Source organism: Lolium rigidum, chromosome 7 (assembly GCF_022539505.1).
Source record: "Lolium rigidum isolate FL_2022 chromosome 7, APGP_CSIRO_Lrig_0.1, whole genome shotgun sequence".
NCBI classification, from domain to species: domain Eukaryota; kingdom Viridiplantae; phylum Streptophyta; class Magnoliopsida; order Poales; family Poaceae; genus Lolium; species Lolium rigidum.
This window is the reverse complement of record NC_061514.1, coordinates 285,203,900-285,275,039: the sequence shown is the minus strand read 5'-3', so window position 1 is coordinate 285,275,039 and position 71,140 is coordinate 285,203,900. Positions and strand designations below refer to the sequence as shown.

Sequence of the window (71,140 nt, the reverse complement as noted above, 5' to 3'; positions counted from 1 at the left end):
CATCCGATGCTCGATTTCCGACGAAACCCTAGTTACGGTTGACCGCGCGGTCTACCCCTTTGATCTGCATCCCATCGGGAGTCCCCGGTGGGCATATGCCTCCATTTGAGCTTGGTTAGGTCATAGGTAAATTTGGAAACAAGGATCATCACATATGATCCCAAGTTTCTCTCCGGTTCAACTCCGAGGGAGTTCCCCCCTATACATGCAGAATCTGCCTAAGTGTAGGAACCCCCTGTCCGAGAAGCCGGACACACCTGGGGGGTAGCCTTGGATATAAAACCATCTCAAATCACTTTTGTGCATTCCATGTGGACACACACAAGTTTTGGGGCCATTCCCTAGATCCGATGCTCGATTTCAGATGAAACCCTAGTTCGTTGACCGCGCGGTCTACCCCTTTGATCGCATCCCATCGGGGGTCCCCGGTGGGCATATGCCTCCATTTGAGCTTGGTTAGGTCATAGGTACATGTGGAAACAAGGATCATCACATATGATCTCAAGTTTCTCTCCGGTTCACCTCCGAGGGAGTTCCCCTATACATGCGGAATCCGCCTAAGTGTAGTAACCCCCTGTCCGAGAAGCCGGACACACACGGGGGTAGCCTTGGATATAAAACCATCTCAAATCACTTTTGTGCATTCCATGTGGACACACACAAGTTTTGGGGCCATTCCCTACATCCGATGCTCGATTTCAGACGAAACCCCGGTTACGTTGACCGCGCGGTCTACCCCTTTGACTGCATCCCATCGGGGGTCCCCCGGTGGGCATATGCCTCCATTTGAGCTTGGTTAGGTCATAGGTACATGTGGAAACAAGGATCATCCCATATGATCTCAAGTTTTGGGGCCATTCCCTACGCCCTGCTACTTCTCTCCCGCCCTTTTTTCCCGCTCACCCTTTCCCGCTGCTTCTCCCCCGCCCTTTTTTCCCGCCATGATTTCCCGCCAAGTTTTCCCGCCCACCCTTTCCCGCTCATTCTCTCCCGCCAAGTTTTCCCGCCCACCCTTTCCCGCCCATTCTCTCCCGCCAAGTTTTCCCGCCGTTTCGGCCCCTCGTCGGCCTATATATAGCCATGTCTTCTCCACTAACAACGACCAGCAACATTTCTCCCCTCATCACTTCTCTCATCCAACAGCACCACAAAATCCTCTGAGCTGAGCTGCCGCTGAGATGGCTCCTCGTCGCCGTAGCAACACGGGCTTCATCGGCGTTCGCCTGCGGCCTGCGGGACATTTCCTAGGGTTAGAGTTAGCAATGTATGTGGAAACCCTAGGGTTAGGGTTAGAGTTAGGGTTAGGGTTAGGGTTAGAGTTAGCAATGTATGTGGAAACCCTAGGGTTAGGGTTAGGGCTAGAGTTAGGGTTACGGTTAGGGTTAGAGTTAGGGTTAGAGTTAGGGTTACAGTTAGGGTTAGGGTTCGGGAAACCGTAGGGCGGGGACCCCGCGGATCTACCCATATGTACATCGATAGCAAATGTTGGGCCTAGTGGCTCCGGTTGACCCGTCTGCGAAGAGCGTCACCCATGGGACCTACATATGGCATCTACGAATTCTTAAAAAATAGAACCATTTTTTACATAATTCATACTAGTAAATAAATAATAGAAACATATTATAAAGTAATATGAGACAGGGAAAAAATAAAAAAAAAACCTATATGCCGAGGGTGGCCGTCGGCATAGGGTGGCCATGCCCTATGCCGAGGGTGGCCGTCGGCGTCCCGACCGACGCCGTGAGCGGGCGACGACGGCGCGGGACCGGGCCGAGGCGATGCCGTGATACGCCGAGGGCCAAGGTGACGCCGACGGCTGCCCTCGGCGTAGCCCCCTCTACGCCGACGGTATTTGTACGCCGACGGTCGGCTTCCTGAGCTGCCCCGGCGAGGCCGTACGCCGACGGCCCCGATAAAAAGCCGTCGGCGTACAGTTTGGCCGTCGGCGTCTTCTCCCATTCCTGTAGTGAGATTAATGCTGAGTTGATTTATTTTGCTGCTGATGTGCATGGTTACTCCCTTATTCTTTTCTAATATAATTCGCATCCCACTGTTTTGCCATTATTTTCTGCAATCTTCTACATGGTTATTTTGTTGCATTCATTACCATGTACGGTAAAACTATTATCTCCTAAGCTGTCTTGTTATATGTAGAAATTACCAATTTTTGGCGATGTCACTAGTAGAAACAAGGGCTTTGGTTTTTTGCTCCAAAAAGCTTTTGCACCAGATTTGGCACGAACCGGTGCTAAAGGGGTCATTAGCACCGGTTCGTGCGGTCTGGACGTCCAGGGGACCAGCCGCGGTATTAGCACCGGTTATTGCGGGACCTTTAGCACCGGTTCGTAACACGAACCGGTGCTAAAGGGTTCGCGGCTGACGCCAACCCTTTAGCACCGGTTCGTGTTACGAACCGGTTACGAACCGGTGCAAAAGGTTTTTCTGCTTCCCACGCACCTCCACATACACACACACACACCCCCTGGATCGCCTTTTTTAACACTGTAAAATAGAAAAGAAAATGATAAAAAATTTAAAAAATACAATCTTTTGAGATTCCTGTATGTTACGCAACCTACTATTAGGGAAAATTAACAAATTTGAATTTCAATTTTTTTGCAAAAAAGTTTGAAAAATGGTAAAACCGCATTAACTTTTGCATACGACGTCGAAAAAAACGTCTCCCCTTTATGCATCTCCCGTGTTTGTTGTTCTCTAGTAGACAAATTGATTACCAAGAAACTGTTTCTGTCGACTTTCTGTCTGTATCACGATGCTTAATATATTTGCCTTCCTTCTCATGATGCTTCTCTTGTGTCATTTCTTTCTTTGCAGAATCCACAACAAAACGGTGCAACACCTCACCCTTGAGGGTAGCTGCTTGACGGATGTCCGCCAGAAAATCTTTGAACGGTGTGCTCGGAGCTCCACCACCAGTTCACATCTTTTGCAGTATGAGGCATCAAATCATGAAATCCTAATTAATCAGTAGCCATAAAAAACAGTAAACTGAAAAGGGTTCATGTGTATTTCACACGCAAACCAGACCTTAAAGATGTTGTGTACGATTTGGAGTATGTATCTCTGCATGAGTTATGCTAAGGCCACTCCATTGCAAATTTGCTCACTGTTTGTGAATAGAAAAGTGGCAAACCAGTGAGCTTCACACTTGATGTGCATTCTGTCTTTTGATGTATCTTTACATATTGTCTCAGAAGTTGTGCAAGGAGATTAGATAAAACTGTTTGTTACGAGTATGTTTTAGTAGATGGGACTGGAATGGTGGCCTGTTTTTCGTAGTCTATCACCATGCACTCGAAGAGATAGAATTATGCATGCAACATATCTCCCTTTTTAGGACTATATTGATCTTAGGACTTCATGTTCCGTAAGTCTGATGCTTTTGTGTTTTAATCGAGATGTCTGGCTCCAGCAGTGTTAGGCATGATATTTGAGTTCTCATTGCTTAGTTCTCACTGGTCGATTGGATTCTGTTAATTCTGTAGGCAAAACCTGATGGACAAGGAGATAAAAGAGAGCATATCATGAGGAGTGATGTTTGGGATGGCCTCCTTCCAGAGATGCCACTCCCTTTCCTGCCATGCCAGATGCTAATGATGAAATGGTAGGTTTGGTTTAATGGTTTCTACTCCTGTTTGATTGACACATTTAGATAACTTGAGAGCTAAAGTCAGTTATCCATCTCTATTAATTCTTGCAGAACATGGTAATATGTTGGGATGCTGCATTGGATACTGAATATGCTAGGATGCTGTGAAGGTGGTGGGGTCACATAATTGCACCATGATCTGTGGCAAAAACAAGCTAGGAGTACACCAACAGTAGTTTCAAATCTCAGTACAAACACTTGTACTCCTGGGAAAATACACATATAATCGAATGTATTTTCTTGTTCCTGCATATGACTTGAATATTGAGCGATGCTTGCCAAAAACTCTAAACATGCCACATTATAATCTTATTAGTATGACTAGAAAAAATACTCCTGGTAATATTGATCTCTCAAACATATACACTGTCACTGGCACCGTCAAAGTTAGGTTTCCCTCTTGTGTTCATTAATTTTGGTTCAGGAACAACGCACCACACTTACTATTTCAGTTTTTTAACTCAAATCTTCTGAAGGTGCTCACAGAAATAGGATGTGTGTACTTGCATCTATAGGAGTGAGTCTCTGTACATATTAGTGAGCGGAGCTGCGGAGGTGCTCATGAAAATGTAGCGTGTGTCGCGTGCGTTTATAGAAGTGAGTGTATGTATGTACTAGGAAGCTTGCCCGTACATTGCGACACGATAGAAAATCTACATATGTGCCTTGTTCTCCTGGCATCGATGTCGGCCGCCCGAAGGTGATAACATGTGTGAGCATTGCCACAGCCGACACCATCTTTGACTGGTTGACGAAGCGGACATAGTCCTTGTTGCGCTGGTGGTCGCACATTGTCTGCTCCAACCACCTGACCTTTTGGTGTGATCGTGGTTGTGGAAACTTGCAAGTAACAGTTGACGATCACTCGTCGTCTCGAGGAACTCTGAGCAGGAGGCCGCGTTTCGGAGGCAGCCGAGGTGCTCGGCCTGTAGCATTCCGAGTGCACCGCAGACGGCAAAGAGGGAGACGGGGTTGTGGCCGCAGCCGACTCCACGGTACCGAGATTCATTGGAGTAGCGCGTGCGCAGTGCTCGGAATCTGCGGTTGTTTTTTCTAGAACTAAACGAACCGGTACATAACTCATGGATTGCAGTGGTGGGTAATTAATATCAACTCTCGAGGCAGCTTTTAGTTGGACGAAAATCTCGCAAAAAATATTACTCTCTCCGATTCATATTACTTATCACTAGTATGGATGTACCTAGAACTAAAACATGTCTACATACATCTATATTAGTGGCAACTAATATGGGTCAGAAGAAGTATTTATTATTATTATTAGTTATAGGTGTATAGATTGTTCATATGAGTGAGGGTGTGTACATATTTGCGAGTTTATGATGTACTCCCTTCGTTCAGAAAACTTGTCTTAGATTTATTGAAATTTAGATATATCTAGAAATTAAATAGTGTGTAGATACATTCATCTTTTCGCAAATGTAAGACTGTTTCGCCACCGACTGTGCAGGACGAGCTGATGTCCGGCATCGTCAGAGGTGGCACCGATCATCTGCTAAACGACCCTTTGTTGTTTGGATTTTGCATGCTTTGATTTGCGTCTTGTCAAATGTGCTTTGTTTGCGGCGGGCGATGCAAAGCATTAGGAACAAATGCATTCCTACTTGTATGTACTCTACCTCGCTACAGTACCTGTGGAAAATACCCTTGTGGACTCTTCCTTGAGCTTCTCGCCAGCTCCAACCACCGGCCTCCCCCCCCCCCCCCGGTCACCGGCGGCCATGGTGGCCGGCGGCAAGGGGGAGGGGGTCTGGTTCTCTGGAGTTTTAGGTTTGTTTTTCCTTAGTTTCCTCCTGGCGAATAAATCGGCGTCTAGATCTAGATCCATCCCCACTCAATCGCCTTTCCTTCAAGGCCATGGCAACGGGGCTGAGGGATGGAGGTTGGTTGTTGGTGAATCCTATGCATGCCAGAACCTTTATGCCTGACCCATGGCAACGCCTAGCTTCGGCGGCGGCTGCTCCCATGTTTTCCCCCCTTTTCTCTTTCTTCAATAAATTTGGAGCCCTAGATCCATGCGACTCTGTTCACCCAAGCCATCGAGGTGGTGGAGGGAGGGACGCGATGAAAGATTTGGAGAGGGTTCCTGGCGGTGGTTTACAGTTGCTTCTCTCTCTCTAGCCATGGTGGTGCGGAAGGGATTTGGAAGCTGCTGGTGGATTCCTGCAGGATTGGTGGAGTTCGGGGAGATCCTCACAAGCTTGTGCTCATCCAAGCTCGAGGCAGTTATGCCTCAGCTATCTATTGCCGTCATAGCGGCAACAGTACAACCTCCAATGAGGAGGCCTCCTTCTCTTTTGCTGTGGAAGCTCGACGACGCGTTGCCACCAAGTGGTTTCGTCCCCAGTGGCTTGACAACGGCCGTTGGCAGAAGATCCTCGCCGGAAGGGCGCCCACAAGCTACTTGCTCTTGTTCCTCGGTGGCGACGTCTGGAGGACACCGGCGTCTAGTGGTAGAGGCACCTAGACCGTCGATTGCTTTGATCAAGTTATTTGTAGGGTGTTTTCTGTGAAGTGCAAATCCCTTTTTAAAAAATATTAGGTTCTTAGAATGAGTGTTGTATAAGGTGCTTTCTGGAAAACTTTGTACCTACCAATTTAATGAAAGAAAATCTGGGGTCTTCTAGACCCCTCCCTGAGTTCAAAAAAAAAAAAAAACTTGCATGTACTCTACTCTTGCTTCGAATTCAGCAAATTGATGTGTAACATCAACTTGGGAGACTTTGATGGAAGATAATTGTCTGGCTCAAAGAGTATACATAGTGTTTAAAATATGTCAGATACCCAGCCATGGTCGACACTGGGCCATCTAGAAGATGCTCTATAATTGAGAACACATCGATGCCTAGCATGTATTCAGAGTCTAACCAAGACAATCAGCCTATGTCTGTGTCACATTGTCATAAAATACCTTACAAAGTTAAATAAACTGCAGTAGTACAACTAAGTACAAACGGCATTAATGTTAAGAACAAAGTCCTCATCCCTGCCTCCACCCTCTTTAGCCTCTTCGATATTTTGTTTGCCTAGAGATACAGCCCGGGAATCCCACTGCCCAAGAATTCTGGGGGTCCACCGCATGGAGGGTTAAATTGTGGACTATCAAGGCACTGAACAACACATATGCACAACAAAGGAGTAATCAATCGTCATGTAACTATAAAAGGTTGTATCATACCACACAAAATATGCTATTTACCTGTAAACTGCTTCTCAGCCTAGCCTCCTCTGCCTCCAGCTGCAAAAGACATGTCATTAGCAACAAAAGAAGCAACAAAATTTTAAACGCTGACTTGCTAGGAAATAAATCATCATCATACGTACGTCTTCGTCGTCAAAGCATAGCTTAGGTCCGTTGAATGGCATGAATGTGTTCAGCACGTGACCACCAACATAACCAACATCGTTGGGGTGCTTCATATCAAAGTTTCCATGATTCATACAACCAAAGCAGTTACCTATATTCAAAAACATAGGAGACAAAGAGGGGAAAACTTTCCATTAACTGTCAAATCACAAACCAGGCAACAATAAAATAATTGCATCATGATAAAATGCAATGTAACAAAAAAGGATATTCTTCAGCATCACAAACCAGTTCAAGATATAGCAAATATAAAGCTCGGGATAAAGGATGATATAAATACTATCTAACACTTATGTCAAAGTTAACCCACGGATTAAACTGTACTTTTCAGCAGCAAATAAGTTAAGAGATAGATTACCATTATCAGTAGGTTTAACCATGTATAAACAGCTGACCGGCAATTCTTCAGAATCTCCTAGCATAAATATGACTTCAGCGAAGAAGACGTCGCTATAAACCGCTCCTTTTGTCTTTGCAGTGAAATTGATATGATGATACCAGGTGCTGACATCACCCTCACAAAATGCTTGGTAACACCCTACAGCGTTGATTTCATATGCACGATCCTAAAACAATAAGAATGGATTTGATGAGCCATTAGTTGCTATGAGCAAATAACAGGACAGAGAATGAGGGCTGGAGAGGGGGACAGAGAGCAAACCCCAAAAAGATTGTTATCCTCGTTATACTTGTCCACCAAAGCATGAACCAACTGGAGCTTACTATCACGGATTTCATCAACTGGTTCTGATCTCAAGGGCCTCCTCCTTGCGCCATCAGGATAGTAAAGACATTGACGTACAGCGATGTCCACTGGTGAAACATTATCCATCTTAAACCTAGGTTACATCAAAGCACTTCTACATGATTAGTAGATGACACTTTCACATAAGTGTGGAGAATAAACAGTGATACTAAGAACTTTGAATTAATAAGTAGTAAATACATACAGATTTTCAACACACATATTTTTATTGTCCAAGAAAAAGGCATCCATCTTTCATTTTCAAATCCTCGATTCGGTGCTCCTTTTGCACTGTTTTAACTGACTGGTTAATGGAATTTACTGCTCAGGCTATAACTATAGTTTAGTACACGATGAAACAGAGTTGTCCGATACCTGGATTGAGGATAACTAATTGTGGAGTACAGGTTACAATTCAGATAAAAATACCATACAGACATAAATAAAAAATGGCATCATTTCATAGCATTACACATGTGCTTTTCTCAAAGATACAGTTACGAAAATGCAGAGGTTGCAAAATGGGAATTTAGAGAACGTGTTCGTTGGAATTTTTTCCTACCAACTCAGCTCTTCCCTAGAGCAACTTAGGACAATTCCTTCATTTCTTGAATCATGCTATAAGAATTGAACAGGTGGGCTGAAAATCTAGAAGGAAGTAGAGGAACTTTACATTTTTGGATCCCGGCGGCCATGAAGATAGCGCTCAATCCCACGGTCTGCTTCCTGCAGGCTCTGATATATCCCACCAACGTGAGGATATGTGTGGTAATATCCCGCAAGGTCAATCCTGATGTAGAAGTCAATCCCCCACTGGAACTGTACCCGGCGTAGAAAAGGTGACCCTAGAGATGGGGTAAGACGGCGCCCCAGGGGCCTCTGAGGGTAGTGAGAATGTGGTGAGATAGGCTGGGAGGGGAAGAGCCATGGTGGCTGCTGAGGGAACAAGGATGGATGTTGCGGAGAGGGAAAGTAAGCAGCAGTGATGGGCGATTCACGACATGTTGTAATACCAGGCATCAGGATAGAGGAAGAGACATTCTGTTGCACCGCTTGTGCCGCTGGTACTGATGGTCCCGGTACAAGCTCCTTCTCCTCACACCTGAAACAGGATAAGCAGGGATGATAAGTACAGGGACAGTTCATCTTATATACAGTATAACTTAAGAGATGGATGCATAATCAGCATCAGCATGGTGCTATGGCAAGTTGACGTGAAACAAGAAATAACTTTCATAATTTTGGATTGTTAAAAAGATCATAATTAAGTCTACCAACTGAAATACTACTACTACAACACTATCGGCACCTTAATATCCTGACAAGCCAACCTGGCAGCCAAGGTGTTATCTGGAGGAACCGGACATGCTTCAGATTGTCACAATGTGCTTTTCTAATTTAGGTGACAGTACGGCATTCTGGCAGGATCACTGGACTGCGCTCGGACTCAACCTCGCCCTGCTAGTTCTATACTCCTTTGCCATGGCCCAACACTGCACCATCATCTCTCAAAAACAGCATGGGCATTTGGACCTAATGCCCTATCGCGAATGGCTCAGCAGCAACTCAAATCTGCTTCTAAAATGTCTACATGATGCTAATATGCAATTTGATGGGGGCAGAGGCAGGGGGCAGCATGTCAATGGTAACCACATGCGAACCACCCTCCATTGCTGCTTCTGTTTCAGCGACCGGGGTGCCAGATGGAATGCCAGCACCTGGGTATGGCGCTCGTTAATCCCGCACAGGCATAAAATCATCCTATGCCTAGCTAATTCTGAAAAGGGTAAGTACTAGAGATAATATGGCACGCAAGGAATAATGCAAGGATGCAGGTTGTGACTGGTGACCTGTGCACGGTGCTTGAGACAGTTCAACATATCGCTTTACGCTGTCCGATTTCAAACTGGGATTGGACGCAATAGAACCTAATGGTGATGGAGAACAAATCTACCTCCATCATTCAGTTCGTGGAGGAAGGTAAAGCGCCAAGTGAGACGACACTTGGCATGTCTGCTTGACTCTTACGACGGATAGGATCTCACTCTATGGTCGGCCAGATCAGGTAAGCTGCAGGGAAAAACTGTTACGCTGGGTGTTTCCTGTTAACAAGCTAGCTTGTTGGGGTGTTCCCCCATGTTTCTTTCTGCTTTCCTCCTTTTTGTAAATCCCATGTCTCCTCTCAAGCTACGGCTGCTGTAAACATGTAATCTCTGCCTTCTTTTATAAAAATAAATAAACCCCAAAGAGCACCATGTATCTACAGGTAATAACTTGGATTCAGACAGATATCAGACGATCTAAACGGCTAAACCCAAAGGGAAAAGATGCAGAAAACAAATCGATTTCGACGAGACTGTAGGTCCCCACCCCGCAAAGAGATTTTTTTTTGGTGAAAGAACAAACAGATTTCTACGAGAACTGATGATGAAGCGTCGGCGATGTTCATACCCTGGCGGTGGCGGCGGCGGCGGCGGCGGCGGCGGCTGATCGGGGAAGCAGTATTGAGCGCCGCTCCCGCGCGGAACGAAGCGGCCGATCTTGGTCCCATCTCCAGGAACGTAGACGAAGGGGCTCTTAAGGCTACCGAGGACTGGTGAGCGGCGCCTCTTGCGATTAGGTACCGGCGGATCCATGGGCGGGGGCGACGAGGGTTTGGTACGGGCGCGAGAGGAGAAAAGAAGCGGCTTTGCCGCGTGCAGCCGATACCCTATTCTCTCCTCTTCTATTTTTCTTTGAGGTCCATATTACCCCTCGAACTGTCACGGTTACAACCCCGATCTTTACTTTGATTTAAACTACAGTAGAGTAAAATTTTAGAAGTAGTCACTTTTTTTTCGCGAAACACAGTACGGAGACGCTCACATATATGTACATACACTCACCCCGAAACGCACGCACACCGTATCACTATGAGCAACTCTAAGAAACCGGGTCTTGAGGTTGACGAAGTCACCACGAATGACTCGCTGTCCACGAGAATGTCGCCTCCCACTGAAGAATATTCCGCCTTTTGAGATACCAAAGTGTCCAAATCTGTAATTTGAACTCTAATGGACTTGGGGTGCCATTGCCCTCCTAACTATCCAACCACGAGTTGGTTCTCTTAAAAGTAGTCCCCTAGTATAGTATATATTTTATAAAACAAACAATTCAAATTCATTCAATATAGAACCCACCTAGATCAATGAGCTCTTAAAAATGGTGGACTCACCCAAGGCTGTTCTAAGGAATGCATCAAATTGGTATGTGTAACAGAACCACTTTGTTAATCAAATAAATGTTGTTAGTTGCTCATAAGCATGCATGCATTTGCATTTAAAATTTGAGAAATATTGCACTCAAATGCTTTGAAACATTGTTCCCAAATGTTGCATTTTGCTTTAACAAAATTTTGTGCAAAAGTCCCCTAGAAAATTTGGGTCAAAATACCCTAAAATCATCAAAATTTGGCCCTGTTTTATTTTTTCGAGAAAACCCTAAAGACCGGGGGGTTTTCGCAAAAATCCCCCTGTCTTCTTCTCCACGCAGGCGAGGCGGGCTCCTGCCTGTCGGCCGCCGTGGCCGTCGATGGAGCCGGCCGCCCGGATGCTCCACGCCGCCCCACAGGCGCGGATAAAGGCCGTCGCCGCCCTCCGAGAAGCCCCTGCACGCCTCGCTCCTCTCCTCCACTTTTCTCCGGGCCGCACGGCCAAGCCCTAGCCCCGGCCAACCTCGCCGTCGCCGCCGTTTGGCGCCTCCCCGCGCTCCGGCTGGCGAGCCGGGGAGCTCCGCCTCGACGCCCTCGACCTCCTCCGGCCAAGCGGCTACCGCCGGGGAGCCCTCTACGGCGCCAATCGGGCTTCGTCCCCGGCACGCCGGCCACCGCCGTCCGTCGCCGATTCCTCCGCCGTCCGGCCTCCTTTCGCCTCGCCGCCACCTTCCCTGCGCTGCTGGTGAGCTCCTGCTCCTCGGGAGCTAGTCGCTGCTCCCTCTCCCCTTCTGCGGCACGCGCGCGCCGTCGACCCGGCCGCTCGCCGCTCGGGCTCGCCGGGAGGAGGGCCTCCCGGTGACCATTAGGCGGCGGCTCCGCCCCCGGGTGGTTTCCCGTGGACGTGCGCGTCCAACGCGCATGCTCGCGCGCCCTCCCGCGCGCCGAGCATCGTGGCCGAGCTCGTCCGGGAGCTCCAAGCCATGGATGACGTCGTGCGACGTCATGATGACGTCGACCCACCCCTTTTTATTTTCTGTTTTATTTAATAATTCGAGAAAATGATGTATTATATATCAATTTGCTCAGAATTTAAAATCCTACATGTTTATGAGCATCTCATACATTATTACAACATTTAAACTTGCAAATGTAGTGAAACCCTAATACAACCCTCTCATATGGTGGTGTCCGATGCCGACACCCCCTTTAATTTGACGATGCACCTAGGGTTTCTCCATTCCGTTAATATGACATGTCATTCATATTGTATGCGCATTGCATTATGCCATGTGGTGAATGTTTGTTTCCCTTTCCGGTATTTGGTTCTTCGCGCTAGGATCTGAGCCGGAGTCCGACGTCAACGCCACTCAGAAGAACGGTACTCATCCGTCGAGGGACAAGGCAAGCCCTAACCTGGTTCATCTATGTTTTTGAAATGTTTTATCTGTGGTTCCTACATATCGCATACGATTCAAGCTGTCTTTTATCGGTAGATAGAGTTACCCTATCTATTGCATGTCCGACCTCTCGTAGCCTCGATACCTCGATCCACTGCTCCTAGCATAACTAGGTTTGGCATGTGTGCGTCGCGAGAGCCTTTATCTCTTATGCTTAGCCATGCTTAGTTGTTACGCTACTACTCCGGTCTTCGGGCTGGAGCCTTACAATGAAATGAATCTAGCATGACAGATTGACGTGGTAAGTGTAGAGATATTGTTAAACATGATTAAAGGCTCAGACGAGAGGCCACATTGGGATGTGGTGGGTTGTTTCGTTTCTGCCGACCCTAGGAACCGAGTTCTCGCCTCTTGAACCAAGACCGAGCGTACAACCACACGAGGCCCTATTATGGTACCCTCTCGACTCACTAACTTGCCTAGTAGATTCCATGAGTCACATAGTTTGCGCGTTATTTGGACATATGCATTGAAAATGTTTGTGAAAAGGTGCATAGCATACGGGTAGGTAAGCGTGGCCGAGGTGGCTTGGGTTAGAGTCCCCGGTGAAACCCACCTCGCCTCACATCGTTAAGGACCGACTTCGGGACTTGACCCGTTACGGCGGAACAATCCTTAGCGCGTGACTCATGGTCTCGGCGACGGCAAGGTAAAGGTCGTGGTCGACCACCCTCTGCACGGCTTTCCACGGAAGAGAGCTAATATATTGGCATTAAGAGTCGGTTGGCACGTGTGGGTAAAGTTGTGCACCCCTGCAGGGTTAAATCTTTTCGAAAAGCCGTGTCCACGGTTACGGACGACTTGGGAATGGATTACTGTGATCATAGACAACTTTAACCTGATCGTAAAACTTGGCAAACAATGTGTGCTTACGGATACCTTCTTCGGGTATTGAGGGGGTAGTCCGAGGATAGTGGTTCGAGATGATGAAGATTGGTGGATACAATATGATGATCAACAGAGATAGAGATGTCGCTCTCTTATCCCCTTTCAAAGGTTCTGAGTAGTCGAACTTCTCTTCTCTCTCATCTTACAAAGGAAAACTGGCTTTACGCAAAAGAAGATCTACCAGAAAGCCTGCATAACCGCTTTGCTAAAAGGTTGTACTAAGTCTTGCTTGAGTCCTCGTACTCAGCTTTGCATGCTTTTGTTTCGGATGAAGTCGCTACGGCCGAAGGTGGTTTCTACGTTAACATCGATGGTTAGTTTGGAGTTCCCGGCGGCAGCACTGCGACTTATGGGTCGGGACGTCGCTTTATGTTATGGCTTCTTAAGCCCTTTGCTATCTTGTTATTTAGAATAACATATTTTGCTTCCGTTGCTTGTTGAATGTTGGGTCAGTGACCTCTGCGTGTAATAATTTGGATCTTACTCTGCTAAGAGTTGTAATATATGTTTTTGAGTCGTAGAGTCACTGTTGTGTTACCGATTCTCTCACTGTAGTCTTCCGAGCTCGAGATTAGGCTTATGTCAGATGAAGATCTGGTATTTGTCTAACCTTGATCCCAGGGGTGCCACAGGTTTTGGTATCAGAGCAGGACTGCCTGTAGGAAACCCTTGGTAACTGGTCGATGTTGAGTCTAGTGGTTGCGAAAACTATTTGAAAGCTAAAGTTTACTTGCAAAAACTCGAATAGGATTCTTTTTACTCCTTACACGGTGTCACTCTAATGCTGAGTCATCTTACCTGGTTTTGATTGGAAAAAGATTTCACTTCTTTCCTCTCAATTCAAATCCCTAGGATACACGGGTTTGGGTTATTTTTCTCGAGTACTCCGTATCCGGTTTGCTTGTCTCGAGTTTCCGAATGCCTAAGTTAATCCGAAGCATTGTTCCTTTACTCTTGTTTCGGGTGCTTAGCATCCAATTGTTTGCCTTTGTGTGACATGGTGATTGTATGTCATCTTTGCATTCCATCTTCTTGGTTTGTGAGTCGGTTAGTAGTGTGTACATCTTGTATGCTTGTTTAACTACTATGATCGATACGATGATATATCTTCATATCACATGTCTTGTCCTTCAGCATGCTCATTGCATTCGGTACATGCCATTCTTCCGTTGAATCTTTCCGGTGAATCCGTGTCTCATGGTTTTTGTCTTCTCCTCAGGATGTCAGGCGGTACTAGAAGTGGTGCTGGCCGTGGTCGTGGTCATGGCCGTGGCAATGGTCGTGGAGATGGCCACGAGGAGAATCTCGACCTTCCTCCTCCTCCTTCTATGGTCCAACTTATGGCCATGTACGAAGCCAATCGTGCTGACAACATTAGGCTCCTTGAAAGGATTGAGCGGAACACAGCTCAGCGTCATGAGGAACAAGTGGGGATCCGAAGCTTCATCCGCCTCACCCCACCAGTGTTCAGCTATTCCACTGAGCCACTTGATGCGACTACTGGCTCCGCACCATCGAGCGCAAGCTTGAGGTTGCCCACGCTGCTCAAGCAGATTGGGTGAACTTTGCCACCTACCATCTTGAAGGAGCTGCTGGTTCATGGTGGGAAAATTTCCTGTTGATGCAGCCTGCCGGTCATGTCGTAACTTGGCCAGAGTTCAAAGCTGCTTTCCGTGCATATCATATCCCAGAGGGTCTGATGGACGAGAAAAGAGAAGAGTTTCCGAAGGCGACGCAGGGCAGTGGTTCTATCTGTGATTATCAAGGTAATTTCTATCGTCTTGCCTGCTATGCTCCTGAAGAAACTTCCACTGATGCCAAGAAGCAAGCCTTGTTCCGCAAGGGACTTGATCCTGAGCTTCGTCGAGATCTTCATCTCCTGGACTTCCCAACCTGCCAAGATCTTGTCAACAAGGCTATGAAGGCAGAAAGAGGAAAGGTGGAGTATGAGGAAACCCGCAAGCGCCCTCGAGATAATTCTCAGTCCTATGGATCAGGCAATCAGCGCCGTCGTGTTTTCATTCCATACAGTGTTGTGCCTCGTGCTCCTAATGCACAAAAGTCTTCTGGTTATGCTCCTCGCCCACAAGCTCCAAACAATGCCGGCGGAACAAACTATCGTCCCGCTACGGTTACTCCTGGTTCTGGTGCCTGCTTCACTTGTGGTCAACCTGGCCACTTCAAGAGAGAGTGCCCTCACGAGTGTTCATGGAGTTCCACGATCAACTAAGTCTACCAAGCCTCCAGATTGCTTGGTCGTGGTCGTCGACCCATGTCACTTCGCGAAGAAGCTGAAGCGAGATCCAAGCGTCATAATGGGTACGCTTGAATCAACTCCATTATAGCTACGGTTCTGTTTGATTACGGAGCATCGCATTCTTTCATATCCCAAGAGTTTGCCCAATTGCATGGGATAACCTTTGTGAAGTTGCCTACTACTCTAATGGTTCGGTCCCGGGTTCCACTTGGCGAACCAATATGGTTAGTCATGGGAATAAAATCGAGATTGGATATCTTCTTTTTCCAATTCCCCTCATTGCCCTCAAGTCAACCGACATTGATATCATTTTGGGCATGGATTGGCTAGCTAAATATCAGGCTGTCATTGATTGTGCAGCCAAGTCTCTTACTACGACCGATCTTTCCGGAAGCTCCATTCTGTATTGGTCTTCGGCAGCAACATCTCCATCGGCGGTACATATTCTCGATGCTGAGTTGTATGCTCTTGATGTCTTACCTCCGCTTGAAATTTCGATGTTCGGTGGTTTGTGACTTCCACGATGTCTTTCGGAAGAATTACCCGGCATGCCACCTGATCGAAGTGTGGAGTTTGTCATCGAGCTGGTCCACGGAACTCGCTCTGTTTCTCGACGTCCTTATCGTATGCCTCGAGAAGAGTTGGTTGGAGCTGAAGAAGCGAGTTGGAAGAGTTAGAAGGGAAAAGATACATCCAACCTAGTACTTCATCTTGGGGATGTCCCGCACTCTTTGTCAAGAAGAGGGATACCAATGTTCCGCGTCCGGTTGTTGATTACGGCCGCTCAACGCGATGAACCATCAAGAACAAGTATCCTCTACCTCGAATCAATGATCTTTTCGATCAATTGAGTGGTGCCACGAGTCTTTTCCAAGATGGATTTGAGATCGAGGCTACCATCAAATCAAAATCCGAACGGAGGACATTCCAAAAACGGCGTTCATGACTCGTTATGGTCTTTACGAGTACACCGTCATGTCCTTTGGCCTCACAAATGCTCCAGCCACTTTTATGCGGCTCATGAACTCGGTGTTTATGGAGTATCTTGACAAATTCGTCATTATCTACATTGATGATATTCGGTCTACTCCAAAACCGAAGAAGAACACACCGAACACTTGCGTTTGGTGCTGACAAAGCTTCGTGAACATCGTCTTTATGCCAAGTTTTCTAAATGTGAGTTACGGCTACAAGAGCTCATCTTCCTAGGCCATGTGGTCTCTGCAAAAGGTGTTGCAGTCATTCCAGATAAAGTTCAATCCGTTCTTGACTGGAAGACTCCTAAGTCAGCCAAAGAAATTCGGAGTTTTCTTGGATTGGCGGGTTATTACCGTCGATACATCGAGAATTTCTCCAAGATTGCCAAACCAATGACTGATCTTCTGAAGAAAGATAAGAAGTTCGAGTGGTCAGAAAAGGCTGAAGAAAGTTTTCAGACACTGAAAATAAAGCTGACTACCGCTCCGGTACTTGTCCTTCCAGACACAAGCAAAGACTTTGTCATCTTCTGTGATGCATCTCTTCAAGGGCTTGGATGTGTGTTGATGCAAGATGGCCATGTAGTGGCTTATGCCTCTCGACAATTGAAGCCACATGAGCTCAATTATCCAACTCATGATCTAGAGCTTGCAGCTGTGGTCCATGCTCTTAAGCAATGGCGACCTTACCTTTACGGTAATCGTTGTGAGTTATACTCGGATCATCAAAGCCTGAAGTATCTCTTTACCCAACCGGATCTGAATCTCAGGCAGACAAGATGGTTGGAACTCATCAAGGACTATGATTTGGGTCTTAACTATCAGCCCGGCAAAGCCAACGTCGTTGCTGACGCGCTAAGTCGGAAGTCGTATTGCAACAATCTCATGCTCAAGCAATGTCAACCTGCCCTCCATGAGGAATTTTCAAGACTCAATCTTGAAGTTGTTCCTCAGGGATTCCTTGCTAACTTAGAGGTAAAACCCTCTCTTGAAGACCAGATCAAAGCCGCTCAGAAGCGTGATGCGGGTATCACTAAGATCAAAGAGAACATTGCTAGCGGAGATGCTAAATGTTTCTCCGTCAACGATCAAGGTGTTGTATACTTTGGTAACCGCTTGGTGGTGCCAAAGAAAAAGAACTACGAGAGAGTTGATCCTCCGAGAAGCTCATGAGTCTCCTCTATCTATTCATCCTGGAAGCACAAAGATGTATCGGGATCTTCGCCAAAGGTTATGGTGGACCCGGATGAAAAGAGAAATCGCTCGCTTTGTAGCTGAATGCGACGTTTGTCGTCGTGTAAAAGCTGAGCATCAAAGACCAGCTGGTACTCTTCAACCTCTATCTACTCCTGAATGGAAATGGGATGAAATTGGCATGGATTTCATTACCGGACTTCCCAAAACTCAGAAAGGAAGCAATGCTATATGGGTAATTGTTGATCGCCTATCCAAGGTTGCTCACTTCCTTCCTATCCGAGAAGACATTACTTGCTAGCAAGTTGGCGGATCCGTATGTTTCCCGAATAGTCTCTCTTCATGGTGTTCCAAAGAAGATTGTCTCGGCCGAGGAAGCTTGTTTACTTCCAAGTTACGGGCCGGTTTCCAACAAGCTATGGGAACTCGTGTTTCCTTCGACGACGGCCTATCATCCTCAAGCCGGTGGTCAAGCCGAAAGGGTGAATCAAATCCTTGAAGACATGCTCGGGGCTCGTGTTATATCCTTCGGCAAGAATTGGGAAAAGTGCCTTCCATTTGCTTGAATTCTCCTATAACAACGAGTTTCCAATCTAGCTCGGGCATGGCGCCTTTTGAAGCTCTTTATGGGCGAAAATGTCGAACCCCTCTGAATTGGTCAGAAACCGGTGAAAGACAGTTCTTTGGACCGGACGTGATCAAGGAAGCAGAAGATCAAGTTGGCATTATCCGAGAGCGTTTGAAAGCTGCTCAGTCTCGTCAAAAGAGCAATTTTGATCGTCATCATCAAGAAGTTCGCTATGAAGTTGGCGAGCAAGCTTATCTTCGAGTCACTCCTTTAAGAGGTGTCCATCGATTCGGTATAAAAGGAAAACTAGCTCCTCGCTATGTTGGTCCTTTCCGCATCCTTGCTAAACGAGGTGCACTTGCTTACAAGTTGGAACTCCCTCCAACTTTTCCTGAAGTTCATGACGTCTTCCATGTCTCCCAACTCAAACGTTGCTTCAAAGATCCCATCCGTGGTGTTGATCACGAAACACTTGATCTCCAAGAGGATCTGACCTATCGAGAGTATCCTATCCGTATCCTTGATGAAGGCTGAGCGTAAAACTCGGCGTCAAACCATCAAGTTCCCGAAAGTTCGGTGGTCTCACCACTGCGAGTCGAAGCAACTCTGGGAACGAGAGGATCGTCTCCGATCCGAGTACCCTGCCTTCTTTTCTAAAACTTAGGAATCTCGGGGACGAGATTCTTGTAAGGGAGTAGAGTTGTAATGAGAACCACTTTGTTAATCAAATAAATGTTGTTAGTTGCTCATAAGCATGCATGCATTTGCATTTAAAATTTGAGAAATATTGCACTCAAATGCTTTGAAACATTGTTCCCAAATGTTGCATTTTGCTTTAACAAAATTTTGTGCAAAAGTCCCCTAGAAAATTTGGGTCAAAATACCCTAAAATCATCAAAATTTGGCCCTGTTTTATTTTTTCCGAGAAAACCCTAAAGACCAGGGGGGTTTTCGCAAAAATCCCCCCTGTCTTCTTCTCCACGCAGGCGGCGAGGCTCACGCACTGTCGACGCCGTGGCCGTCGATGGAGCCGGCCGCCCGGATGCTCCACGCCGCCCACGGGCGCGGATAAAGGCCGTCGCCGCCCCTCCGAGAAGCCCCGCACGCCTCCCTCCTCTCCTCCCCTTTTCTGCGGGCCGCACGGCCAAACCCTAGCCCCGGCCAACCTCGCCGTCGCCGCCGTTTGGCGCCTCCCCGCGCTCCGGCCGGCGAGCCAGGGAGCTCCGCCTCGACGCCCTCGACCTCCTCCAGCAAGCGGCTACCGCCGGGAGCCCTCTACGGCGCCAATCGGGCTTCGTCCCCGACGCCGGCCACCACCGTCCGTCGCCGATTCCTCCGCCGTCCGGCCTCCTTTCGCCTCGCCGCCACCTTCCTGCGCGCTGGCCGGTGAGCTCCTGCTCCTCGGGAGCTAGTCGCTGCTCCCTCTCCCCTTCTGCGGCACGCGCGCGCCGTCGGCCCGGCCGCTCTGCCGCTCGGGCTCGCCGGAGGAGGGCCTCCGGTGACCATTAGGCGGCGGCTCCGCCCCCGGGTGGTTTCCCGTGGACGTGCGCGTCCAACGCGCATGCTCGCGCGCCCTCCCGCGCGCCGAGCATCGTGGCCGAGCTCGTCCGGGAGCTCCAAGCCATGGATGACGTCGTGCTGACGTCATGATGACGTCGACCCACCCCTTTTTATTTTTCGTTTTATTTAATAATTCGAGAAAATGATGTATTATATATCAATTTGCTCAGAATTTAAAATCCTACATGTTTATGAGCATCTCATACATTATTACAACATTTAAACTTGCAAATGTAGTGAAACCCTAATACAACCCTCTCATATGGTGGTGTCCGATGCCGACACCCCCTTTAATTTGACGATGCACCTAGGGTTTCTCCATTCCGTTAATATGACATGTCATTCATATTGTATGCGCATTGCATTATGCCATGTGGTGAATGTTTGTTTCCCTTTCCGGTATTTGGTTCTTCGCGCTAGGATCTGAGCCGGAGTCCGACGTCAACGCCACCGAAGAACAGTACTCATCCGCTGAGGGACAAGGCAAGCCCTAACCTGGTTCATCTATGTTTTTGAAATGTTTTATCTGTGGTTCCTACATATCGCATACGATTCAACTGTCTTTTATCGGTAGATAGAGTTACCCTATCTATTGCATGTCCGACCTCTCGTAGCCTCGATACCCCGATCCACTGCTCCTAGCATAACTAGGTTTGGCATGTGTGCGTCGCGAGAGCCTTTATCTCTTATGCTTAGCCATGCTTAGTTGTTACGCTACTACTCCGGTCTTCGGGCTGGAGCCTTACAATGAAATGAATCTAGCATGACAGATTGACGTGGTAAGTGTAGAGATATTGTTAAACATGATTAAAGGCTCAGACGAGAGGCCACATTGGGATGTGGTGGGTTGTTTCGTTTCGCCGACCCTAGGAACCGAGTTCTCGCCTCTTGAACCAAGACCGAGCGTACAACCACACGAGGCCCTATTATGGTACCCTCTCGACTCACTAACTTGCCTAGTAGATTCCATGAGTCACATAGTTTGCGCGTTATTTGGACATATGCATTGAAAATGTTTGTGAAAAGGTGCATAGCATACGGGTAGGTAAGCGTGGCCGAGGTGGCTTGGGTTAGAGTCCCTGGTGAAACCCACCTCGCCTCACATCGTTAAGGACCGACTTCGGGACTTGACCCGTTACGGCGGAACAATCCTTAGCGCGTGACTCATGGTCTCGGCGACGACAAGGTAAAGGTCGTGGTCGACCACCCTCTGCCGGCTTTCCACGGAAGAGAGCTAATATATTGGCATTAAGAGTCGGTTGGCACGTGTGGGTAAAGTTGTGCACCCCTGCAGGTTAAATCTTTTCGAAAAGCCGTGTCCACGGTTACGGACGACTTGGGAATGGATTCTGTGATCATAGACAACTTTAACTCTGATCGTAAAACTTGGCAAACAATGTGTGCTTACGGATACCTTCTTCGGGTATTGAGGGGGTAGTCCGAGGATAGTGGTTCGAGATGATGAAGATTGGTGGATACAATATGATGATCAACGAGAGATAGAGATGTCGCTCTCTTATCCCCTTTCAAAGGTTCTGAGTAGTCGAACTTCTCTTCTCTCTCATCTTACAAAGGAAAACTGGCTTTACGCAAAAGAAGATCTACCAGAAAGCCTGCATAACCGCTTTGCTAAAAGGTTGTACTAAGTCTTGCTGAGTCCCTGTACTCAGCTTTGCATGCTTTTGTTTCAGATGAAGTCGCTACAGCCGAAGGTGGTTTCTACGTTAACATCGATGGTTAGTTTGGAGTTCCCAGGCAGCAGCTCGCGACTTATGAGGTTGGGACGTCGCTTTATGTTATGGCTTCTTAAGCCCTTTGCTATCTTGTTATTTAGAATAACATATTTTGCTTCCGTTGCTTGTTGAATGTTGGGTCGGTGACCTCTGCGTGTAATAATTTGGATCTTACTGCGCTAAGAGTTGTAATATATGTTTTTGAGTCGTAGAGTCACTGTTGTGTTACCGATTCTCTCACTGTAGTCTTCCGAGCTCGAGATTAGGCTTATGTCAGATGAAGATCTGGTATTTGTCTAACCTTGATCCCGGGGGTGCCACAGTATGGCAATATGAAACCAAAAGGCATATACCACAAACAAAACTATGTTTCCTCGAGAGGAAAAAAATTAACTAATGTATCAGATCTGAAAACAACACACTAAGCTCTCATATATGCTCGAAGGAGGAGTTGCTTCACTAGAATGCGCAACTTAAAAGGTAATCAAACTAATATAATGATCATCTTAGGTGATAGAACCGGACAAAACATATATATGATTACAAAATAGTATCCATATTTCATAGGCTCAAATTTGTTGATTTTCAGCAATTGTTCTACAATCAAGGTAAAAGAATTCAAAAAAATGTCATAAGAGATTTCAAAAACCAAAACAATGAATACACATGCCACCTTCCATAATCCAAAAGAAAGCAACTTGCTGATTCTCTCGCCATGTCAGTGAAAACTGGATAGTAAGATCAATTCATGTTCGTCGAAATGGAAAAGAATTTTCAATAACCATTGAATATACATAATCATAATGGAAACATGAATAAGATAAAGAGGTTAGGTAAGTGATTTCAACAAATAAATTGTAGGCAGCATGGCATTCCTAGCATGTACACCATATTCAAGAACATAATATGGCATACTTATATCTTACTAGGATGAATTTGCATAAGTACTATATTAAAGCGTAACAGCTTCGTTTTTTCTTACAATTTTGAGGGAGGGTGGTAATTAACGATGTGTTGACGCGTGTATGGTTTAGCTATTTTGATTCCTGATGGCTCTTTGCTGGGTGCAGTTTTGGTGCACTCTACGAATTTTGAGATTTCCATTTGAACCGTTTTTTTTCCATGTTGCGGTTTGTTGGTCTTCTATTTGAGTGGCTATAGCATGTATACCTGCTAGCACCGCTTTGGTTACATTTATTTCCTATGTCTCTCTGCACGTGGCCTAACTCTTGAGGTCTGTGTCCATCCTCAACCAGCTCAGGTCCTCTAGAATTTTCTTCTCCCCTCTCTCCCCCTAATCTTTCGTGAGCAATCCAACAGCCTCCTCCCACCAGGCCGCATGAGCTCCTCTCCGCCCGATCCCCTATCCCAAGCGTTTCCTACGGCCGCAGGCCTGGCTCCCCTCGCTATGGCCGGTTGGTCATCTTATGTGCTTGGCCTGCCGTCCTCGGAAGCTGCTTCGACCGACGGCCTGCACTGTGTATTGGAGCAGGTGGAGAGGTTGCTGGGTTGCTGGGCATGGAGGAGGCAGGTTGAGGACTAGAGGTTACACACTTGATCGGCGTCTTGTGGGGCTGCAAGGCCACGAGGATCAAGGACTCGGAGAGACATGGAGTGGTGGTTGTCGGGTGGCCGGCATAAATTCTTCCACGGCCGACCTCTCCCCTTGCGCGAGCTCCCCCTGGCCGGTGGCCGTGACGTGGGTCGAGTCCTGCTTCGGTGTCACGGCCGTCGCCGAGATGCCCCGTCCCCCATACGCAGCTCCGGCCTCTCCTGGAAGACAGCCCCGACATGTCTTCGTCAAGGTGCTCGATCTCCCCTTCGCCGCCGACGCGGATGTAGTAGGAAGCGGAGGCGCTTCGTCGCCGTAGTGGAAGACTTATTGTTGCACCACTTCTCCCCATGATCCTCTGAGTCCCCGCCCCGCTCGAAGTGCTGGCGGCATAAGCCAGAGGCGGCGCACCTGTGAAGGGGAGGAGGCACGGCGCACCTGCTTCATATAGAAGAATTTGCGACCGATGTGGTGAGCCAGCCAAATGGTCGATGTTGCGCAGGGTGAGGTCAAGCTGTGCAGTCAAATCAAGTCCCTGGATTTCAACATCGCCGATGTGTAGTTGTTAAGAAGCAGAGCAACATCTTTGTTCAGAAGGTAAACAACCTCGACCAGTCTAGGTTTGTCTTCATAATGTCTTGTGTGATTTCAATCGGATTTGAATAATTAGTACGGTGGAGTATACAAGATATAACCCTTCTTATTTCAATTGTTTTGGCCAATAGTTTAATTACGTCAAAAAAATTATTGAGTAATTTCAACTTAGTGCTGGTTAGGAGATGGTGGAATTTTGTTATCTATGTTTTATAATACCTGACTGTTGCATGCAACGATTGTGCAGCTTCCGCTCCTTCTATATAAGAAGTAACGAATTGTTATTCAATCGCGCAATAAATCTTCCTACACTTCAGGACTATGTAACATGAGAACTCCAGCCTTCAAATATGAAACTCTGAACTTCAGTTCTTATGCCTTCTGGTTTTAGCCAAATTTGTTGTTCAATCAGTCCTCTGTTGGCCGTTGGTTCTGTGTGTATAGGCCTCACGAATTCTCATCGTCCCTATTTCATATGCCAAACTTCAAGTATGTTTCAATTTGTTCTGTATTTCCATCAACAAAGAGGTGGAGACGCGCTTTAAATTGCCATAGTGATGTTAGATGTTAGTCAGTTGGTTTGGTTTGAGAAGGAAATTGCCATAGTGATGTATATTGAAAAATTTATAATCACACTAAGTTAAGGAACTTAGAGCGGATAAAAACATTGTTAAGAAGCGCTGACAGCTCATGTTTTTCTAGCATCCATATGACATCAATTGCGTTGATGTCTCAATCTTTGGATGTCATAGTCCCCCCCCCCCCACATAAGTTGCAAAGCTCCAGTTCCGATTACTGATCTTTGCATTTCCATTGTTTATAACTTTGCGAAACAAGGTTCCGATAAAGAAAAACCACAAGTTTCAGAAATAAATCTTGGAAGGTCGAAGGTAAGGCACAACAAGCAGATGACTTCACACAGTAAGTTACAAAAACTGTGAGTAATTCTTGATGTACAACAATATGAATTTCACATTGTTGCCTCTCCCTTTCACAATTATACTGTGTGTTGTTTCAGTAAATTAAGTTATATGCTTAACTTGGTCCACAAGAGTCGAGGTTATTGATATTTTATTCCTCTGAACAATTTTCTAGGTCAATAGCCATGTATTTATCCATTATGCTAGCTATATTCAGTCAGCGGGGAGGCTGGCCTACTTTGACATCGTTTTCTTTGGCGTCGCTTTGGTGTCTTGGCTTGGAGGTGTATCGGCAGCTGGCGATTTTTTCTGTTGGCCCGCGCCGTCGATGCTCCTGCCGTTCTGTGGCTTTTGGTCTATCCATGGGGATTGCAAAAGCTAGCAGCAGGTAAGCAATATCTGCATATTTGTTTGATCAGTTGCACATATGTTGAAACATTTGCCTGATTCAGTGATAATACACAGTGAGCTGCTTCCTTGGGGAATTTCCTTATGCTTTATTGATGATGACTCAGTGGAAAGGTTGTCTGATCTTGCATTAATTGCTACTACAAGATAGCAGATAGACATGGATACTGATCTCTGGAGATTCATCAGACCCTTAAACCACATAGAGTATTTAAAAAGATGAAGTTCGTGGTTTCCAAAGGGTGGAGGGAGAGACATATATCTCATTCCATTTGGTCTGCAGGTAACTCAGAATGCTCGAAAAAAGAACTTTGACTGCTCAATGCAATTATCTAGCGAAGAGTGATCAATAATTTCAGTATTGTTTTATTCAACAACTCTAGAACATATTGTATCTTCTCTTGACTATGAATCCCATATCTCCTTATTTCCCAAAAAATGATTGATGTGATGTGTCAAAACTGTCAACTACCTAACAAACTAAAAAGATTCTAGGGGGTAGTTTCTTTCAGAATATTCATACAAATCTATTGCTGCATTTGGAAAAAAAATCTATGATAGCCAGACCTTGAATTGGAGATGGAATCTTTGCCATTATTCTTCCAAGTGCAGCTATTCAGAGTAGAAATCGAAAGGTCCTTTTGTTATCTAAATGAAATATTTGAACTTAGGTGTTCTAAAAAAATCTGAATATTAATGGTAGTTGTATTCAGAGCCTCCAGCATTCCATGCTTTACTAGGTGCTGGATCCGAGTTGTGCAGTGATGTTTGTTTGATCAAGCAATATGTTCTCCTAGCAAGCCGCATAACTTTATTAATTGGGTAATTAGGCACCTACATCGCCTAAACTGAATTGACACATGAGATAGACTCTTCATGAAACTGAACATTGCATCAGAGTTTTTCAAAGTCGTTGTCTCCAGCTCTACTTTACATATCTTTATCTCATCTTGGTATCATGAGAGTGATAGGTCATAATATCATCCATAAATACCCTAATGCAGTCCGTGAGTTACTCATGATTCATCAATTTGTTCTTCAAACTTTTTCCGTTTTGCGACCTTTGCTTGATTCCTGTGTTACTGGATATGATAATTGCACAGACTCAGAGTTTGCCTACTAGGCCATGCTGATACAACTACATTCTCAAGGGTATGATACAAGCCAAGGTAGGTCATTTTGAGCAGTCATGTTCAGGTATCATCTGTTTTTCTCGATCTATAAATTAGGTTGACATCTCCTTGGATGGTCTATTGTCATAGCGGTATTTAAATCCTGTGATCCCTTTTCAAATAGTTTTGCGCAGTCTACGCCTTCAATAAATTTCATGAAATACCTTTCCAAATAATTGTATGCAGTTAGTCTCGAAATAGAGAAACAGAACACAACCAAAATAAGAGAAACGGTGAAACCTCATATCTTGTTTTTTTAGATCTGTTATACTGTTTTCTGAGCGAAGTGTGTCCACCATAAAATGGATTACACTATTAGCATAACTGATCAGGAATCCATATCTTTTTAGTGCCATAAAATGAATTGCTCTGTTAACTGAGTAAATCAGGTCTACTTTTTGGCTGACTGCATCCCTTGCCGGTTGATCACATTTACTCATTCCATGTAGTCCTTTTCTGATTCACCTTTACTACAGCTAGGAAAACCAATATTCATGTGTACCTAAGCTTACATTCGTCTCGAACAATGGGATTGCACATTTGGTACATAACTTCTAATAAGAGTATTGACTACTGTGAGGTTTTTCCTTTTAACAAAAAAGGCATCTATAAAAAGATCAGTTATTGCTTAAAATCTGAAGTGGTGTGCATATACTACAAAATTCTGTGCGTCTATGAGGACTTCTCATTTTGCAACTGGCTCTTAATCTAAGAAGCATATTTGTTTGGGAACTTTCCTCATCTCAGTTTGAGTAATCAACTTCATCACTTAGGTTGGAACCTCGAAGACAGTTCATGTTCATTTCTACAGAAAATGTCCCCATGGCAGCCTGGGTACTGATGAGCTAAGCTGAGATGCGGAAGACAATCTTGGAACTAGAGCCAGGAGGTGTTCAAAAGGAGCCAACATATATATGAAAGATGTGTAGCTGTTTCGGCTTCCTCCTTCCATGCTCAAAAGTGTTCTCATGCGATATTAACCTGTGATGACCCAATAGAAAATTTGCATCGCCATTAGGTTGATTTTAACATGTAACAGAGCATACAGGTTTATTTCAGTGAAATGCTTCATGGTAGTTGTTTTCTGTTTCTTCACGAAGGAGTTTAAAGCCCATGAACATTTACAACTGCTAAACATTTTCATCAGTCAGCTACCATATGGCGCGGCGTGCCGCCGCGCCGATCATTGCTAGTTGTATATAAAGCTCATAAATCATAATGGCCCTCATTTGTACAAATAAATGTAAATGTTAACAAAGCTTGAACAGAGACAAAAATGACACTCCAACAAAGAAACTTGAACAAACATCTTGTTGCCGATGCTACAATTCTTCCTCAACTTGACCAGGCGAATTCTGTTACAGCTTAGGCTCGTCAGCAACACAACATGTATGTATCAACATAGTTCAATAGAGGAACAATTAAGATAAGACTTCATCTTAGTTTGCCACAAAGGAAAAAGCCTTAGGCGTGAGCTTAGGAGGATCACCATGTTGGTTTATGCGATGGCGAGGGACAAGAGGATCCGGGGAGTACACATGAGGAGGAGCAACCTCCGAGTATACACCCCTAGGTTTAGGATCTATCTTGGGAGTGGTCTCACTACCACCAACCTCGTTTTCCGTGGTTTTGGCTCCCAAAGGAGCACCAAGGGAAGTATCTTGCACAATGGGAGTGCCAATCTCGGTAGCGGTGATAGGAGGGATAGGAGGTTTATTGGATGGCATGAAGTTAATCATCATGTCCCTTAATTCTTTTATTTGACCATCTAGGGAGGTGTTCATTGAGGAAATGGATGTCTCCAAGTCCTTGATGTCCTTCATATATAGATGCCGGCTCCGTACTAGCATCCCCCGCTTCGGCCATACTCTCTTAGACGGTAAAGCCCGAATTAAGAGCTAAGGCTCTGATACCAATTGAAAGGATCGTATGGCACCTAGAGGGGGGGGATGAATAGGTGCTTAATCAAATTTTAATTATTTTCCCAATTTAGGCTTTACACAAATGGTAAATTCTCTAGATATACAACTATGTGAATTTACCTATATGACAAGATGCAAGCAAGCAATAGAAGATACAAAATACAAGTAGTAAAGTGCGGTAAAGGATAGAAGTAACCGAGGTGAAGCACGAGGAGACACAAGTTTTGATTCCCGTAGTTCCTTCCTTGTAAAGGGAAGTACGTCTACGTTGGAGGGATGTAGTGCACGAAGGCCTACCAATGCCACAAAGTCCTCACCATATTCTCCGATGAGCACCGCTACGAAGGCCTAGCTCACGCTCCACTAAGCGGTTGCCATAAGGTCGCAATCGTCATCTTTACACAAAGATTGGGGCACACATCCACAACCAAATTGGAGGCTCCCAAAGCTTTTACAACAAAAAGACAAGTTATCAAAGATAAAACAACAACTAGGATTTCCAAAGAAAACACTAGCAGGAGGGTCCTCAAGTGAATGAGGTGGAAATTCAAATTGCTTCGGTAAAGATGTAGATCGGGGTCTTCTCCTTCGTTTCTCCAAAGATCAAGAGTTTTGGGTGGTTGAGAGAGGAGATCAAGTGAATCTTGTGGATCAGCTAGATGTGGTATTTTTGAGAAAAACGAGCGGCTTGAGCTTGAGGATGAAGTGGGGTATTTATACCCCTTGAAGAAATCGAGCTGGTGGTGAAATCCGGGGCTGGATTATCCGGCCACTTCAAAATGTCCGGCCAATAATCCCGGGGGTATACTGGGAGCAGATCCCTTAAGTCCTTATTTGAATTTTGGGGTCTGAATTATTGTGAATTATCTGGCCCGAATCATCCGGCCTCTTAATAATCCGGCCAAAGGGTATACTAGGAGCAATTCCCTTAAGTTGTTAGTCGAATTCTGGGAGCCGAATTATTGTGAATAATCTGGCTCGGATTATTAGGCGTGAGAAAATTTGATGTATTTCCTTTTTCAGCTAAGGTAAGTACAAAACAACACGAGTTGTACCACTTCACATTTTGTTAGACATCACTAATGTATCTAACACACAAAATCATAATGATGGCGAAATGTCCTTTCACCTTGGCACGTGGGACCTCCAACTCACTTACGATGGAGCTCTGAGTGCCTTGGCCAAATCGAAGTCACTGGCCATCCCTAGCATTTGGATCTGGTTCACTACCCAGCGTTCCTACGCGGATTTAGACCGCACGGAGAAGGGTTTTCGCGGTGAATGTGGGGGTGGAGGAACTCCGACCATGGCGGAGGTGCCGAGGAGGCGAGTGGGGGTTTTGAGCGGTGAGGCAGTGGAGTGGAAAGTATGCTGCACGTTCTGTCTCCCGCGCTTCCCAACACGTGCAGAGGAGATGGCACGTTGCGCTCACAACACGCGATTCTCCGCTAATCTCTTGCGAGCAACCAAACATGCCCCTAATCTCTTGCACTTAGCCTTCTTCTCATATGCACGTGTGCACCTAATCTCTCGCACTTAGCCTTCTTCTCCGGTAGCTAAAGTTCTACGGTATATCTTTAGACTAGTCACAACGAAAAGTATCATACACTCCAACCTCTTACCTCATTAATTGGTGCGTCATATTAATTTTTTACCAACATGACATGCATGATACTACTTATGATCTCGGGTTTAGAGAACATGAGTTTTTTTGGGCGGGCGGGCTTAAGTTTGCTGCACCGGGCCGGTCCGGGCGTTTTCAGGCCTGGCCCGGCTCGAGTTTTGCTGCCCAATCTTCCCAGCTCACGGTCAACCTCCCGAGAATTCGGGAGCCGCGCCGCCCGTTGCCACTCCTATTCTCCGCCGCCCGCGTGCTCCCCAGCACCCACGCGCCGCCCGTTGCCGCCCCTATTCTCCACCGCCCGGGCGCTCCTCAGCACCAGGCGAAAAGACGGCCATGCTGTCCCCCGCCGCCGCGCAGCCCCGCGTGGAGCTGGAGCTCCCGCTCGGCGCGGCGCCGTTCGACCTGGAGGCGGCGGTGTGCAGCCACGGGCTGTTCATGATGGCGCCCAACCGCTGGGACCCGGCCTCCCGCGCGCTCCTCCGCCCGCTCCGCCTCGCCTCCGACCGCTCCGCGTCCCTGCTCGCCCGCGTCTCCCGCCACCCCGCGCGCCCCGCCGACGCCCTCCTCGTCTCCGTCCTCGGCGCCGACGCCCTCTCCCCGCTCGACCGGGACTGCATCCTCGTAAGTTGTTCGCGTTCGATGGAGCGGGTTCGATTTCGCGTTGGCTGACCGATTCAGTTCTCGGATTTGGCTGGCAGGAGCAAGTGCGGCGGATGCTGCGGCTGTCGGAGGAGGAGGGCAGGGCGGTGGCGGAGTTCCAGGCGATGCACGCCGCCGCCAGGGAATCCGGGTTCGGCCGCATCTTCCGCTCGCCCACGCTGTTCGAGGACATGGTCAAGTGCATCCTCCTCTGCAATTGCCAGTACGTTTTAGTCTCTCGATTCCCCTCCGCATTCCTCTGTATCTGCAGATTTTGGGATCATTAAATTAGGGGTTGTTATCTTTCACCTGTACTAAATGATTCAAGAACAAAATGCAGCTATGCAGTTTAGATCAGAATCAATAAGGGCGTGATTTTGTAACATCTTAAACTGCATCTTTATGCAAGATATCTTATATTATTGCCATGTTATTGGACTGCAGATGGTCAAGAACATTGGCAATGGCTACTGCACTCTGTGACCTTCAGCTGGAGCTGAAATGTCCATCTGGCACAGGAAACTTTCAGCTAAAGACACCTCCAATCAGGGACCATAAGAGGAAACGCAGTAAGAATCAGAATGTTCGTGTCAAGCTAGAAACAAAATTTAGTGAGTTGGAGAGCTCGGAGGACCCAAGATTAGCAACCGCAGAAGATTCAAGAGTAATCCCTAGCAATGACTTAACACTGTTGGAAACAAATGGCAATTTGGCTAGCTTGCCCTCAGTTGCAAGTGAAGCAGGCAGTGCATGCAACTCCTTTGATCCTTCAGAGGTTAGCATGAGCAGTAGCACTTCCTTTGAACATCGTATTGGAGATTTCCCTACTCCAGAAGAGTTGGCGAATCTTGATGAAGACTTCTTAGCCAAGCGTTGTAACCTTGGATATCGAGCAAAGCGAATTATATCACTTGCGCGCTGCATTGTAGAAGGAAAGGTATGCCCGCAAAATCTTGAAGAAATGCTCAAAATGTCTTTACCAGCTACAGAAGAGATATCTACTATCACATCCACCTACGAAAGACTGGATAAAGAGTTATCTACTATCTCTGGATTTGGCCCTTTCACTCGTGCCAATGTGCTCATGTGCATGGGATTTTTCCACATGATCCCAGCTGATACCGAGACAATTAGGCACTTAAAGAAGGTAATTTTTTACCCTATAAGGCTTTTTAGGATTTCAGTGTTCGCAGGGTTTCACCATTTAAGTATGGCACATCTATGTATTTATGGAATTTCTTGCAGTGTCATAAAAGGGCGAGCACCATTAAATCTGTTCATACGGAATTGCATAATATCTATGGCAAATATGCTCCATTTCAGTTCTTGGCGTACTGGTACGTCTTATTACTGACACTGGTATTCAATAGCACATCTTTTTAACTTGTTGACACTATTCATTGATGTTCTTCTTTGAATAGGTTCGAGTTATGGGGCTTCTATGACAAGCAATTTGGAAAGATCAGTGAGATGGACCCATCCAAATATGGGCTATTTACTGCAAGCTATTTGAAGAAGGCGGCATCGATTAGATAGGAAATTAGACATGAGCCTTTTTTTTTTGTAAATACGGCCATGCCAAAATCAGCTTAAAAGACATAATTATTTCTTGTGATTGTTGTTGTAGGTGCTGGCTGATTATTTAGTGGTGCGTTAACATTAATTGCTAGTGGTAAACATTTTTTTTTTGCCGAAAAGTGTCTTTAGCACATGAGCACCAGTGCTCCTGATGCTATAAAATCATATTATTTGAATTTCAAAAAAATTAAAATTAAATACCTACATACATATAAACATTCCGAAGATACAGTAATTTTTTTGGAGAAAAATATATTATATTTTGAGCTATATAAAAAAGATAAATTTCTGACAAATATACGTCCCTATATGTACCCACAAATTTGTTTTTTTCCTGTAGCTCAAAATACAATGCAACTTCTAGCTAAACTTCTCTCGAGTATTCGGAACATATATGTGTATTTATGGAATAAATGTGATGATTTTTGAAACATAGATACATAATTTTTTTAATATTTAAAAAATTGAGAGCACTGGTGCTCATGTGCACCAAATGCTCACTCTTTTTTTGTAGTCTATTCTATTTTCTCTATGATTAACACATCTCATATTTTAGGAGAACAGAGTCATGCAAGGATTTAGTTTGTAGAATTTTCAGACTGAGTCATTGTGTTTTTTTTGAGGGACTGAGACAATGTGTTATCTTTACAGCTGACAGTTTGTTACTTATCAGCAGCTTCAAATAGGTTACAGCCTTATGTTCAAAAAAATAGGTTACAGCCTTATGTTCAAAAAAATAGGTTACAGCCTTACAGGTTAACTCTACACATTCTTGCATTTGTAACGAATGATTGATGGCATAAGTGACATTCAGTGGAAAGACTGATCAACAGTTATCCTGAACAACACATTGATGCAAGCGATAAAATATACTACTATTAACCTTTGTAAGATAATTTGGAATATTTTTTTGGCATTATAAATCAGAGAAAAAGAACAGATATTAACAAAAGCTTGACTCTTTTTTGAGATTGCAATGTGCAATACATTTCCCCATAAGATAATTTCTACTATTCTACAGCATTGTATCTACAGAGTACACAATGAATAAGCTCTGCCTATTAATTATGAAAATTGTGCAGTTAGAGACATCAAAAGACTGATTTTCTGGGTAAGCATCATTACAAGCAACCGGTCCAGCACTCTACTTGTACTTGGGCACTTTCAATCCTTCTTATGCAGCAGAATGGATCCAATCACAACTGCAAGTCCAGCTATTGCAACTGTTAGGAGTAGCTGCTTGTGGTTGAAACCATGAGCAGGTTCACGCTCTTCAGCACCATCTTCATTTTCCAGCATGGATCTGTCACTGCAATTAGAATTATATGAGAAGGCAAGCTCAATTTGCATTAGGTGCCACACAATAAATACTTCCTCCGATCCAAATTACTTCTCACAGATTTGTCTATATTTCCATGTATTTACACACTAAAACGCATCTAGATACATATCTAGACAAATCTACGACAAGTAATTTGGATTGGAGGGAGTACTAATTTTTGTTATCAGACCAAGCAACCCTAGGCTGAGGTACCAGCTGAAGGTGCATCCAAATATGGAACATATGACCGCATTATATTTGTTTAGAGCTGCAACTGAACAGTAAAAGTACTAATCAAACTGAAACCTACATTTAATCATGTCTACATAAACGAGTCACATGCATCAGTGGAAGGTTCACCTTGAAGATTCAGCATTATCATTGGTTTTACCATGGAGCAGGATCTCGTGCCCAATCCATTCACGAAGTCTGATGTATTTCTTGCAAGGTTGACAATATTCTGTTCTATTTCCACATACATCCTGCATCATAGTTCGCATAATTAGACAGATGGACTATGTTTGCATGACTATGTATCTGAGGAAAAGTATAATGCCCACTTTCCAGAGTAACAGCTTAACATGAGGATACCTGATGCTCAAAAATATCAACTGCAGGCAGTTCAAACTCGCAATATTGGCACACGAGCATCCTTTGCGGGCACTGCATGCGTTTATGAAGATCCCACAGCTCATGTTCCACGGTCTGTTTGCAACGTGAGCAATTCACCTGTATCCGTAATGCGGATATATGATTAGTGTTGTTACAGCTTAAGTTAGTAGTCAAGGCTCCAGAAGAGTGTGAAAATACAGTAAGCTGTGAATCTATTGGCATCTTTTCAGGCTAGCTCAGTGGTTACATGAATGAATGTTGTCCGTTTGAAAGCATAAGAAGACACTTAACTGCAGGTTTTCCCTTTATCTGTTGAATTTATGCAAGATTTTGAACTGAGCAGCACCATGGACTATGGATATATTTTGAATATGATGAAAATCTGGAAACAGATATGATTCAAAATTTGGAAAACATACCGGAGCATGGTTCTCATCATAGTGTTCATCCATATGCTTCCTTGGAACCATATCTCCGCACTGGTCACACTTCTGAAGGTTGCGGGCACAGTGTGCAGAATGCAGGGCGATGTTGGAGGACGGAATTTCTCGGTTACTGAAGAAGATTGCACAGAACTACAGTTTATAATCCGGATGCAGAAAAACATGTCTCCAGACACTATCTATATAAGCAGTTGTTTTTTGTAAAAGAAAACGAGGGCTCACCCCGGTTCCATTTAAGGAACCAAACTGCTACAAAGTTCAACACATGTACCTAAGGGGCAGACAGAACTACCCCCCAGCACCAACACACACTACAGTTTTGAACTCAGTTTATTGCGTGATCTAATGATCAACAAAACCCCCACAGCACCAAGACAAATGACTACTTGCAGATGAGATCATTCATCAGCAGGGACAACACGAAATGCTTCACCATCATCTACAAGAGTCGCTGAATTGGCTATATAAACAGTTGTGCAAAAACTATACCAGGTAATGTACACGGGAGTATGAACTGAACTAGGGGTAGTAAAATGTGCCTGGCAGAAAGCAATGGCATTATTTGGCCACTTTGTAACTAAGCAATACTACTAACTGTAATATTTATACTCCCATATAAGTTATCAAACCCTAGTGGTATCAAAAACCAACACCATCTGCTTCGAAATTGGCATACATGCACACAACAGAAGCATCTTCGATCCCCCTCCAAGAATACAGTGGTCATCGACACATAGATCGAGTGGCTTGGCACACAGAGAAATCAGCAACGGTACGGCGAGGTAACGGAATCACTTACCAGTGCGCGCAGGTGGAGGTAGTGACGGCGGGATCGGGGGCGGCGACGGCGACGGCCATGGCTCGCGAGTTCCGACGGATCACCAACGCAACCCCCGCCGAGATCGGAGTCGCGTCGGCCGGATCGAGACCTCGCCGGGTCAGGTGGGGCTCTGGCCGGGAACGGAGACGATAAAGAGGAAAGGAATACAGAAGGAGATCATCTAAAAAAAAAGGTGTGAGTCTGTTAGAGACGGGTCGAGTGCCAGGCCCCTCAGAGCCCGTTTGGCCTTTGTGGGCCGTGCCGTGCGGTGGCTCGGCCCGTTAGCCAGCTTTGGAGAGGATTATAGGTGGCCAACGGGCCGGGCCTACCGCAAAATGGCTCGTGGTGGCTTGTTTGTAAGCTGGTCGTGTTGTAAATGGGCGACCTTTTGGGTTGTTTGAGCCTCCTGAGACTTTAAAAAATTCTCATTCGACTGAGATATCGCAAAACTGTTAAAAACTTGGCCAGTCCATTCTTTTCCACACAAAACGAACCAGATGCTGTCATCTTCGACGCATTTTTTCTGAAAAGGTGTACCTAGCTAGCAGAAAAATGCAACCGTAACAAGCTGCATTTTTCTTAGGTAACTCGGTAGACCCAGGCATAGACAACCCAATTCTCAGACTCAATACAGAGAAACGGTGGTTGATGGACTGACAGGAAAGCCCAAACGAGCGACCGAGTCTGGCCGTGCGCCACCGTCCCGTTCTCGTTCGGACGTCGATATCGATCATATCGTCGACGCGCAAGTTCCAGTTCAGACATGGCAGCGCCGCCTGTGAACTTTTCTTCCTGTAGACAGGATCAATTCTACCGCGAGCAGAGTAGAGCTGGACCGTGGACGGTAAGCTAGCAACCACGCGGAAGGGACACGAACACGATCGCCACTCGCGACAAATCGCCATTACCTGGTGCTGGTGGTGATATGATCCCCCAATGGCCAGTGCGCGTTGCTTGCCACTGGATACAGCCCGATGTGGCGCTGCCTGCGTTTAGCAGCTAGCCGGGCGAGCAACTTTTCCTAGATGTCGCTTCCTAACTTTGTCCGCTAACACGCACAAGGCTCTTTTCTAGCTGTTCATGCGGGGGCGTTGTTTGTAATCTTGCCATTCAGAACAAGTGGGCGTTCCACTATGTTTTTGACTGAAGATTGTAATGATCGTCAGATGTGTGTATTCAAGGCAACTGCAAGAGAGGACATGCTTCATTTGAATGCACCCAGTATACTCCCTTCGATTTCATATTTAACAGAACAGGCCACGTGTATCTTAGTTATGCAGATATCGAGTGTAATGCTTAAGTAATTAAGTAATAAAACATTTATTGTTGAAAAAAAGCTCAGCTTTAAATTAATAAAACCACACCGGACAGAGTACCACCGACTCACAAAAACTTGTTTGAGGTTACAAGCTTCTTCACGATACGACATTAGAGAACAACATGAGACCATAGAGAAGAGGTGCTAGAAAACAAGCAAGAAAAGCTCTAAGCACTATTCCAAAACATGCTCGCCCTGAATCCCATCGGTGTGGCCACGTCTTCCCAACACCAACAATCCCCACTTGCACCGCATCGCCAGCCACATGCTAGGCCTACTATGCTATGAACAAGCAAACTAAGCAAGACCCCGTGGCACGAAAGCAGGGCGATTTGCACGACACCTCCAAGGAGGGAACACCGCACAAAGACGACGGCGGCATTGCCGGCACGGTTGTGCAGAGCTTTCACCAGCCACAACCTCGACACCGATCAACCATCAAACATCAACCGATGGAATGAGAAGGAAAACATCGACAATACCCATGGCATGAAACCGGCCCGTAAAGCCACCCTAAGTTCCGGACAGCCGCTGAGTCGGAAGAACCGCCCAAAAAAGTAGCAGGACCAACATCCGAGGCGAGCGGAAGAAGAGGCCACAGGAGGAACAAGTCCCCCGTTTCATATTCGTTGTCACTGGTTTAGTACAAAGTTATATTAATCTGCAACAAATAATATGGAATGGAGAGTAAGACAATATTACGTGTAGGTAATAGAAAAAGTAATGATCAAACGTGTGCGAGCCGAGTTTACCTAGTGACGTGTAACTAGAAAAGGTAAGGACCAAAACGTGTGCAAGCCCCTGCCCACCGTAAGTAACTAAAATACTACTGATGGAGATGTAACACTAATACTCGCTAACCTGATCCGCTCCCTTGTTTAGTGCTTCTAGGTAGGATTGCGACCTTCATGAGCAAGTAAAATAACCTGGCACTGAAACAATTGACCGATGACTCTGCTTTCAACTAGCCGTTCTTTCCTTCCTTTCTTCAGTGGCAGTAGAAGAAGAAGCTTAGCACAATGCAGCAGGCAGTCGCCATCCGGTGGCGGCGTGGCGCACTGCACTGCTGGTGGCGATCGAGCTTTATGGCGCCACTAATCAGCAGCGGAGCTTTATTGACGGACGCTAAACCAAAGCTACTAGCTGACCACTATGTTCCAACCATCGATCCGTCGATCATGCACAGGCTGGGAATATTGGGGGTTGGAAGCACGGCCACATCTCTCTTTCTCTGCCTAACTTGCCATGGTTGCGCGATGATTCCACGCGTTTCAGATGCTTCCTGATGTCAGTAACTAACTGACACCAGGCGGTTTACACTTCTTGCCCTGCAAGCACCACCAACCTGTGCCCTCTCCTACCTGAACACCTCAATTCTGGCCGCCTTCTGAATCTTCTTCTGTTCATTGTGCATTTGTGCAGAATTGGGATATATTCAGTCATTCAGTGTATGCAACTGAATCCTCTTATTCAGGAGTATATATTCACATCAAGTCCGAGGACTGTAAAAAACTGTAGAAAACCGACACCGATCGACCACGGGTAGTACATCGACTCACATGCTTCTTAATAATCTAGTAACGAAATGAATTGGTCAGGTATGGTATGAGTCAAGTCAGCTGTAACTGTAACTGTAAGTAGCAACAAGAAGAAAAAAAGGTGTGAATTTTGATCTACGGTACTGCTATACGGGACCTCCGATTTGGTTTGATCTGACCGATCACATCACGGCGGCCTTGCTCCTCGGCCGCCGCTTCCGCTTGCCGCCGCCGGCGGCGGCGGAGGCGGCGAGGTACCGGTGGGTTTCAACGAGCTGCTCCCGGAACCGCGCCAGGTCCAGCCGCACGTTCTGCCGGTCGAGGTACACCTTCTTGGTCACCTCCCACCCGCGCCGCGACACGGCGGCGGGGTCCGTCAGCACGGGGTCCCCGGCGGGGTACTCGCGCGCCAGCGAGCTCTCCTCCGGCCGGATCCTGTACTCCACGTACCGCAGCCCGAGCCGCGCGGCCGGGGCACCGTAGTACTCGTTCGCCGCCCAGTCCATGCCCAGCGGCACCACCTGGATGAACACCTTGCCCGGCCGCATGAAGAGGAAGTGCGTCATGGCGGCGCCGTGCACGCCCACCATCGCGTCGCTGCCGTTCAGGTCCCGGTAGATCTTGCACATCTCCGTGCTCCGCTCCGGGCTGATCACGCGCACGTCGAACCCCACCTCCGTCGCCAGGGACACCAGCTCCGCCTCGTTCTCGATCACGCGGGAGGTCGTCCGAGACACGATCGTCAGCCGCGGCCGTCGACTCGTTAGCAGCGCGAGCCTCGCCTTCTCGGCTGCGGCGGCGGCGTTGGCCCGGCGCTGCTTGCGGGCGGCCTTGCGCTCGATGCGCTCCAGGTACTGGATGCGGGGGCGGTACGCGTCGTCGAGGAGGCGCCGGAAGTCGCGGATGCTCCTGCCGTCGGGGGTCCTGGCCGGGTCCACCGTGAGCTCGCCGTGGATGCGGAGCCCCGCGATCACCTCCGGGAAGCAGTGCACGCGGCGGTCGGCGGTGAAGTCGATGGGCGGGAACGCCGAGAGGCGGGACACCACGTCGCCGTACTTGGTGATCCACCAGTCGTGGTACTCGAGGATCACGAACACCACGCGGCGGTTCAGGTGCCCCGCCGTCACGAACATCGGGAGCAGCCCGTCGTTGAACTCGTGGTACACGTTGCCCGTGAACCCGCCGGTGGACAGCAGCACCGCCGGCATGTCGTGCACCACGTCGCAGCGCGCCGCGTCGCCGGGGGCCACGCGACGGAACCGCACCTCGTCGATCGTCTTCATCACCTGCGCCTCCCACTTGCGCGTGTACGGCCGTATTCTCTCCTCTTCCTCCGCCGTCGCCGCCGGAGGCGATGAGGACACGAGCTGGAACGACTGGCTCGCCGAGTGCATGCGGACGTCGCCGCGCGCGAAGCACATGTCCGCGCGAGTCGACGTGCGGTCGCAGCACAGGGTGTCGTTGCCCGTGATCCCGGAGCACGGCGCGCGCTGCTGCGTGGCTGCCGCCGCCGCCGCATCCTTGACGCGCGCGAAGGAGAAGAAGTCGCCTGGAGCCGCGAGGAGCGTCACTAGCCCGAAAAAGCAGATGAGGAGCAAGCCAAAGAATCCGCGCGGGCTGAGCGTCCTGGACTTGGGCGTCTTGCCGTTCTTGCCGCCACCGGCACCGCCGCCGCCGCCGCTGCCGTAGTCATGGTAGTAGTACATGATCCGGCGGCCGGCGCCCTTGGGCGGGGAGACCTTGCATGAGAGCTCCTGCTGGTCCGGCTCCCCCTTGTCGAACTGCAGGACGTAGATTCTGTGTTGTTGCACCATGTTCCAGTTTCGGAGAGACAACGAGGAGGGGAAGAAGGAGAAGAAGAGCGAGAAAGTTCTTGCCTTGGGGGTTTTGGACTGTGATGGAGCGAGGAGCAGAGGCGGAGGAGAGCTATAAATGGCACAGCCGAAGAGAGTAGAAAATTAGCGGCGGTTAGAGGTTGAGGAGCTATGCTATGGCAACCCCGGCCACAGCCGCCCATGGAACATCCTTGAGGAAATTGTGGGTCCTCTGATTGCAATAGAGCATCAAATGCAGGATTTCGGTGCATATATATTTCTTGGGTGACTGAGTTTACTTGGTCAAATCATAAATGAAGACTTATCTTTCTAAATATATTTTCTCTTAAAACTAAAGCCAGCCAAATATTCAGATATAAACCTTCTATCGTACGCCATCGCTGTTTGAAACCGATATAGCTAACAAATTAAAACCGATATAGCTAACAAATTACGAGTCTTCCTCTTTTTCCCGCGCAAGACTATTCGGTTATATGATATGACTCACTCAGATGTATGACACACCTCGAGTGACCATATTTGACCAAGTGGTGTAACATATCTCCCGTGAGAATACCGTGAAAACGTTGTGCTCAATTTGAAAAAAATCACATATGCAAAATAAATAAATGTTTTTGAAAGTGACTCCTTAGTTTGATGCCGTGTTGAATTAGGTACCTATCTCGTGACAGTAAATGTCACACCGCACATGTATCCACCGTATAACTACGTGTATCCAGCTATTTTTGACGAAATTTAATAGTGGCATCCTATGCCCCTCTAGCGTGTGGTTGTCCGCCACCCCCTAAAAACAGATACATTTAACTTAACAGGGGTTGATGTAAATGTTATGCTCGATTTTAACTGACACATCTCTACAACATTCATTTATAGGGCATGTAACTACAATTCATTAATCAAATCATAAATGAAGACTTACCTCTTTGTAATTTTTTGGTTAATATTAAAGCTAGCCAAATATTCAGCAAACATAAACCTTTTATCATACTCCATTGTTCTTCACAACCAAAATACCTAACAAAAATTACAAGTGTTCTTTCCTTTTCGGTGTAAGACTATTCAAATCCACGACTCACTCACGTGTATGACACATCTAGTTTGACGATAGCTGACCAAATAAAATGGCCTAATCTATCTCTTATGAGAATACCGTGAAAGCATTGTGCTCAATTTGAAAAGACTCAATACGAAAAAATAAAAATAAAATCGAAAGTGACGCTTTGGTTGGATGCCGTGTTGAATTATGTACCAATCGTGTGATATTAAATGTTGCACTTACACATGTATCCACCATATAACTATGTGTATCAAGCTATTTTTGTCAAAATGTAATACTACCATCCTATGTTGTCTTTCTAGCCTGCGGCGTCCGCAACCTTCTCCCCCAGAAACATATAAACTTAAAAATCAAGGAGCTGTTCTAAATGTATGCACTCAGTTTGAGCAGACTCACATATACAACCAAGATTTCTTAGGTAAATCTTAAATGAAGACTTACCACCCTAAAATAGTTCTCTTAATAGTAAAAATGTGTTAAGTATTGAGACATTGAATATAACCCTTATGATGCACGCTATTATTGTTCACTATCTTGTGCAAGACTGCTCGAGTATGCAACCCACACATATGATAAATATGAAGGGGCGGTTATTGACCAAATAAAGCGCCGAATGTATCTCTTATGATAATATTGTGCATGATTTAAGCATCTCGTAATACAAAATAAATAAAATCGGTAGTGACGCTAGTGGCTCGACGCCGTGTTGGTAGGTCTATATCTCGTACGCTAAATATTGCATTTCACATGTATCCACCATATAGCTACTCGTATCTAGCTATATCCGAGAAAATTAATACCAACCAAATAGCATCCTGAATCGCCGTGCCCCATCTCTCCTAAAAAAATCAGAAGTACGTGTAAAAATATTCTTACAAGTCACTTAAATATCCTTCTCGAGACGGATTAATTCCTATCAATTTGAGTATGAATATGACAAAATTCACGCAAGGCATCTGAGTCGCCCAAATTCATCGAATTGATTCTACCACCAGGTAGTGAGATGAGTTCATGTTCTGCATTGCACCATTGTTGTGTGGATGTAGCCTTTGGCTGTGAGATTGGGGGTTGTTTCTGAGTTGGCAGTGTGCCAGGCTGGAGGGGTGGTTTGAGGTAGCATCGGGGGCTTCGGTCCATGTGGAATTATTATCTTTTAGAGGGTTCTTCCAAGCATGCCATCTCAGTTCGATTTGACCAAGCAACCCACCAGCGGCTCCGGCTGCATGTTCTCAAGCTCTCAAAAGCAACACCGATATACGTCAGGAAAACCTTGGGTCCTTGCAAAAAACCAAGAGATATACTGTACACAGGTAGGAGGACGCGTCGGGTGCTCGATTCCAGTTTTATGGTCCAAGTTGTACCTGTACTGTAGTTGCTGTAATTAAGAAGGCTGGTACCGACTAAACATCGCATTTCGAATCAGTATTATGATCAACACAACGGTACCTATGCACAACTGGGGATGCTTTAAGGATGGACTAGATTAATTAGTGCCACTGGTTATGCAGCGTTAGTTAGTTTATTCACTTATGTTGGATAAACTTGGGAACGGAGGAAGTAGCTGGCAGATCACTTGAACTGAAGCTCGGCTGGTGTCTAACTCTGCAAGTACTGCCTCAGTTGGCTAATCATGGTGAAGTGGTACTATGCACCGTAGTGAATGTATTGGTACGCCTACGCTAACGAACACTCCCTTTCTTCAGAAATGCACAAAATGTATTTATCTTTTTTTTGTCCAGATTAATAAAAAATAACGTAACAAAATAACGAAAATAACGATTGATTTATGTCAAACTTTTAGTATAGTTGGATTCCTACTTAAAATAATGTAACAAAATATTGTAACTTGATATACAATAAAAAAACTTTGACAGTCAAAATGCTTTCCATTTTAAGGGGATCTAAATGTACTACATCTGTTTAGGGTGTTAGAGCATCTCCACTAGCAGCGGCCTAAATAGCGTCCTAATAGGCTTATTGGGGCACCGACTATATTTTGGCCTCACACCAGCGTGCCCAGTAATGTGATGGCACCGTTTGGATCCTTGTAAAACCGTCAGCGACCCCGTGCCAGCTCCAAAGCACGGTGCCAGGGACAGGCTTGCCGACACCCTTGCCACGTCGGATGGCTTCCCTCAGGCCCGCTTGGCAGCCAGAGAGACAACATGTCGATATGACCAGCGCCTTGAGCGCATCTGCCTAGCAGGTCAAACACGCGTCCACCTTGCTCATCTCCTTCCGACATCATGCTGCACCGGACTGGCGCATCCCCAAACCGGAGCTGCAGCTGAAGTGGAGTAGCTACCTCTACTACCAGGTGCTTCCTACAAATATAGGGATCGTTGAAATCTTCGATGGAAAGTATTACCCAAATTTATAATTTGACTCAAGGGGAACACAAGAATACCACTAAGACTTTAGCAATTGAGGCGTCACTCTCAACCACACTTGTTGATGACAATGATGGTGAAGACGGCGTTGATGACAATGGTAGTGAAGACGGCGTAGAAAACCCCTCTCTGGCGTGGAGAGCAGGACCAATCTGACCCCTGAAACTAAGATCATGGTGGTGACTGCGCTCTATTTCGCGAAAAGCTCCGTCCTCCTGGGAGGACAGGTTTTCATGGGTATATAAGGAGGTATGCCAAAAGGAGGAGGCGAGACGACGTCCGTGGGCCGAAAGGGCCTGGGTGGTGCCGGCCCTACCTTTCGCTACGCCATTCGTGCTCTTTCGAGCCTCGTGTCTCTTCTCGTGACGTTTCAAAGCCCATTATCCGTCTTCCAGTGAAAACTTGCGTGGTATTTTTTCCGATTTTAGCAGGTTTATTCAAGTATAACGTTAAATTTAGCAGGTTTATTCAAGTATGGTGAAATTCCGGAGAAATCCTTGAGCAAAGTACTTAAAGAAGTAGATACATTTTGGGATGCATCACCAGACACACCTGTAGGCTCCCGATGACCCGGACAAGTCAGCGGAGCTAACCAAGACATTCCGGGTGCCCACGAATGACGTGCCACCTGCAGAACCCGAGTTCGCCAAATGGTGGCATGCCAACGAAAGCGGGGGCATCATCCATGTTGTCAATGAGTCGAGCAATTTCTCCTTGTCATTCTGGGACGGTGACGCCGGTGATGGATTGTCATAAAGGTGCGCTAGGCTTCAACCCCTTCGACATGCGCGCACCCAGATCTAAGTTTAGTTAGATTTGGGAAAATTTTATTCTAAATCTTGTAAATAAACCTAAATATGAATAACTTTTCAAGTTTGTTTAAATTTATTTTTTCATACAAACATGATGGATTTTTTATGGGTGGTGCTAGTGTGGGAACCCCCTCCCTGAATCGAGGGAGCGAATGTTAGCGCCCCCAATAGCGTATCGTCGGAGCCTATTAAGGCGGGAGGGGGGGGGGGGGTCGCAGGTGGAGTTTCTCTTATATTGATACTTAAAAGTGGCCAAGGTGGAGCGGTGTTTCTTCTGCCGCTTCGACAATGGCGGGGTGCATCGAGGTCTCGGTGGCGGGTGGGTGACGATCGACGCGCGCATGGCGGATATGATGTCTGGCACCATGGAGGCATCGACGACAGGCCTGGCAAAATTAAGGCCTTGATCCATGTTTAGAAGATGGATCGGTGGAAGATGACGGCAGTGACTTCTAGAACTTGTTTAACGGCGCATGTTGATAGTGTGCTAGATCAGTTAGTGCTCCCAGTTCGCTGGGTGGCTTGGTGAAGCCTCCGATTTTCAGATGATGTTTATAGGTGTGAGGATAGGGCTCACGGTCCCTTCATGAAAATTGTATGTGCTGCCATTCATGTCGCTAGTGAGTGGCGTTGGGTTGATATTGTATTTTCTTTTTAAGGCCCCTGGTGAATAATATCAATAAAAAATGATGTGTGCATCATTTTGATGTAGTGGCTACGGGCACAACCTCCATTTAAAAAATAACATTTAACAAATATTGTGAAAGTATGTTGTAAATATTTAACCTGAATGCTCAGATAAGCTTTATATTTGTTAGCCAGCCGAATATATTCCACCTGTTCAGAAAAGTCAAACGTGCTCATAGAGAATGATGAACCATGGTTCTGTTTATTTGTCTATCTGGTGAGCTTTTGACTTGTTTAAGTGTCGTGTAATGTGAACTTCAAAGGAAGCACTGACGTACAACTTTCCGTGAGCTAACTTTGTGATGGATAATACAATAACGATAATAATGCTCCTATGAAACTGACAAATGAAGCTGCACTCTGTGCTACTTTTTGTTGGATCCATCCAACTAACTAAGCTCCGCTATAACCTCGTGAACTTTCCTAGCAAAAAAAGGTTCAATGTTAACCACACCACGTATTTCACGGTACAAGAAAGAAACTGCCGCATCAGTAGCGCCAAAATATTGGTTTATCCTATAAGACAGCCATTTTAGTTGCTTTTTTTATAATGAGTATTTAATTTTGTGCACTAGTCACAAGATTGATAGGCGGGTCCGTCCAGTCAAGGGAAATTGTTAAATAGGGTAAAACTTGATAAAATCTATCAAATTCAGGGCAGGAAGAATTTATATACATGAGGGTTGAGTGGTCAAGTTGATGAGAAATAAGATTTTGGGAACAGTCATGGCTAGGTTATGAAACTCCGCTCTATACTACCACATATAGACTGGAGTTGAACTCAACATGAACTGAATATATGCAGGATAGCATAATGCAACACATTGCTTCCATGTTAGAGTTCAATACATGTTTGTGAACAGCTGGAATAAGATCCAATCCCACTATCTTTTTTCAGCATCTGGACGGCTTTTGGCACTCACTCTTTTCCTTTCGCATTGTCTGCACTGCCCATCGCCACTCTCTTTCTCCTACTTCGTTGGGTCCAAGATAGAACCAAAGTAACTTTCCTTCTAGGAAGTCATTGTTATTGTTGCAAAACTACAACTGGTCGCCTACATCGTTAGTGGGCTTGTTAGAAAAGGTCGATACCCTATTTAAGATAGTATTTCACTTTTTTGTAGCGTGCGATGGATACTCAATTGTTTTAATTAGTGTTCAAACGCGTTTAGAAGAAACGTTAGTCTTGAAAGGACGGTGTGAAAAGCGGGATGGTCGCTTGTTTTAGAATGAAAAGAAAACCATCCAACGATTCTCATGTGATGTCATGAATGAGGACTTGTAAGGTAATCACACCATTAGTTAATTAATCACTATGGGGGTAGACGAATGAAGGGCTCTGGGCAGGTAGTACTATGACCACTTAAATAGTAAAATTACTACTAAGATGGTGAAACAAATTCAATTTTCCTTGATTTGATGGCACCCAAAGCCCCCAATCATTAACCAAAAAAAAAAACTCTTCTATTTTGTATCATGCCGAGCAGAGGAATGGGTAGATTATGAAAACTGGCTCTGCGCCAAAGCTCAACATGAATGTGGTATATATTTATTTGTGGATAATATAATGCAGGACACCATTTTAGTGCATTGCATTTTTTGCTCAACTGGAATAAGATCTGATGCTAGTATCTTTCTTCAACCTCATGACACCCCATTCGTTTCTTTTCTTGACTTTTTTTCTATTCTTTTCTTTTGCATTGCCTCCTTGCCACCTTGTTTCTCCTACTTTATCCGGTCAGACTGATTGAAATATTACTTTTTTTTTCTCTTATGGTGGTCACTGTTATTGTCACAAAACACTTCAAGTTCATTGCATACATCGGTTAGTGGGCCCACTAGAAAAAATCGAGGCCGTATTTAAGATAATATAGTGGTTTTGTTAGTGTGTGATATATAGATACTCAATCGTTGCAGTCGGTTTTCAAGGATGGGGTGGAAAGGTGAATGGTCGGTTGTTTTGGACTGAAAAGAAAAGCATCTAACCATTCTCGTGTGATGTCATGACCGAGGACTTGCAAGGTAATCCCACCATTAGTAGTTAGTTAATCTCTATGGGGTAGATGAATGCAGGGCAGGTAGCACCAATACCAGTCGTATGTACTAGCTACAAAATGTAAGCCTTTTTTAGATAGCTAAAAGCATCTGCACCGAGCTCCAAATATGTACCAGCAGTTGCGCCTGTAGTGCTCTATGGAGGTCGTCGGTAGTACCACCCTTAATATAGGGGAAGCCGTTCCACACCGATGCGCCCCATATAGCCAGTGGGTCCCGCATGCGAAATATTACATGGTCGGGAGTGCCAGCGCTCCCCAACTCGTTCCTTCCGCGTTGGACTCTAAATTATGTCGGTGCTTTAATGGGCGCGTTGGACTGAGCCCAAAAACACTGCTGGCCCCCAAAATGCTATGGAGGGTGCTATTGGACGCGCCGGTTCTAATTTAGCTTTCTAAAAAAGTTTATATTTAAGAATGGAGGTCATAATATTCTTCTCACACTCGGCCGAAAAATCTTCTTTTTGCACCGGAAGGAAAACCTTATGTTATTTGCAAGAACTAACCCAGCAAAAAAAACCCATTAATATGTTCTCACACATTATGCTGTAAAGCTTTGGAAGTGGCCTGCTAGCATGGTTGTCAAAGACCACGATTAGTTAGTTAGCTAGCTGTTACAGTCTCCATAGGACCATGCTACATAGGAGCGGTTGGTTAATGGTCAGTTTGCATGGCTGGGTTCGGTTAGGTCAGCCAGCCACCAAGCGCCCAGCCACGGAAAGAGACCCGATCGATCGGCCATGTATAGCTAGCCGCAGCTGGCCAGACACAGACGTACGCCGCCACTACGCCGCACGAACAAGGAGCTTAACGAGGAAGATCGATCCAAGCCGCGCCTGCCCGTGCATGCAGGTGCAACCACAGAGCGGATATGGACTGGCTAGCGCGAGGCGCCCAGATCGTCGCCGTCGCCGTGACCCGACGGCGACACCTACGGCCCGGCCGGAAGCTAGCCTACCTTGACCCGATCGACGTACGCGGTAGCTCGCGTGTCGCTCCCTCGTTGCGTGCGCGGACCGCCGGTTGCTTGCATGGACGGTATCGCAGAAGAAATTTTAGATGGAATTTTCCCAAGCCTTTGTTTGGGAGCGGATGTTTTCGAGATTAGAGCACCAAACCTCAAATTTCCACTTGTTTTTCGAATGGTCACGGGAGGAGGGAGAAAACCCTCCACCTGAATTTGTATTCAATTTTCGCATACTATTACAAAATGGGTTAAAGCGAACCATAATTACAGGGAGAAATGAAGAAGAGACAAACCAAAACAAAAAAGGACACCAACACACATCAAGGGAGAAACAAGAAGGTCACTCCGAGAAAACTCAGAGACAGTTCCCTGACAATGAGAGCCACCAACATGAAGCAAACCTGTCATGACACAATCAAATCGATCACCAGAAGGAATAGGTCATGACAGTGGGAGACACAAAACATAACGAAGAGCACCTCCAGCTTAATCCAAAGGCCTGATCATCTGAGTCTAAACCGTGACATTGTGTCGTCAACATAGTCGAAAGGTGACACACATCATCTGAGACCACACTACCCACAACAACACCTGTGTTGGGGGTGTGGTTGAAAGGTCATGCATGACCGAGACGGCACCACGACACATGCCGCCGACACGACATAATGCACATCCACTTTTTCTAAAAGCATTTTGGTTCTAGTCTATTAGGCTAGTTTAATCATTGTTTTCCCCAAATTCTAATGTATTATTTTTCAAATACCCAATACATTACCCTGATGTAGTGGATTGGGATGGGAATATTATGAGAATTTGAGGCAATTAGCTAAAGGTAGTGGTTTCACCCAATTCATGGGGAATTATCACCACTAATGCCAAAAAGTTCAGTATCAAACATAGTCTTTATATAGTGAAAAAAATCATTCAAGCGTGGTGTGTCTGTTGTCATCTGTTTTCCGTCACTTAAGTATTCCAAAATTCCAGCAAGGAACCCCTCGTCGCTACCAGAAGGGGCGGCTCGAGCGGTATCCTCCTTCCCCTCCCCCCTCCCGCTGCCGCCAAAGGGTGGTGTCGATCAATGGCTGCGCGACAGACGGTGGTGGCGGGCTCTCACCCCCGAGCGCGACTAGAAGCGGCGGGTCCCCATCCTCATCGTGTGGTGGGATCTACGGGCGGAGCTACGCGGTGGCCCTGGATCGCACGGCTCGTCCGGCGGAGATGGACCCCTCGCGAAAGCAACAATTTCCCCATTTCTTTTACAAGATAGATAGCACAAGCGAAATGACCGGTGACGGATGGAGTCGATGTGGTAAGACGTTCGATTTTGTCGTGCGATTGGACACATGTCAGTGTCACGTTGTCACTTTTGTTACATAGAGATCTCTGAAGAGAAAATTCTGGAATGAATTGGAATGGACGAAGGCGACCATACACCTTGACATGCTACGTGACCGGTTACTGTCAGATCTTACCTTGCACCACCAATATGCATGCGCATGGAAAAAAAATCTAGCTTATTGTTGTGGTCTGAAATTCTAACAAGTGCAGGTTTGCGGATTGACATTTTTTTAATCTGTCGATCGATGCTTCTACAGTTTTTCCTTCCTATTTTTCCCCATTCTTTGGTTTGGATCGCTGGGTACGCTCCTTCTCGATGCAAACAAGAAGAAAAAATGGCACTGATCATAAGATCTCGGCCCGTTGCTTGTGCGCCACTGGATAAGAAGGCGAGTAGCTAAGCTAGCCTTGCAATGCTCGGCTGGCTCTCGGCGATTGCTCGTGTTTTGCAGCTCACGCCCAGCTGCTCGTCTACGCTATCTCGTCACTCTCCTCCTCATGTACGTACGAATGGCCGTGGTAGTGGAAATACCTACGCGAATTACCGCCTTCACCCACGTACGATCACACCGATGGATACTTCAACGTCTCAGAATTAACGTTACACATGTGTACATACTATCTCGTTCCTCAAGGCATCTTTAACGGAGGCCCTCAAACACTACGGACCCAACGGTGACCTCCAAAATGGACCGCGCTTGGGTGGCTGTTTTGACCCATTCTTAACTTAAAATTGGGTTGATTTTGCAGTTCGACGGACAGCCTGCGCGTCCGTGTCGCGTGAGTATTTGTCCACCCTAGCTACACAACAACCCACACCCTAACTCCCACCTTGCTTCCCCCTTCGCCACCGCAGCGCCACCGTCGCCTGCACCGACTGACCCAGCCACCAGCTTCGGGCGCATATATTTGCAGGGTCCGTTCGAGCCTCTTGCCGCTGTTGTTGGGTTGCCCCAGCTCCGTTATTGAGGCCTACAAACTAATCACCACCCCTGTGGTCTGCACTGCCCGCGACCTATTCGACCAATTCCTTCGCTGGACGATAAGGTAATCTGCACGCCTCAAATTCCACTATTTTTAGTGCACACATGTGGAAATCATTGCTCATAGTGCATCTTATACTATCGTCGACCATGGCAGATAATTCACACGAGTTTTCTTCCGATAATGTCATCGACACATCTGATAGAGAGATCCTGGAGGCCGTGGCCATCCTCATTTATTAACACCACGAAAACTAAGTGCAAACGTATAGGGGCTTCGTCCAGGGAGGTGCCGTAGTGAAGGACCGCAAGCGAGAGACCGGCCATGATCAACTCTGACAGAACTACTTTCATCGAACCGACCCCTTATTGAAGGCACCTCTTTTCCGGCAACATTTTTGGATGTCAAGGAATCTTTTGTTGAAAACAATGCATGGAGTGACAGCTTATGATAACTACTTCCACTTAAAGAAGGATGCCACATATAGTCTTGGTTTCACTTCTTCCTAGAAATGCAATGCAGCTGTGAGGATGCTGGCGTATGGAGTTGCCGGTGACCTAATGGATGAGTATATTCGCATGAGAGTCCATTTGCCTTGAGTCAATGTACTAATTCTGCAAAGCAATTGTTCAAGTGTTTGCAGAATAGGACTTGAGGGAACCAAATGCTGAAGACACTGCCCGGCTATTGTCAGTCAATGAGTCAAGGAGATTTTCTGATATGCTTGGAAGCATCGATTGCATACACAGAGAATGAAAGATTTGTCCATTTCCGTGGCACGGGCAATACCATGGCCATGCGGACGGGTGCACAATCATACTTGAGGCGGTGGTATCATAAGATCTCTGGATTTGATAGTCTTTCTTCAGCATGTCAGACTTTAACAATGACATTAATGTGTTGCAACGATCTCCATTATTCTCTTTACTTACGGAAGGTAATGCTCCTATGGTTAACTATGAGGTCAATGACCACCACTATGACAAAGGGTACTATCTAGCCGATGGAATCTATCCTCCCCGCTCCACATTTGTGAAGACAATCAACAATCCTAAAGACAAGAAATAGAATAGGTTTGCTAAAGATCAAGAAGCTGCTAGGAAGGTTGTGTAGCGGGCATTTGATGTGCTGCAATCTCGCTGGGCTATTGTTCGGCACCCTGGTACGACATGGAAGGAGATAATGTTGGAGAACATGATTGCTTGTGTGATCGTGCACTGCATAGTCGTTGAGGAGGAGCACGATGATAGTGTGTACGACCAAGGGTGGGAATTTAAAGGTGATTTGGTTGTGTCCGAGCCTGGATCTCACACAGACTTGGCTGATTTTCTTCATGTGCACCATGCACCGCGAGACTGTGCAACACATAGTCGACTCTGGAATGATTTGGTCCATCATATGTGGAATCATGTTGGAAACTACTAGTCCACTACTATTCATTCTATTTTAATTTAATGATTGTAATAAACTATGTCATATAACTTTATATTTGTTTTATGAACTAGGATGCTTTAATTATGATATCTATTACCTATGACTTCCTATTTGTTTTATTCACAAAAGTGCAAACATGCTAAAAAAATTGGCCGAAAATTGCCTAGACGCGGGCTAAACCGGGCGCCATTGGGTGCGCTGCCACTTCCTCGAGTGAATACTTCCTCAAGTGCTACAACAATTTGAATCCATGCACAAATACAAGTACCCGAACATAGACTCAGGGCTACTCCGATCAAGAGCGTTGGTCGCACATCCGATGAAAATAAAATTTAGAGAAAGAATTCAACAAAAGAGATAGAAGAAATAACTCCGAGCTACGATCTTTTGCAAGTACCCCGAACATAGTATCTGGGGCTACTCCCACCAAGAGCATGAATCACGCACCCGACGAAAATGCCAACATCAGATAAACAGGAATCCGATAACTTTAGCTATTGCATCAGTCAAACAAGGCAGTCGATAAAACCTTCGAGTTCTCAGACCGCGTCGGCCACGATAACATGTATAAATGCCATGTTCACAACATGAATATAATACCTCGGGATCCGTCATGTGAGCCTTGCACTCACACAAGTTGCGGCGCTGGAAAATTTCCATATCCACAATATGATGAAAAATTATAACAGACGCCTTGGGTACCCGAAATACAAAACTGGAATTCAGAATTGGATAAGACCTCCACGGCCTGAGCTGAATAACGCTAGTATATGCCAGATTCGAGTCCGGGGCCTTGAGTTGGAGTAGGTTCACGATGTTTTTTTCCCAAGAGAAATTAACTGGTTCCTGATCCATCGGATGCACCAGACTCGTTATACCAATATCCCCATGACAAAATATCTATCATGCTAATGAATTGATTATTCGAACAAAACTTCGGTTTCATCTTGCAGATAAATGAAGGTTTGGAGACTCAACCCGAGTTTGCAACTCGAGTGGAGCCTCGAGGGCTACTGTCGTGAACATACCCGTCGGGTACCCACTGTTAGTCTACATGGTTTGGCCCGTTGTGGAGATGGCCCAACATGATAGCTCAACAAGCCGGACTCGCACATCGTAGCGACTTGGAGTACAAGAAAGAAGACTCTAGAATAACTCTTGTAAACTCTAACTTGGTTGCATATATAAAGCCATGCAAAGTCACCCCTCAGACGACATCAGATTAGGCAGACACAACTCCCTTCACCTGCGGCGGTTCCTTGTAACATAATTATTTATCATATACCAGATTGCTTGCTTGCAGGACGTAACGATCCTTCACCAAGGGGACGTAACCTGGTACATCGTGTGCTACTCTCTCTCCTAGATTTTCCTACGCCACCTTTTCCCCCAAAACCCAAGTCCATAATCTATGGATATTTCCATGGTAGACCTGTGACACCTGGTATGGTAATAGAGGGTACCCGAAAGGGTATGCCCACACCACTACGGGTTCGAGAATGTGCGGATATGATCGATACATCGTATCTGATCAATAATAAATAACGTGATCTATATTTCCATAATGATTCCCACACATTCGACAAATATCTTTATTGGTTGAACCATGATGTCGAGGATGCAAATAATCCCGCATTCTATTCTCCTTGTCTCACGATATTTCACTTGCTCGAGATTCGATCGTCGGTATCACCATACCTAGTTCAATCTCGTTCTTAGCAAGTAGTATTTACTTGTGCCGTAATACACTATTCCTTGTTACTAACTCACTAGTCACATGCTTGCAAGCGATATAGAATGTGTGTCACCTAAGAGGATTCTAGGTATCTCTCTCTAATACCTGGATGGACAAATCCCACAATTTATACATACTATGTGGCAAGTACCTTTCGAGATACCCAATAACACCTTTATGATTACCCAATTATGAAGTGAAGTTTGATGCCCTCAAAATATCCTTCTAGTACTTTGGAGTAGCATGATCTCATGGTCTAAGGATAATGATACTTGACATTGGAAAGGTACAACAATAGAAAAATCGATACTATATTATTGTTTTTCTTAGTGAGATCTTGTTCTTCATGTCATTCTACAAATGTCATGACCTCGTTGCTAATCTACAACACATGTCTATGGTTAGGAAACTTCAACCATCATTAACCAACAGACTAGTCTAGTAGAGACTCAGAAGGGACGCGAGGTTGTTTACATACCAGCCATGTATTAATGTGTGTGCTTAATATAATTCTAGCATGGAGTATACATTTATCATGAACAATGAAGTATGATAATAACTATACTATTATTGCCTCTACGGTATATTTTCAACACCTTCCACCTGTAGAGGCATAGCAATTAGCAGAGCCGGTATTGGGTTAAACTTCTTCTCTAATAAATTTAAATTCGTAGAAGCCTTTTTTAAACCAATTATGAGATTAGGCACCAAAACAGGGTCTTGATATCCAAGCTTCACTATAATATGGTAGAAGTTCCTAAGACAGTTTTTATCAAGAGCAGAAGGAAAACCAACCATACTAACAACATAGAAAGCTGTGAATTTTTTTCCTATACTGGACCTCATCCATTAATACAAAGGGTTCAATGTGTCCCGCCTATTTCTCAATCTTGAGCATCTGGAACATTCTTCATGAATAACTTACCAAAGTGTGACAACTCTTCAATGCATTTGACATTAGGGAATCTTGTAATGAAATAGGTGTGGGAGACAACCTTCACATAGAATCTCCATTTAAAGTCCATTGAATATGGGAAGCATCATACACTAGTATCATATGCATGATACTAGTTTATGATATTATCCCTATAATGCATAGTATCATAAGATATTATCATACCTCCATTATATTTAATTTTTTGTAAAATCTCAATACAAATTTGTGTATAGGATGTATTTATCGTTAACTTTTCTAGTTTTACGTGCTATGATACCACATTTATTTATGCATGATATTCCCTCCGTCTCATTTTACTAGTCTTCCCTGTATCCCTAGATCGTCAATTTGACATATGCAATTTAAATTATATAATGCAAAAATTAGAAAATAGAACATCTAAAATTTCTAATGGTATAATTTTTATAACATATAACTAATGCTAACTTGATAAAATTTACGATCTAGGGGTACACGCACGCCTCATAAACAGTGAGAGAGGGAGTACCACTCTCACCTCTCTCACCTCATTAATTGTTGTGCCACACTAAATTTTTTACGACATGCCATGCATGATACTACTCTTCTGTCCCAATTCATAGAGCTTTCATTGTGGCTATGATGCTTCCGTTGTGGCTAGTCTAAAGTGACCTCACCTTTGTCAACAGTTGTCTGGGCATAGCTAAGCAGCTCCAACGACTGGACCTCAGATTTCACCTATAGGATTAGCGCAACCAAAATAAGAAGCCACATACTCCCAGGGATCCTTTATGCTAATACGATTTGTTACCGCAGTTTAAACAACCCAAGTCCATCCTGTACTACAACAACTTTGAAATGAAGTGAAAGAACACCCGATTCAGCTGCATTTAGCACCAGGTACAGAGGACCTCACCAGAGCCAACCTTTGACCAGACTCCGAGACGGGCAGGATTGAAGTTTGCCCATGCGTTGCTACGAAAATAAATTCTCGACCGTCCTAAAATATTTGTCACATATTCAATGAATCTAGATTTATTATAGCCCATATTTTGGCTAAATCTACGACAGGGTGCTGAAGACCCATTTTAAATAATCCCTCGATCCTAAACTACTTGTCGCACACACATTTTATACTATATAAATACGTATAAATCTAGACTAATCTGTGACCTCTAATTCTGGACAGAGAAAGCATACACATGCAAAGTAAGTTTTGTAGGCGATAGATAATATAAGTTTTATTCATTCGAACGGAAGAGTAGACATATGATATTAGAATCAGGGTAGTGAGGGTGAAATTACCAAAAGAAAATTAGTACTGCCGCTGGAAATGAATCAACATACTCGCTCCTACAGTCCTACCTGGTGGCTGTATGCTCGACGGAACCAAATGTGATTACATATATACATAGAGATGGCTCTCGTGATCTGTACTTCTTCCGTTCATAAATAAGTGGACTTGTGTGTTTTTCAAGAGAGAGTATTAAGTGAAGAGATAATTGTATTGGGAAGAGGCAAACCAAAAATCTCTCTCTCTTATTTAATTCTTTCATCTTCAATAAACTAAGAGCATGTAGAAAATAAAGATAAAATATGTTAAATATTATTGCGTTTGATTTCCGTACGATGAAAGAGAAGCAATTTTTGCTACTTTAAAGTACATTCAGAACATAAAAATACACTCTTTCATAGATAAAATTTAAACCTAAACATTCATTTATTTTAAAAAATAGAGAGTAGCTAGGTTGATCGAACTAATCATACATGGCTGTAGAGCGGCCTCTCGTGACAGATTATAGGTCGGCGAACCCATCCATCCAAGCTGAAGCTGGGCATGGCACGGGCGGCCTCGATGGGCGCCCGAATGACATGGCGTCAGCTGGCCCTTATCACGGGCGATTAGGCCGGCCAGCTCGATGGATGAGGATGATTATCAACTAGCTAGTGGCGCGACGGAACACGATCGAGATAAGGACGCGACGACGTCACACGCACGCGCGCCGAGCCAAACCAAACCAAGGGACGAACTGTCGCTCGCGAGCCGATCGATCAGCACCACAATAAACCGAGCCCAGCCATCCTAGATAGTTTACACTCCGTTATCGACGAGCACTAGTGCAGCTCGATCTCTAGTGGTGTTTCGGCGGGCACAAGCTAGTAATATCGCGGCATGGTGGTGATACACCAATTGTATCAGTGTGTGTTCGGTTCCCTCATTGAAAAAAGAAGAAGAGAGTGTTCGGCTGGTTAGTGGAGTATATATGTCTAGATACTCCTACGTGGAGTTGCTAGCAACGATTTCCTTTTCCTTTCTTCGATGGCAATAATTGGGCGCCTATGATTGGCCCAGTTCCAGCTATCTCTCTCTGTATCGTTTTCATGGGTGGTCGAACATTTTGGCGCTTTGCCTTTCTGGTTATCCTTTCGGTTTTGTAGTGCCCACTTATCCACTTGACGAATGCCCACACTTCATATATATGGAAAACAATCTTTTATAGGTAATTCCTCGGTTTATAATTAATTCAGGTTCTGGATTTGGTCAAAGTTAAACTTTACAAAACTTTGATCAAATATCTACTAAAAATATCAATATTTACAATATAAAATATATTGTATTAGAATCATTGTAAAGTATATTTTTAAATTGTATGTATTTGGTATCATGGTTATTTATGTTTTTCTTATATTTTTAGCTAAACTTTGAAAGATTGGCTTTGATTAAACCTAAAATGCGAACTGAATAGACACAGAGAGAGTATATCATGAGGAATGCGTTTGGAATTCAGAGGAGCATCAAAATTTAGGACTACCAGGATTAGAGTCCACTCATGATACCCCACTAATCATCACATCAAAAGTTTTACTAATACCATCATAAGTGATCCGTATCTCATGCTTTGCTTAACTGGGAGATGTGTTCCAAACTTGGGAAATGCACTTTGGCTCATAGGAGCATATGCTCCCATTATGTGAATCCACATTTTAAAGTGTTAAAAAATTCTAAACTAAAATTTTAAATGTACATCTAGACATTTTATGTTGGTACACAAGTTTTCAAAAGAAAAAACATTTTTCTATGGCTCATGTAAAAAAGAGAAATTTTGATGCTGTAACACGACTACGTACAGACCATTTTTTTGTCTTTTTTGTACACACCACACAAAATGTTATTTTTCCACGAAAACTAGGATGTCAAGATGTATACCAAAAAAATTATGTCAGCTTTTTTTGACATTTTTAATTTTTTTTTATTATTTTCTATAATGAATGCATATGCACCCGTGTGCTAAAACGCCACCTCCTCCAAACTTCCCGTACCATATTTTTGAATGATTAGTCACGAGAAGAATTTACATTTTAAAGACGCCTAAACCTTCCAAATAGTACCGCTTATTTACGTGTGAACAAATTGTGTAGTTGAGCTTCCCATACCATGACATCTGTAGTTGAGCTACGCTTGTTTCAGAGATGAATATATGCGATCGAACTGCATGTTGCCTAATCCACTCAACATAAAGCAGCAGAGGAAACTTTTGGCTCTGCAAGTAAAGCAAAACGACTTTAGTTGGAGCTAGCTTGGTTTCAGAGGAAACAATATCCAACACTCGTATGATTGAAAAGTCAAAAACAAATTATTAAAATACATTAATCAGCGATCCCGAGCTCAGCTAGGTTCGTGCACTGCAACTAGCCCCGTACGTGCTCAATCATGCATGTTATTTATGTAGGTGGTAGAAAAGTTCTTGAAACTTGCATCACATGTTGCTTCACTTGGTCACTCCATGATAATCTCATCCAGTGCTGATCTCATCTCTCGATCAAATTAATTAACCAACCTTTCTTTGAAACTTACGTCAGTGCAGTGTAAGCAAAATCTTAAGCACCGTCGACACTGCTGCATAGAATGGCATATTAAGACCAAGTGCTGGAGCATGTACTTCACTAGCGGTACCGACTAGTATTAGGCAATCTGCTGCCAAATTGCGAAACAAGCCCGTCTGCAGCATTTTGTTCATTGATTAATCGAAGGGTACTTCATAATCATACTTGACCTTCTTGGTGGTGAGACGGTACTACTTTTTTGTTTTGTTTGTTTAGGTTGCTCACCACATACCCCATGTGGTAGAGACGGTTCTACTTAGTACTACATATGTGTTGGATAATTAGGCACAATTTTCATGATTAATTTCAAAATATTAAGCATGATAACAGTAACTACTAACATGTGACACTCGAACATACTAGATGCATTGATCAACATGAACAGTAGCAGAGTAAACAATACAATATCCATCGCTAAAAAGATCGAGTTATGTCGCACGTACCGATCTGGTGGAGGTGGCAGTGAAGGTGTAGCAGACGATGTCGCAGCAGTAACGTTGTTGACGACGGGGACGACGGGTCGAAGTAGACAGCGTTGAAGACAACGGTAGGCGACGACCGCCCGACTTGGACGCGAAGGTGACCCGTGATGAAGAGCTTGAGGCCGCGCAGCGCTTCCCAAAACCCACTCCGCCCTCTCCCGTGCGGGATCGCAAGGACGAGCGGTTCCGAGACTCGCTTCTCCCGTTCGCCGATGCACGTCGGCGCGCGGGATGGAGTAGGCTACGATGGCGGCGCAAGCAGTGAGATGTGGAAACCCTAACTCGTGTATTAGATGTGTTTCTGCGGTAGCCGGGCAGGAGATTATATAGGCTCAGGAAACCCTAGGCAAGCACGTTTCGAGTCGGTTACAGATAGCCCACGGCCCGGGAGCGACCCTAACTGCGACGCGTCCGTCTAGGACTCTATTCGTTTTCCTGAACTGCAAAAAGAAAGAAAAGTCTCGGCTCGAGGCTCAATCCACTCACCACGAGCACGGCGCGCGTCATGTCGTGTCAAGACGAGCGAGGAGGAGGAGGAGCACGCGTGAACCACTCCTATTCTTACTCACTTACTAGTGGTGGAACAACCCACCTTATAAGGTGGTCTAACTTCCTCCCAACTTTCCACGTAGGACTAAACTTACCCACCTCTGCCACTCCCTAGTAGCTGCCACCAACTCAGGCTCAAGCTCACAAGTGCACGCCACTATGTGGGCTTTAAGATTTATAGGGAAATCTGAAATCTAGTATGGACCACTTTAAGTGGGCCCAATATTTCAACACTATGTAGGAGGTCACCAGATATTTGACCGGCCGGACTGGATCACGGGAGAAATCTAAGTGCAAGTTCATCGAAAGAAAACTATAGGTACTACTAGCAGTAATGAATTAGTGTATTATTACAATAATAACAATTCCTCCATCTACTAGCATGTGCTGCTCATGTGTACCATCTATGGTCAGTCTGCTGTACATTATACCAGATACCTGCATATATGCAACTGCCTGTTATCCTGATTCCTGACTATTAATATTACTGACACCATGTTTGTTAACTGTGCTTGCAATCTGGCATCGGGATCCAGGACTACTGACTGTATCAGTGGAGCACTTTTGCCGCAAGCAATCTAGCAAGTTGGTGCATGAATTTGCTAAAATATTTTCCAAACCATCAGCTCACGGAATGATCTTCGGTTAGTATATATAGTAGTATTACCAACTACTAGCTAGGAGCTGCTGAAGCATGGCCACCAATCACATCTTCTCAGCTAGCAAGTTGCGGCGATTTACACAAAAATAACCTAAAACTGAAAGAAAAACACAGACTGACCCTCCCGGCGAAACTATTTCACGGATCTAACCCTTTTGTGTGGCGCCCCCCTCACGGGCGCCACACATGCCCATGTGGCGCCCCTGGCCCTGGCGCCACACACCCATCCGACGTGGCCCGTCGATTCGAGCTAGTGACCCCGATCCGACGTGGCGCAGCCGAGTGGCGCCGCTCTCGCCGGCGCCACATCGCGCCCTGTGGCAAGGGCGCCACACATCCACTTAAGTTTGGCCGCGCGCGCCATCCCGACTCGACCCTTCTTCTTTCTTTCTTTCTCTGTTCTTCTCCTCCCTCTCCCCCAGCCCGGTTCTCTCTCTCCTCCCTCTCCCCCCCACCAAATCCACCACCAAATCGTCAGATCTGTCCGTGGAGATCGTTCCCCATCCATATGAACTACTGGGTCGAAAACATCCAGGGGCTCCGGACGATAAGTCCTTAGCCGTTTTGGCGACCCTCTTTGTGTGGCGCCCTTCCCACTGGCGCCACACATGCTTGTGTGGCGCCCGTGGTATCGGCGCCACACATACCAACCTATATGAACTATTGGACCCAAAACATACTGTAAGACAAATCGTCTGGGACTTAGCCATTTTGGCGACCCTCTTTGTGTGGCGCCCGTGGCATCGGCGCCACACATGCTTGTGTGGCGCCCGTGGCATCGGCGCCACACAAAGAGCCTCGCCAAAACGGCTAAGTCCCAGACGATTTGTCTTACGTGATGTTTTGGGCAATTAGACATGCATGTGTGGCGCCCGTGGCACGGCGCCACACAATGCAATGTGGCGCCAGTGGGAAGGGCGCCACACATTGACATGTGTTAAAACCATGAAAAATCCTACCATATTCCAACAAAAGCTGCCATCATGTGAAAAGCTATGTCATACACACATCATATCAACATGACTATTTTGTACACACATCATGGACATAACATCATCATACCTAACATCGTAGCACATAGTTTCATACAATTTAAGATAGCATTCAAACAACACGAAGCAACGAAGATAGAGTTGACAACACTCGACGATCTAACTATCGGTGTCGGAGCCGGATTCGCCGGTGTGAGGGTAGTGCACACGGGCGGTGTCGTCGAACACCTTGACGATCATCTCGCCGTCCCTCGTACGGGAAGGTGGTGGCCGGCCGGGCTCGAGGTGGAGGTCACGGGCGAACTTGTCCCACGCCGTGTGCGGGTACATCTTGCCCCGCCCGTCAGAACAGGACCTCCACGGACCGGCGGCGGAAGTTGCGGCTAGCCTCCCGTAGGCTGCAAGTGCGCCGGCTCGTGGCCGTCCGGCGAACTCTGCGAACTTGTCCGGGTAGCCGCTTGATGCCGAGTGGGTCGTTGTCGATGCGGAGGAGGAACTCGAAGCGGCGTTCCTCATGCGAAGACGAGGAGGATGCGGGTGACGGTGGCCGTGGGGCCCTTGCCGCTCCACCGCGGCGTGCCCCTTCCCGGGGCGCCCAGGACATGGCGGCCTCTTCCCGGCCACCGGGACCGGCCATCCTACATGTTTACATTTTTGTACCATATTACGATCCATTCCACTAACAAATATGAGTTACTCCATCACAAATACTAGGCATACATGTGGATTCATACACATACATACACATAAATACATAGAGTTCATACACATACATGTGAAATTTCATATGTAGATTTCTACAAATCTATGGTTCAAACACATGCATACATGAGGCTACCATCTCCAACACAAACAATACAATATAGAGTGCACAAAAGAAAAAAACATATCTAGGGTTCATGTCCAAATATAGCCCGATCTATGAAATTAGTGGATGAATGGAGAAGATTTGAAGGAGATTACCTTGACAAATGGATGGGGAACGATCTCCACTGGACAGATCCGACGATTTGGTGGTGGATTTGAGTGGGGGAGAGGGAGAGAGAGAGAACCGGGCTGGGGGAGAGGGAGGAGAAGAACAGAGAAAGAAAGAAAGAAGAAGGGTCGGGCTGGGCTGGGCGCGCGCGGCCAAACTTAAGTGGATGTGTGGCGCCCTTGCCACGGGCGCCACACGTGTGGCGCCGGCGAGAGCGGCGCCACTCGTGCTGCCACGTCGGATCGGGGTCACCAGCTCAGCGTCGACGGGCCACGTCGGATGGGTGTGTGGCACCAAGGCCAGGGGCGCCACATGGGCATGTGACGCGCCCAGTGAGGCGCCACACGAGCAAGTTAGATCCGCGAAATAGTTTGCCGTGATGGCGCACCTGCTTCTTCAGCTGTTATTTTTGTGTAAATCGTCGCAAGTTGCAGCTAAGTGCCCAGGTACTGCTGCTGCCTGCTGCAGGTACGTGTGGTAGGTGCAGCCGGGACCGGTAGTTGAGCTGATGACAATAACCTAGTAGTGTTGACAGCTTGTATGAAGCTGATAATCCTTGTGACCTTACGAATTAGTGGTTATGATACGTAATGTGTAGATAATTGCTGGGAGTACTACGATAATAGTTCACGGATTTGGATGGCCTTAGCTAATGAGACCTAATTAATTAGGCAAAGCCAGTTGACCTAATGTTGCCATCGATCAGCTGGACCTGTACACATATGCCATGAGATGGATTGGGTTGCAGCAACTGCAAATAATGCAGCTGGGTAGTATTATTTAGTTGTCTATTTGGTAGTTCTTGCTTCTTGGGGAGTTTAAGTTTTTTCTTGTGAGATAGTTTAAGTTGGTGTAATATAATAGTAATATAATAGAGTGCTATCTGTTTTTGGTTGATAAGTTTTGGATAGTTAGGATAATGGTTGAAACTACCAGGCAACTTTCTCTGTTCCAGTGGGGTGGAGGCAGTACTTAGATTCTCATTCTCCCTTTTGGCAGCCCTTTCTGATCTGAAGATCTCTCCCTTTTAGCAGCCCTTTTGGACTCTGGCCTCTGGGTTTATATAGCTGTCCAACGAAGCAATCAAAGGTTCAGAATGCCAATACAGCCAAAGGGCATGCAAATATTTTGTTTTCTCTCTGTACATAAATTCATTAACACTTGTCTTGAGTCATTTTTCTCTCTTTAGCCATTTTCTCCAGCATGTTCTAAAAAGTGTACTCTTCTAAAACCTGAAACATCCAGTACTGGGATTATTTTCTAGTGAAGAATATCTAGCAGCTAACACCTACGAAATGAAATAATAATGATAATTAATATATATGCAGCCAAATATCTAGCACCCAACAAGATTCCCTCCCTAATTCTTGTGTCTCTGTACCACCTTCTGCACCATTAGGTTTTCTGTTGCCACAGCAAACACTACTAGGAGCCTACGAACGGACGAACGGTGTCCCCTTATCAGGCACACTAGCCAGCATAAGTGATGGCTGGCGAGTCCATGGGCTCACCTCACTACATCCTCATGTGGCAGAGGAATTTGCCGGCGCCAATCTAAAGACAAGTGCATGATTAGAGTATCCAGGCTGCATGCAGGGAAGCAGCAGAATGCCAGGTTTTAGTAGGGCAAATTTGGTCGGTACCCAACTGGCAGGGCACATGCGGCAAATGAAGGATGAACAGATGATCCTAGATATTGATGCTAAGTTTTTTTTTTTTTTTTTGAATCTCAGCAGGAGAGCTGCTGGTTTCATATATAGATGGAGAAAAAACTGTACAGAAAGACAGGGCGGTGGTGATCCACCGCGAGGCGAAGGACTACTCTCCCCTTACAAGGTGCCTAGCACCCGCCAGCACCCAACTAGAAGCTTCGTCCGTAATAAGTCGGACTAGGCTAGACACACTCAGTTCTTTATTACAGAAAACGCGTCTATTCCTTTCCCGCCATATCTCCCAAGCCACCGGAATGGTCAACGAGGCAGACACGACGGTCGCACACTCGCCAGCCTTGGAGACCGCCCAGATAGGGCTCGATCATCGCCATCGGGTTGCCGAATGGTCAAGGCAGGCGAACAAACCCGCAGAGGCGTTCCCGCACTTCCCTAGTCCAAGGGCATTCTGCGAAGAGATGCGCCGGGGTCTCGAGGTTTCTTCGGCAAAGAGGACGAAGTATTGGTTCGGCATCCCAAAACGAAGCAGCCTATCCGCCGTGAAGACCCGCGCTGCAACAACAACCAGAAGAAGAACTTGCACTTTGGGGGCGCCCAGGCCGGCCAAATATGACGTAGTGGGGACTGTTGGGTCTCTTCAAACTGTAGCGTATATGCGGAGGAGGCGGAGTAACTCCCGGACGTGGACTTCCAGCGAAAGGTGTCTTCGATATCAGGGTCCAGGGTACAGCCTCGCACTATTTGCCGAAGTGAGACGAAGTCGAACAAAAGGTCGATGGAGATCCTCCCGCGAAGGTCCATGAGCCAGTGGTCATTCTTGAGAGCATCGGCCACCGTCCTGTTCTTGCGCCGAGAGACCTCGAAAAGCAAGGGCCACTGTTTCTTGAGAGGTTCCCCGGCCCAACTGTCAGCCCAGAAGCTAGTTCTCATGCCGTTTCCGATGGTGACCTCAGTCATCGAGGCGAACAAGGCCTGGTCAGTCTGGGATGGCTGCTCCAACAGCCCCGACCAAGGTTTGGTCGCCCCGGTCTTTGCTTGCCAAATCCGAGCCGTAGGCGCAAGGCGTTGTTAAAACGCTTCCAAATCGAGGACCCCGAGGCCGCCCAGCTCTCTAGGGCGGCGACTCAGCCTTCCAGGCCACCCTACACCGACCCGGGCACAGTGCGTCCTCGCGGCCCGCAGCCATGCACGTCGAAGCTTATCGATCTGCTCGATCGCCCAAGAGGACAGAGGGTGCGCTGTCATAATGAACACCGGCAGAGCAGATAGGACGGCCTTGAGCAGGGTCAGCCGACCAGCTCTGGACATCAGCCGACCCTTCCAGTGGCCAAGCCGAGCCGCAATCTTGTCGATGAGGGGTTGGATGTCGATCTTCCTTAGGCGACGGAGGGATAGTGGCATGCCCAAGTAAGTGCACGGCAGGGTGGATACCCGCAGCCCAACCGGTCGCGTAAGGTTGGCGATGTTGATGTCGTCGCAGCCGTACCGGGATGGCTTGGCTTTTGGAAAGGTTGACCACCAATCCAGAGACCTCGCCAAACGCCTGCAGAATGGCCTTCGTCATGGAGATCTCGACAACCGCCGGCTTGATGAAAAGGGCCACATCATCAGCGTAGAGGGAACAGCGCGGATAGATCCCGCCAAGGGTGAGAGGAGGCCATCCTCGCAGCCATGGCGAACAGAGCGGGCAGGGGCTCCATAGCGAGGATGAACAGGAGCGGGGATAGGGGGTCCCCCTGCCGAAGACCTCTCCGATGGGCGATGCTAGCGCCCTCCTCACCGTTGAACATCACCCGAGAAGAGGCGGTAGACAGGAAAGCCGCGATCCAGTTCCGCCAGCGCGGCCCAAAGCCGCGCATCCGCAGCATGTCCAAAAGGTACGTCCAGGAGACATAATCGAAGGCCTTGGAGATGTCGAGCTTCAGCAACAGCGAGGGGGTCTTTGAGCGGTGCAGTCTACGTAGAAGGGCCCGGACATAGATGAAATTGTCCTGAATACAGCGACCCTTAATGAAGGCGCTCTGCTCAATGCCCACGAGGTCGTCGATCCTAGCGGCCAGCCTCGACGCCAGGACCTTCATGAACAGCTTGGCAAAACTGTGCATGAGGCTGATGGGGCAGAAATTCTTCATGGAGGAGGCGTCAGCGCACTTAGGTAGGAGCACCATGTGAGAGACGTTGAGGTGGTGCAGCCCTGTGAAGTTACCATCCGCAATTTGCTGGAAAGCCAAGAGGATGTCGGGCCAACCAGCTCCCATGACGACTTGAAGAAGTTGGAGATGAAGCCGTCAGGCCCGGGCGCCTTATCCGCCGGCATAGCCTTAACGGCGTCGTGGATCTCCTCTAGCGTGAAGTCAGCGTCCAGAGCAGACAGATCGTGACTAGGCAGCCCCAGTGCTGCCCAGTCGAAGGTGGCGGAGGCAGCTGAGTCCGTGCCAAGGATAGCGTGAAAGTGTGTATCGACCACCTGACACTTCTCCTCCTGGGAGACGGCATCCGGGCCATCATCCCGCCGCAAAGAGTGGATGAAGTTCTTGCGGCGCCTACCATTCGCTTTGACGTGGAAGAAGCGGGTGTTAGCGTCGCCGGCGCGAAGCCAGCAAACCCTGGAGCGCCGGCGGATCCGGATGCGCTCGATCACGGAGAGGCCCAGGATGCGGGACTTAAGCTGGTGCCTGAGGGACGCCTCCTCCGCCGTGAGAGCCCGCACATCCTGCGCCGCATCCAAGAGGCGAACCGTTTCCTCCGCCCGAAGCAACTGAAGCTTGGTGTCACCAATGTGCTTCTTATGCCAAGACCGAAGCGCAGAGGCCGTCCGATAAAGCTTACAGTGAAGGCGAACGAGGGCGTTGAAGTGGTTGCAAGGCTGAACCCAGGCCTCCTCAACCGTCTGGGCATACCCCTCGATGTGAGGCCAGAACGCCTCAAAGCGGAAACCGTTGTAGCGTTTGATCTTGCCCGCGCAGGACAACAACAAGGGGCAGTGATCCGAGATCGAGGAGGAGATGGCCGTGAGCTGGGCCTTAGGGAAAGAGGTGTCCCAGTCCACATTGCAGACGGCACGGTCTAGCCGGACTAGGGTGGGCGGGTCCTGTTCGTTGCTCCAAGTGAAACGGCGTCCCAAGAGCTTGATGTCCTTCATCTCCGTGAAGTTTAGCATGGCTCTAAATCTCGACATAAGTCGACGGTTCAGGCGCTGGTTATTCTTGTCGGCGGCTGTGAGGATAATGTTGAAATCTCCCACGATGAGCCATGGGCCAACCACCGTGTGTCGCAACACCTGAAGGTCGTGAAGGAAGGCCTCTTTGGCCACATCCGTGTCGGAGGGCCCATACACATTCGTGAGGGTCCAAGCCGTTCCCCCGCCCGACTGGCGAAGGTGGCGGTGATGGAGTGACGATCCACGCCGATGAGATGCGCGTCGTATTTGTCGGGGTCCCAAGCGATCATGAGGCCCCCCTCGTGCCGTCAGCAAGAGAGTCGAAAGCCGAGCGGCAGCGGTTGCCAACTGCTTCCACCCGCACAACATCCGACACCTCATCGAGCTTGGTCTCCTGCAGGCAGATGATGTCGCAAGCCAACCGCTCAACGACACCCCGGATCGCCGCTCTTCTTGCAGGGTTGTTAAGCCCGCGCGGATTCCAGTCAAGGAGCTTCAGGCCTACATCCATTGGGAACAAAGGAAACAACGGGCAGGGAACCAAGTTGGCGACGAACTGTTACTTGATTCACGAAGACGAAACTGGTTACAACAACATCCGGAGCTACTCTCAACGGGAATTTGAAGTCACGACACAAGCGAGGGCCGTCAGGCTCGCAGCACAACAACACAAGACGGCGGCAGCAGGGTTCCGACACCGGGGAAGCCCTCTGCGACACACATCGATAATCTTCTAACATATGGAAGGAGCTAACAACAACAGGGTTACACTGGACCTAAGCCTCCATGTCCAAGATGGACTGGAGCTCAGCGTCAGGCAGTGCAACGCGCGCGCCCTGGGTCACACCCGTGTCGTGGCTGATGCGCGCGATCGCCTCGGCGTCGAGAGGCGGGAGGCATGCCGGCGCCGCGTCGCCCACGCCGGAGTCGCCGCCGTGCTCCAGCGGCACCACCTCCTCCAGGGTGCACGGCAGCGTGGCGCCCATCTTCTTGCCGCCGCCAATGCGCGAGGATCGGCGCGAAGGCAGGAGCTCACCCTTCGGGTGCCTGCGACGTCCAGCCCTAGGCGGAGGCGCGGCGACCTGCGGGATGGCCCCCATGAGGGACGGTGGCAGCATGCTTAGGACCTTGGCGAGGAAGGTCGTGGCACCATCAACCTCCAAAGCGCCAAACTTGGCCGCAAGCTTGTCGAGGACGTCCTGGTCGGCACGGACATCGCGCGCCGGCGCGGGCACCGGAGGGAGCTGCAGAGCAGGTGCAGCCTGATCACCAGGGACGGGCAGTGCCTGAGGCAGCTGCACGCCCGGTCCGAAGAGGACGTCTTCCTCGAGCAGGCCCAAGGCGCCGGTGGGCAGCTCCTGCCCTCCCACAGCCTGCCAGGAGGGGAGCTCCTCACCCGTGGCCGGCCAGAACGCCGGCGACCAGCCCTGGGCCGCCTCAATCTCAATGGCCACCGGGTCAGCCCGCGCGCGCCAGGTCCTGCCAAAAGAGAGCGGGATCAAAGCGGCAGGGCAGCAGGTCAGGCTCCGCGGGTGCACCACCATCGCTCATCGGCACCTGAGAGGGGGCGTCAGAGCCCACACCAGGGCGTGCCGCCGCCAAAATGGCGCCGAGAGCAGGGTCGGCCACCGAGAGCACAGCCGGCGCGCCCTGCCCGGCGACATCCTCCTGGGCAGCGGCCACATGGTCCCTGCGACGGCCGCCGCCGCTACCGCCCTGGCGCTGCTGCTGGCGACGGTTGTTGTTGGCGTTGCCGTTGCCGCCGCCATTGTACTGCCCTCCACGGCCGGGGCGGCCTAGCAGCGCATCGCGCCAGGGGCGACGAGGGCGGCAGCCACCGCGGCCAGGCAAGTCGTCTTCATCATCGTCACGGTCCTCGCGGCGCCGGGGGCCAAGGCGAGCTTGCATGTCCGGCGCGTCGCGACGCGCCCGAGGGTTGGCGTCCTCGACCTCCAACTTCCAGTCGAAGCGCTCCGTGGGGACATGCGCGTCGAGCAACGCCACCTCCGGCGAGGGGATGCCGGATGCACGGCTACTGGGGGTGCGCCGCTCCGCTGGCGCGAAGTCTTTGGTCATGTCGAGGTGGATGAGCAACGGCTCCCTCGTGTCCTCGAAGCCACCCTCCCGGGGCGTGCCATCCGGGAGCGAGCAGCGCATCGGCGGTGCAGCGCCCATCCTCGAGAGGAAGGAGGCGTCGCAGGCACGCGGGATGTCGTCGGGGTTGCAGGCCCAGCACCAAACGTAGTAGACCTGCGCGTCGTCCAGCGCCTCCGAGCGGTACTCGAGGACGTCCACCTTGACGGCGGAGCCGAGCACATCCTGCATGGCCTCCTTGTTCCAGAAGTTGAGCGCCACCCCTTCTACCGCGACACGGCAGTAGTAGCGCCAGACGCGGTGCTCTGCGCGGATGGAGGCCTGCTGCCAAGGGGCCATGGCGAGGGCGACGCCCCGGCAGGAGAGGAATACGGCGTCCATGGCCTGGTCCCTGTGCCAGGTCATGTCAAAACGGACGAGGAAGCACCCAGGCCTTAGCCTGGACACCTGGAAGCGCTCGGAAGGGATGTTGCAATCCCGCGCGATGGCCCTGGCGACGAGGTCGGTGGAGAGGTCGTTGCGGCGGATCGAAGCGGTGAGGACGAGGGCCTTGGAGTGGAGGAGCTGCGCCGCGCTCTCCGTCTCCGGCGTGCAGACGATGACAGCCGACGTCCTCGCCGGGCGCCGGTGCGCCTCACCAGGGCGGGCCGCCATCGGAGGAGGAGGCGGGCGCGAGGGGGGCGCGGGCGGAGGAGGGCGGTGCTGGCGGTCGTCGGCGGTGTGACGTGGGCCAGGACCCGCGCGGCACTCCTTGGCGATGTGGCCGCTACGGCGGCAAGAACGGCACCTCACCGGATCTCGACACTCAGAGATGTGGTGGCCGGGGCTGAGACATTTGAAGCATTCTCCCCGCAGCCGCTTCTTATGGAGGGGGAAACGAGTCGATCTCATAACTCCGGTGGCAGAGGGGAGGTTGGAGCGTGGCCGCCCGCCGGACGAAGATGGTACGGACGGCGGACGCCTCCGTCGCCTCGAACTCACCAGCTGCCACTCTTGGCAATCACCATCAAGGCGCTGAGCAGGGGCATCAAATGGCCTGGACGCGTGCGCAGGCGGCGAGGCCAGCAGAGGAGCGGCCCGTACGACCACGGAGGGCACGCGCAGACGGCCGCCATAAGTGCTGCCCTGGAAAGCCACCGGCCCGCGCGGCGACGCAGGGCAGTAACTCCCCGGTAGGCTACCCCCGGGCGGCGGCGTAGGGGGATGGGGGAGCTCCAGGCCCGAGGACGCGGAGACCTGGATCTGGGCGGGATCTCCACGCAGCCCCGCGGATCCAAGGCCAGGCCAGCTGGAGGGGGAACGGGCCGCAGCAGCACGGGCAGCCGCGGACGGGAGGGTGGTCGCCGCGGACCGAGCGGTCGACGGCGAGGGGCTGGTGGTGGTAGGATAGGAGCGCGCCGGAGGCAGGGAGCGCGAGCGCGGACTGGAGAGCTCCATCGCATCCGGGGGTCTCTCGGCTCGATGCTAAGTTTGGGTTGTTGTGAAATGTATACGTGGATTGCCTTGCCCTTTCCATCAGTTCGGACTTTTGGTTCAAGTGGCTAGTGCATGAAGCTTAACATGGTATCAGAGCCCCAGGTCTTGAGTTCAAATCCTGGCTTTTACATGGTTTCGCAATTAAGCCTAAAAATTGCTGTTGCCCCCCTCTTTAGCCACCGTTGTTTCGGTGTGTGAAAGAAGAAGACTAGCCACTTGAAACAAAAGTCCGAACTGATGGAAAAGGGCTAGGCAATCCACATATACACTTCACAACATGGGTATCGTCTAAAGATATCTCACAACGGGGCGATATAAATAGGACGGTTAAAGTGGCCGTGCGCGTCCGTTTGCGTCGGTCTAAATAGTCGAATTCGTCTGTGCGTCCGTTTACACCTGGGATGATCTAGCTGCTGTCCGTCAGGCATGGTGCACGTGCAGAAGATGAGACACTGCTATCGATGGCGAAGGCTACGGCGCAGACCCAAAAAAAAGTACGCCGAAGCGATGGCCGCCAAAGCGACGTTCGAAACAGGCTTCGCGCCTTCCAGGTGGGCCCATGGGAGAAGCGACTGGTCACACGATCCGGTCGTGCAGCGTTTCCGCCGAGACGCATCCGAGACACAAATTTAATCCGCGTTTGCGCTTAAGTGGACAGCCGGTCTCGATGCGTCACGCCGTTGGACCTGGTTGCAGGTGCATATTTTCGAGATGCCCTAGCAAGCTTATACAACCATTTATAGATTGGGGTGCGGGCTAGGCTCCGTTTGACATCTCTGTGGTGTCTTGTGTGGTTGAACCAACATGAGGTTGGGTGGTTAGGAGGATGGTTGTATCCCCAGCCCACCAGAGTTCAAACCCCAGGTTTGACATCTGTGTGTCTCATAAAAGGCGGAAT

At 47.4% G+C, this 71,140-nt stretch overlaps 4 protein-coding genes and 1 long non-coding RNA gene across 6 annotated transcripts; 2 read left to right on the top strand and 3 right to left on the bottom strand.

Annotated features, from left to right (window-relative positions):
- Positions 1 to 6,405: 6,405 nt before the first annotated feature.
- On the bottom strand, positions 6,406 to 10,455 carry LOC124678024. The gene is made up of 7 exons (XM_047213964.1): positions 10,252 to 10,455; positions 8,474 to 8,902; positions 7,717 to 7,894; positions 7,414 to 7,621; positions 7,013 to 7,146; positions 6,888 to 6,926; positions 6,406 to 6,798 (listed from the first exon to the last, which is right to left on the bottom strand). Exons 1-7 carry the CDS (start codon positions 10,434 to 10,436, stop codon positions 6,715 to 6,717), a joined length of 1,257 nt encoding a protein of 418 aa, XP_047069920.1. The 5' UTR covers positions 10,437 to 10,455; the 3' UTR covers positions 6,406 to 6,714.
- A 14,350-nt stretch (positions 10,456 to 24,805) lies between these two features.
- Positions 24,806 to 27,337, top strand: LOC124678726. Of its 2 annotated transcripts, XR_006994619.1 has the most exons (4): positions 24,806 to 25,081; positions 25,159 to 25,384; positions 26,205 to 26,270; positions 27,047 to 27,337. It is a non-coding gene; the product is annotated as an uncharacterized LOC124678726 (long non-coding RNA). The 2 variants fall into 2 exon arrangements; XR_006994618.1 differs by having other exon boundaries at positions 26,205 to 27,337.
- Positions 27,338 to 30,992: 3,655 nt separating this feature from the next.
- On the top strand, positions 30,993 to 32,119 carry LOC124669236. The gene is made up of 3 exons (XM_047205894.1): positions 30,993 to 31,605; positions 31,704 to 31,795; positions 31,880 to 32,119. The coding sequence occupies exons 1-3, from the start codon at positions 31,240 to 31,242 to the stop codon at positions 31,992 to 31,994; spliced, it is 573 nt and encodes a 190-aa protein (XP_047061850.1). The 5' UTR covers positions 30,993 to 31,239; the 3' UTR covers positions 31,995 to 32,119.
- Positions 32,120 to 32,995: 876 nt separating this feature from the next.
- LOC124677141 (XIAP-associated factor 1-like) lies at positions 32,996 to 35,351 on the bottom strand. Its single transcript, XM_047213143.1, has 5 exons — positions 35,212 to 35,351; positions 34,389 to 34,524; positions 33,949 to 34,086; positions 33,718 to 33,839; positions 32,996 to 33,345 (listed from the first exon to the last, which is right to left on the bottom strand). Exons 1-5 carry the CDS (start codon positions 35,268 to 35,270, stop codon positions 33,201 to 33,203), a joined length of 600 nt encoding a protein of 199 aa, XP_047069099.1. The 5' UTR covers positions 35,271 to 35,351; the 3' UTR covers positions 32,996 to 33,200.
- A 2,648-nt stretch (positions 35,352 to 37,999) lies between these two features.
- Positions 38,000 to 40,122, bottom strand: LOC124678717 (xylan glycosyltransferase MUCI21-like). The gene has a single exon (XM_047214579.1). The coding sequence runs from the start codon at positions 39,900 to 39,902 to the stop codon at positions 38,271 to 38,273; it is 1,632 nt and encodes a 543-aa protein (XP_047070535.1). The 5' UTR covers positions 39,903 to 40,122; the 3' UTR covers positions 38,000 to 38,270.
- Between the last annotated feature and the right edge of the window lie 31,018 nt (positions 40,123 to 71,140).

Coding starts and splice junctions, on each gene's coding strand:
- LOC124677141 (XM_047213143.1), bottom strand. CDS start 35,270: ATGGCCGTCGCCGTCGCCGCCCCCGATCCCGCCGTCACTACCTCCACC. Junction 34,525..35,211: donor ACCTCCACCTGCGCGCACTG/GTAAGTGATTCC, acceptor AATCTTCTTCAG/TAACCGAGAAATTCCGTCCT. Junction 34,087..34,388: donor ATGATGAGAACCATGCTCCG/GTATGTTTTCCA, acceptor TTACGGATACAG/GTGAATTGCTCACGTTGCAA.
- LOC124678717 (XM_047214579.1), bottom strand. CDS start 39,902: ATGGTGCAACAACACAGAATCTACGTCCTGCAGTTCGACAAGGGGGAG.
- LOC124678024 (XM_047213964.1), bottom strand. CDS start 10,436: ATGGATCCGCCGGTACCTAATCGCAAGAGGCGCCGCTCACCAGTCCTC. Junction 7,147..7,413: donor GGTTAAACCTACTGATAATG/GTAATCTATCTC, acceptor TTTTGAATATAG/GTAACTGCTTTGGTTGTATG. Junction 6,799..6,887: donor GGCTGAGAAGCAGTTTACAG/GTAAATAGCATA, acceptor TGTGTTGTTCAG/TGCCTTGATAGTCCACAATT.
- LOC124669236 (XM_047205894.1), top strand. CDS start 31,240: ATGAGCAGTAGCACTTCCTTTGAACATCGTATTGGAGATTTCCCTACT. Junction 31,606..31,703: donor CAATTAGGCACTTAAAGAAG/GTAATTTTTTAC, acceptor AATTTCTTGCAG/TGTCATAAAAGGGCGAGCAC. Junction 31,796..31,879: donor TTTCAGTTCTTGGCGTACTG/GTACGTCTTATT, acceptor TTCTTTGAATAG/GTTCGAGTTATGGGGCTTCT.